This window comes from Triticum dicoccoides, chromosome 1A, assembly GCF_002162155.2.
Source record: "Triticum dicoccoides isolate Atlit2015 ecotype Zavitan chromosome 1A, WEW_v2.0, whole genome shotgun sequence".
NCBI classification, from domain to species: domain Eukaryota; kingdom Viridiplantae; phylum Streptophyta; class Magnoliopsida; order Poales; family Poaceae; genus Triticum; species Triticum dicoccoides.
The window spans coordinates 510,888,747-510,960,835 of NC_041380.1; the positions used below are offsets into that span (position 1 = coordinate 510,888,747).

General features: G+C 43.5%; 3 protein-coding genes across 4 annotated transcripts; 2 read left to right on the plus strand and 1 right to left on the minus strand.

Annotated features, from left to right (window-relative positions):
* The first annotated feature begins 37,418 nt into the window (after positions 1-37,418).
* On the plus strand, positions 37,419-40,962 carry LOC119284027 (serotonin N-acetyltransferase 1, chloroplastic-like). The gene is made up of 8 exons (XM_037563334.1): positions 37,419-37,643; positions 37,727-37,812; positions 38,477-38,540; positions 39,424-39,610; positions 39,705-39,804; positions 39,944-40,044; positions 40,144-40,237; positions 40,484-40,962. Exons 1-8 carry the CDS (start codon positions 37,606-37,608, stop codon positions 40,561-40,563), a joined length of 750 nt encoding a protein of 249 aa, XP_037419231.1. The 5' UTR covers positions 37,419-37,605; the 3' UTR covers positions 40,564-40,962.
* A 6,387-nt stretch (positions 40,963-47,349) lies between these two features.
* Positions 47,350-55,676, plus strand: LOC119284038 (probable LRR receptor-like serine/threonine-protein kinase At1g06840). Of its 2 annotated transcripts, XM_037563341.1 has the most exons (21): positions 47,350-47,682; positions 48,437-48,620; positions 48,822-48,963; positions 49,460-49,531; positions 49,831-49,902; positions 50,160-50,303; positions 50,395-50,466; positions 50,576-50,647; positions 50,744-50,818; positions 51,018-51,086; positions 51,304-51,372; positions 51,439-51,510; positions 51,990-52,076; positions 52,151-52,219; positions 52,519-53,015; positions 53,374-53,532; positions 53,647-53,930; positions 54,077-54,128; positions 54,454-54,704; positions 54,787-54,921; positions 55,154-55,676. In XM_037563341.1, exons 2-21 carry the CDS (start codon positions 48,524-48,526, stop codon positions 55,499-55,501), a joined length of 2,838 nt encoding a protein of 945 aa, XP_037419238.1. In that variant the 5' UTR covers positions 47,350-47,682; positions 48,437-48,523; the 3' UTR covers positions 55,502-55,676. The 2 variants fall into 2 exon arrangements, with proteins under 2 accessions (XP_037419238.1, XP_037419243.1); XM_037563346.1 differs by lacking the exons at positions 47,350-47,682; positions 48,437-48,620 and having other exon boundaries at positions 48,873-48,963; positions 49,460-49,502.
* A 147-nt stretch (positions 55,677-55,823) lies between these two features.
* On the minus strand, positions 55,824-59,073 carry LOC119284054 (B3 domain-containing protein Os05g0481400-like). The gene is made up of 7 exons (XM_037563351.1): positions 58,905-59,073; positions 58,640-58,699; positions 58,444-58,542; positions 57,531-57,565; positions 57,273-57,444; positions 56,972-57,178; positions 55,824-56,328 (listed from the first exon to the last, which is right to left on the minus strand). The coding sequence occupies exons 1-7, from the start codon at positions 58,998-59,000 to the stop codon at positions 56,101-56,103; spliced, it is 897 nt and encodes a 298-aa protein (XP_037419248.1). The 5' UTR covers positions 59,001-59,073; the 3' UTR covers positions 55,824-56,100.
* Between the last annotated feature and the right edge of the window lie 13,016 nt (positions 59,074-72,089).

Consider the following 72,089-nt stretch of genomic DNA (forward strand, 5'->3'; position numbering starts at 1 on the left):
TAGCCTCTCTAGTACCGCGCAACTTTCGCCGGTACCATAAACCCATCATATACCTTCCTCAAAACAGCCACCATACCTACCTATTATGGCATTTCCATAGCCATTCCGAGATATATTGCCATGCAACTTTCCACCATTCCGTTCATCATGACACATTCATCATTGTCATATTGCTTAGCATGATCATGTAGTTGACATAGTATTTGTGGCAAAGCCACTGTTCATAATTCTTTCATACTTGTCACTCTTGATTCATTGCATATCCCGGTACACCGCCGGAGGCATTCATATAGAGTCATACTTTGTTCTAGTATCGAGTTGTATCATTGAGTTGTAAATAAATAGAAGTGTGATGATCATCATTCAATAGAGCATTGTCCCCAAAAAATGCCAAATAAAAAAAATGAAGGCCAAATAAAAAAAGGCCAAAAAAGGGGGGACAATGCTACTATCCTTTTACCACACTTGTGCTTCAAAGTAGCACCATGATCTTCATGATAGAGAGTCTCCTATGTTGTCACTTTCATATACTAGTGGAAATCTTTCATTATAGAACTTGGCTTGTATATTCCAATGATGGGCTTCCTCAAAATGCCCTAGGTCTTCGCGAGCAAGCGAGTTGGATGCACACCCACTAGTTTCTTTTGTTGAGCTTTCATATACTTATAGCTCTAGTGCATCCTTTGCATGGCAATCCCTACTCACTCACATTGATATCTATTGATGGGCATCTCCATAGCCCGTTGATACGCCTAGTCGATGTGAGACTATCTTCTTCCTTTTTTTCCTCTCCACAACCACCATTCTATTCCACCTATAGTGCTATGTCCATGGCTCACGCTCATGTATTGCATGAAGATTGAAAAAGTTTGAGAACATCAAAAGTATGAAACAATTGCTTCGCTTGTCATCGGGGTTGTGCATGATTTAAATATTTTGTGTGGTGAAGATAGAGCATAGCCAGACTATATGATTTTGTAGGGATAGCTTTCTTTGGCCATGTTATTTTGAGAAGACATAATTGCTTAGTTAGTATGCTTGAAATATTATTATTTCTATGTCAATATGAACTTTTGTCTTGAATCTTATGGATCTGAATATTCATATCACAATTAAGAAGAATTACATTGAAATTATGCCAACTAGCATTCCACATCAAAAATTATCTTTTTTATCATTTACCTACTCGAGGACGAGCAGGAATTAAGCTTGGGGATGCTTGATACGTCTCCAACGTATCTATAATTTTTGATTGCTCCATGCTATATTATCTACTGTTTTGGGCAATATTGGGCTTTATTATCCACTTTTGTATTACTTTTGGGACTAACCTATTAACCGGAGGCCCAGCCCAGATTTGTTGTTCTATTCCTATTTCAGTGTTTTGAAGAAAAGGAATATCAGACGGAGTCGAAACGGAACGAAATCAACTAGAGAAGTTATTTTTGGAACAAAAGCCACCCGATGGACTTGGACCCCACGTCAAGGAAGGAAGGAGGAGCCCACGAGGGTAGGGGCGCGCCCCCTGCCTTGCAGGGCCCTTGTGGCTCCCCTGACGTGCTTCTTCTGCCTATATAACTCCATATACCCTAAAACTTCCAGAACGCACAATAGATCGGGAGTTCCGCTGCCAGAAGCCTCCGTAGCCACCAAAAACCAATCTAGACCTGTTTCGGCACCCTGCTGGAGGGCGCAATCCCTCTCCGGTGGCCATCTTCATCATCCCGGTGCTCTCCATGACGAGGAGGGAGTAGTTCTCCCTCGGGGCTGAGGGTATGTACTAGTAGCTATGTGTTTGATCTCTCTCTCCCGTGTTCTTGATTTGGCACGATCTTGATGTATCGCGAGCTTTGCTATTATAGTTGGATCCTATGTTTCTCCTCCACCTCTTCTCTCTTGTAATGAATTGATTTTCCCCTTTGAAGTTATATTATTGTATTGAGTCTTTAAAGATTTGAGAACACTTGATGTATGTCTTGCCGTGGATATCTGTGGTGACAATGGGATACCACGTGCCACTTGATGTATGTTTTGGTGACCAACTTGCGGGTTCCGCCCATGAACCTATGCATAGGGGTTGGCACACGTTTTCGTCGTGATTCTCCGGTAGAAACTTTGGGGCACTCTTTGAGGTCCTTTGTGTTGGTTGAATAGATGAATCTGAGATTGTGTGATGCATATCGTATAATCATGCCCACGGATACTTGAGGTGACATTGGAGTATCTAGGTGACATTAGGGTTTTGGTTGATTTGTGTCTTAAGGTGTTATTCTAGTACGAACTCTAGGGCTGTTTGTGACACCTATAGGAATAGCCCAACGGATTGATTGGAAAGAATAACTTTGAGGTGGTTTCGTACCCTACCATAATCTCTTCGTTCGTTCTCCGCTATTAGTGACTTCGGAGTGACTCTTTGTTGCATGTTGAGGGATAGTTTTATGATCCAATTATGTTAGTATTGTTGAGAGGACTTGCACTAATGAAAGTATGAGCCCTAGGCCTTATTTCCACACATTGCAATACCGTTTACGCTCACTTATCATTTGTTACCTTGCTGTTTTTATAATTTCAGATTACAAATACCTTTATCTACTATCCATATACCACTTGTATCACCATCTCTTCGCCGAACTAGTGCACCTATACAATTTACCATTGTATTGGGTGTGTTGGGGACACAAGAGACTCTTTGTTATTTGGTTGCAGGGTTGCTTGAGAGAGACCATCTTCATCCTACGCCTCCTACGGATTGATAAACCTTAGGTCATCCACTTGAGGGAAATTTGCTACTGTCCTACAAACCTCTGCACTTGGAGGCCCAACAACATCTACAAGAAGAAGGTTGTGTAGTAGATATCAGCAGCCCGAGGGGCGCTCCCAGCTGAATAAACCGTAAAATGTCACCTGGTTTCGTGGTCGAATGAGTGTTGGAGTAGCTGATGATGCGTGTTGGAGGGTCGCTCCTCACGAGCCACCAGAACCCTGAGCCTTGGGTGGCTCTGGGGGCTCGGGTGGTTCCTTGAGGACGATCGCCATCTCCGCTCAGACTGCATGATGCCTGGCCTCCTGAGCAGCCAGGATGCTTCAGAGATGATGCTGATAGGCGACAACCGCGTTCGGCAAGCTAAATGGCATGCGAACATAGCTGTGAGGTGGACCCTCACACCGGCCAGCGCACGAAGGCTAGAAGCGCTCCTGAGATGCGGCCCTGTTGAGCCCTGGAATGTCGACGCAGACGCGTAGCCCGCTGTCTTCGCCAGGATGGGGAGCTGCGCCGGGTGTGGGCGGCGGTCGCCGTGCATGGTCCTTGCTTCTTGAAGCTCCTGGGTAGCCTTGATGATGAACTCCTGAGCACCAGGCGCTTCTCGCCCAACGCTCTCTTGAGGGAAACATGCAGCAAAGCACGCCTCCCGTGGTGCCTGAGCGCCTCCCTCGTGATGTTGTCTAGGTCTGAGGCCCTCCAGAAGAGAGCCCCCGAGCTTCGCCCGAGGAGGGCGCCGGGCGCACCTTCCTATGCGAGGGAGGGAGGCGCCCCAGGTGTGGGCGTCGATCCTGAAGTGGCGCCGCTGGAGATGCCGCTCTCCTGAGGCCCTGTGCGGAGTAGTTGCCTCTTCCTCTTGGGGATGGCCTCAGGAGGGTACTGGACGCCCTCGCTATCGGGGTCTCCGATCGCTGCGGCTTGGAAGGCGCGCTTCAGGGAACACACCGCATCTCTTTCTTCGCAGGGGACTGTGATGATTTCGCCGCTTCTTGGCATCTTGAGGACGTTGTAGCCATGGTGGGTCACTTCCATGAACTTGGCTAATGTTGGGTATCCAAGGATTGCGTTGTACGGCAGATGGATGTGAGCGACGTCGAAGTCGATGAGCTCGATGCGGTAGTTGTCGCGTTGGCCAAAGGTGTCAGGGAGGCGGACTTGCCCTATCGGGTGGTGGTGTTGGGTAACGTAGTAATTTCAAAAAAAATCCTACGCACACACATGATCATGGTGATGCATAGCAACGAGAGAGGAGAGTGTTGTCCACGTACCGTCATAGACCGAAAGCGGAAGCATTAGCACAACGTGGTTGATGTAGTCACACGTCTTCACGATCCGACCGAATCAAGTACCGAACGTACGGCACCTCCGAGTTCAGCACAGTTCAGCTCGATGACGTCCCACGAACTCCGATCCAGCAGAGCTTCGAGGGAGAGTTCCGTCAGCAGGACGGCATGATGACGGTGATGATGATGCTACCGACGCAGGGCTTCGCCTAAGCACCGCTATGATGTGATCGAGGTGGATTATGGTGGAGGGGGCACCACACACGGCTAGGAGAGATCAACAGATCAACTTGTGTGTCTAGAGGTGCCCCCTGCCCCTGTATATAAAGGAGGAAGGGGGAGGCCGGCCGGCCCTTGTTGTCGCGCCTAGGAGGAGGAATCCTCCTCCTAGTAGGAGTAGGATTCCTCCCTTTCCTACTCCTACTAGGAGGGGGGAAGGCAGGGAGAGAAAGAGAAGGAAAGGGGGGGCACCGCCCCCTTCTCCTAGTCCAATTCGGACAGGGGAACGGGGCGCCCTGCCTGCCCTAGGCCGGGACCTCTCTCTTTCCCTTATGGCCCAACAAGGCCCATTAGTCCCCGGGGGGTTCCGGTAACCCCTCCGGTACTCCGGTAAAATCCCGATTTCATCCGGAACTATTCCGATGTCCAAATGTAGGCTTCCAATATATCAATCTTTATGTCTCGACCATTTCGAGACTCCTTGTCATGTCCGTGATCACATCCGGGACTCCAAACTACCTTCGGTACATCAAAACATATAAACTCATAAAATCGATCGTCATAGAACTTTAAGCGTGCGGACCCTACGGGTTCGAGAACTATGTAGACATGACCGAGACACGTCTCCGGTCAATAACCAATAGCGGAACCTGGATACTCATATTGGTTCCTACATATTCTATGAAGATCTTTATCGGTCAAACCGCACAACACTATACATTGTTCTTTTCGCCATTGGCATGTTACTTGCCCGAGATTCGATCGTCGGTATCCAATACCTAGTTCAATCTCGTTACCGGCAAGTCTCTTTACTCGTTCCGTAATACATCACCTGGTAACTAACTCATTAGTTATCATGCTTGCAAGGCTTATAGTGATGTGTATTACTGCTACCTCTTGAGCACTGCGTTGGTTTTCCCCGAAGAGGAAGGGATGATGCAGCAAAGTAGCATAAGTATTTCCCTCAGTTTTTGAGAACCAAGGTATCAATCCAGTAGGAGGCTACGCGCTAGTCCCTCGTACCTGCACAAAACAAATAAATCCTCTCAACCAACACAAATAGGGGTTGTCAATCCCTATAAGGCCACTTACGAGAGTGAGATCTGATAGATATGATAAAGATAATATTTTTGGTATTTTTATGATAAAGATGCAAAGTAAAATAAAGGCAAAGTAAATAGCAAAGGAAATAACTACGTAGTAGGAGATCAATATGATAAAGATAGACCCGGGGGCATAGGTTTAACTAGTGGCTTCTCTCGAGAGCATAAGTATTCTATGGTGGGTGAACAAATTATTGTTGAGCAATTGACAGAATTGAGCATAGTTATGAGAATATCTAGGTATGATCATGTATATAGGCATCACGTCCGAGACAAGTAGACCGACTCCTGCCTGCATCTACTACTATTACTCCACTCATCGACCGCTATCCAGCATGCATCTAGAGTATTAAGTTAAAAACAGAGTAACACCTTAAGCAAGATGACATGATGTAGAGGGATAGACTCATGCAATATGAAGAAAACCCCATCTTGTTATCCTCGATGGCAACAATACAATACGTGCCTTGCTGCCCCTACTATCACTGGGAAAGGACACCGCGAGATTGAACCCAAAGCTAAGCACTTCTCCCATTGCAAGAAAGATCAATCTAGTAGACCAAACCAAACTGATAATTCGAAGAGACTTGCGAAGATAACCAATCATACATAAAAGAATTCAGAGAAGATTCAAATATTATTCATAGATAGACTTGATCATAAACCCACAATTCATCAATCTCAACAAACACACCGCAAAAAGAAGATTACATCGAATAGATCTCCACAAGAGAGGGGGAGAACATTGTATTGAGATCCAAAAAGAGAGAAGAAGTCATCTAGCTACTAACTATAGACCCGTAGGTCTGAAGTAAACTACTCACACTTCATCGGAGAGGCTATGGTGTTGATGTAGAAGACCTCCGTGATCGATGCCCCCTCCGGCGGAGCTCCGGAACAGGCCCCAAGATGGGATCTCGTGGATACAGAAAGTTCCGGCGGTGGAATTAGGGTTTTGGCTCCGTATCTGATCATTTGGGGGTACATGGATATATATAGGAGGAAGGAGTACGTCGGTGGAGCAACAGGGGGCCCACGAGGGTGGAGGGCGCGCCTAGGGTAGGCAGGCGCGCCCCCCTACCTCGTGGCCTCCTCTCTTGTGCCTTGACGTAGGGTCCAAGTCTCCTGGGTCTTATTCGTTGAGAAAATCACGTTCCCGAATGTTTCATTCTGTTTGGACTCCGTTTGATATTCCTTTTCTTCGAAACCCTAAAACAGGCAAAAAACAGCAATTCTGGGCTGGGCCTCCGGTTAATAGGTTAGTCCCAAAAATAATATAAAAGTGGATAATAAAGCCCAATAATGTCCAAAACAGTAGATAATATAGCATGGAACAATCAAAAATTATAGATACGTTGGAGACGTATCAAGCATCCCCAAGCTTAATTCCTGCTCGTCCTCGAGTAGGTAAATGATAAAAATATAATTTTTGATGCGGAGTGCTACTTGGCATAATTTTAATGTAATTCTTCTTAATTGTGGTATGAATATTTAGATCCGAAAGATTCAAGACAAAAGTTCATATTGACATAAAAATAATAATACTTCAAGCATACTAACTACGCAATTATGTCTTCTCAAAATAACATGGCTAAAGAAAGTTATCCCTGCAAAATCATATAGTCTGTCTATGCTCCATATTCACCACACAAAATATTTAAATCATGCACAACCCCGATGACAAGCCAAGCAATTGTTTCATACTTTTGACATTCTCAAAAAAAAATCAATTTTCACGCAATACATGAGCGTGAGCCATGGACATAGCACTATAGGTGGAATAGAATGGTGGTTGTGGAGAAGACAAAATGGGAGAAGATAGTCTCACATCAACTAGGCGTATCAACGGGCTATGGAGATGCCCATCAATAGATATCAATGTGAGTGAGTAGGGATTGCCATGCAACGGATGCACTAGAGCTATAAGTATATGAAAGCTCAAAAAGAAACTAAGTGGGCGTGCATCCAACTTGCTTGCTCATGAAGACCTAGGGCAATTTGAGGAAGCCCATCATTGGAATATACAAGACAAGTTCTATAATGAAAAATTCCCACTAGTATATGAAATTGATAACATGAGAGACTCTCTACTATGAAGATCATGGTGCTAATTTGAAGCACAAGTGTGGTAAAAGGATAGTAGCATTGTCCCTTCTCTCTTTTTCTCTCATTTTTTTATTTGGGCCTTTTCCCTTTTTTATGGCCTCTTTTTTCGTCTGGAGTCTCATCCTGACTTGTGGGGGAATCATAGTCTCCATCATCCTTTCCTCACTGGGACAATGCTCTAATAATGATGATCATCACACTTTTATTTTTCTTACAACTCAAGAATTACAACTCGATACTTAGAACAAAATATGACTCTATATGAATGCCTCTGGCGGTGTAGCGGGATATGCAATGACTCATGAGTGACATGTATGAAAGAATTTTGAACGGTGGCTCTGCCACAAATACGATGTCGACTACATGATCATGCTAAGCAATATGACAATGATGGAGTGTGTCATAATAAATGGAACGGTGGAAAGTTGCATGGCAATATATCTCAGAATGGCTATGGAAATGCCATAATAGGTAGGTATGGTGGCTGTTTTGAGGAAGGTATATGGTGGGTGTATGATACCGGCGAAAGGTGCGCGGTATTAGAGAGGCTAGCAAAGTTGGAAGGGTGAGAGTGCGTATAATCCATGAACTCAACATTAGTCATAAAGAACTCATATACTTATTGCAAAAATCTACAAGTTATCAAAGCAAAGTATTACGTGCATGCTCCTAGGGGGATAGATTGGTAGGAAAAGACCATCGCTCGTCCCCGACCGCCACTCATAAGGAAGAAAATCAATAAATAAATCATGCTCCGACTTCACCACATAACGGTTCACCATACGTGCATGCTACGGGAATCACAAGCTTCAACACAAGTATTTCTCAAATTCACAACTACTCAACTAACACAACTTTAATATCACCATCTTCATATCTCAAAACAATTATCAAGTATCAAACTTCTCATAGTATTCAACACACTCATAAGAAAGTTTTATTATTAATCTTGTATACCAAGCATATTAGGATTTTAAGCAAATTACCATACTATTTAAGACTCTCAAAATAATCTAAGTGAATCATGAGAGATCAATAGTTTCTATAAAACGAATCCACCACCGTGTTCTAAAACATATAAGTGAAGCACTAGAGCAAAATTATATAACTCAAAAGATATAAGCGAAGTACATAGAGTATTCTAACAAATTCCAAATCATGTATGGCTCTCTCAAAAGGTGTGTACAGCAAGGATGATTGTGGTAAACTAACAAGCAAAGACTCAAATCATAAAAGATGCTCCAAGCAAAACACATATCATGTGGCGAATAAAAATATAGCTCCAAGTAAAGTTACCGATAGAAGTAGACGAAAGAGGGGATGCCTTCCGGGGCATCCCCAAACTTTGGCTTTTAGGTGTCCTTAGATTATCTTGGGGGTGTCATGGGCATCCCCAAGCTTAGGCTCTTGCCACTCCTTGTTCCATAATCCATCAAATCTTTACGCAAAACTTGAAAACTTCACAACACAAAACTTAAAGTAGAAAATCTCGTGAGCTCCCTTAGCGGAAGAAAATAAAAGACCACTTCAAGGTACCATAATGAACTCATTCTTTATTTATATTGGTGTTATACCTACTGTATTCCAACTTCTCTATGGTTTATAAACTACTCCCTCTGTTCCGAATTACTCGTCATAGGTATGGATGTATCTAGATGTATTTTAATTCTAGATACATCCATTTCTGCGACGAGTAATTTGGAACGGAGGGAGTATTTTACTAGCCATAGATTCATCAAAATAAGCAAACAACACACGAAAAACAGAATCTGTCAAAAACAGAACAGTCTGTAGTAATATGTAGCTAGCGCAAGATCTGGAACCCCAAAAATTCTAAAATAAATTGCTGGACGTGAGGAATTTATCTATTAATCATCTGAAAAAATAAATTAACTAAATATCACTTTTCAAATAAAAATGGCAGCAGTTCTCGTGAGCGCTAAAGTTTCTGTTTTTTACAGCAAGTTCAACAAGACTTTCCCCAAGTCTTCCCAACGGTTCTACTTGGCACAAACACTAATTAAACACAAAAAACACAATCAAAACAAAGGATAGATAATTTATTTATTACTAAACATGATCAAAAAGCAAGGAATAAAAATAAAATTGGGTTGCCTCCCAACAAGCGCTATCGTTTAACGCCCCTAGCTAGGCATAACAAGTAAGAATAGATCTAGGTATTGCCATCTTTGGTAGGCAATCCATAAGTGGCTCTCATAATAGATTCATAAGGTAATTTAATTTTATTTCTAGGAAAGTGTTACATGCCTTTCCTTAATGGAAATTTGAATCTAATATTTCCTTCCTTCATATCAATAATTGCACCAATCGTTCTAAGGAAAGGTCTACTAAGAATAATAGGACATGAAGGATTGCAATCTATGTCAAGAACAATAAAATCTATGGGCACATAATTCCTATTTGCAACAATAAGAACATCATTAATTCTTCCCATAGGTTTCTTAATAGTGGAATCCGTAAGGTGCAAGTTTACAGAGCAATCATCAAAATAACGGAAACCTAACAAATCACACAGTCTTTGGAATCGTGGAAACACTAGCACCCAAATCACATAAAGCATAGCATTCATGATCTTTAATTTTAATTTTAATAGTTGGTTCCCACTCATCATAAAGTTTTCTAGGGATAGAAACTTCCAATTCAAGTTTTTCTTCATAAGATTGCATCAAGGCATCAACGATATGTATAGTAAACGCTTTATTTTGACTATAAGCATGAGGATAATTTAGCACCGATTGAAACAAGGAAATACAATCAATAAAAGAGCAATTTTCATAGTTAAATTCCTTGAAATCCATAATAGTGGGTTTAGCAACATCTAGGGTTTTAATTTCTTCAATCCCACTTTTATCAATTTTAGCATCAAGATCAACAAATTCCGAATTCTTAGAACGCCTTCTAGGTAAAGGTGGATCATATTCAGTCCCATCATTATCAATATTCATATTGAAAAACATAGGGGAAACATCAATAACTTTTAGATCTTCATCTTTATTTTCATAGCAACTAGAAGAACACGCTCTTATAAAGGCATCTTTCTTAGCACGCATCCTAGCGGTTCTTTCTTTGCACTCATCAATGGAAATTCTCATGGCTTTGAGAGACTCATTGATATCATGCTTAGGTGGAATAGATCTAAGTTTCAAAGAATCAACATCAAGAGAAATTCTATCAACGTTCCTAGACAAATCATCAATCTTAAGCAATTTTTCTTCAGTCATAGCATTAAAATTCTTTTGCAAAGTAATAAATTCTTTAATATTAGATTCAAAATCAGAGGGCATCTTATTATAATTTCCATAAGAATTGCTGTAGGAATTACCATAATTATTAGAGGAATTACTAGGATAAGGCATAGGGTTGAAATTTCCTCTATACGCGTTGTTACCAAAATTGTTCCTACCAACAAAATTCACATCCATAGATTCATTATTATTCTCAATCAAAGTAGACAAGGACACATCGTTAGGATCATAAGAAACACTCTTATTAGCAAATAATTTCATAAGTTCATCCATCTTTCCACTCAAAACATTAATTTCTTCTATCGCATGCACCTTTTTATTAGTAGATCTTTTAGTATGCCATTGAGAATAATTAACCATAATATTATCTAGGAGTTTAGTAGCTTCTCCTAAAGTGATTTCCATAAAAGTGCCTCCCGCGGTCGAATCTAAAACATTTCTAGAAGCAAAATTCAATCTGGCATAAATTTTTTGTATAAGCATCCACAAATTTAGACCATGAGTAGGGCAATTACGTATCATTAGTTTCATTCTTTCCCAAGCTTGTGCAACATTTTCATGATCAAGTTGCTTAAAATTCATAATATTGTTTCTAAGAGAGATGGTCTTAGAGGGAGGAAAATACTTAGAGATAAAAGTATCTTTGCACTTGTTCCATGAATCAATACTATTTTTAGGCAAAGACGAAAACCAAGATTTAGCACGATCTCTAAGCGAAAAAGGAAATAGCTTCAATTTAACAATATCATTATCCACATCTTTATTCTTTTGCATATCACACAAATCAACGAAGCTATTTAGATGGGTAGCGGCATCTTCACTAGGAAGGCCGGAAAACGGATCTTTCATGACAAGATTCAGCAAAGCAGTATTAATTTCACAAGATTCAGCATCTGTAAGAGGAGCAATCAGAGTGCTAATAAAATCATTGTTGTTGGTATTGGTGAAGTCAAATAATTTAGTATTATCTTGAGCCATCGTGACAAGCAAGCAAACTAACACATCAGCAAACAAAAAGCAAGCAAACTAACACATCAGCAAACAAAAAGAGGCAACTAGAGAAAGAGAGGGAGGATAGAGAGAGAGGGCAAATAAAACGGCAAGGGTGAAGTGCGGGAGAGGAAAACGAGAGGCAAATGGCAAATAATGTAATGCGGGAGATAAGGGTATGTGATGGGTACTTCGTATGTTGACTTTTGCGTAGACCTCCCCGGCATCGGCGCCAGAAATCCTTCTTGCTACCTCTTGAGCACTGCGTTGGTTTTCCCCGAAGAGGAAGAGATGATGCAGCAAAGTAGCGTAATTATTTCCCTCAGTATTTGTGAACCAAGGTATCAATCCAGTAGGAGGCTACGCACTAGTCCCTCGTACCTGCGCAAAACAAATAAATCCTCGCAACCAACGCAAATAGGGGTTGTCAATCCCTATAAGGCCACTTACGAGAGTGAGATCTGATAGATATGATAACGATAATATTTTTGGTATTTTTATGATAAATATGAAAAGTAAAATAAAGGCAAAGTAAATAGCAAAGGAATAACTAAGTAGTAGGAGATCAATATGATAAAGATAGACCCGGGGACCATAAGTTTCACTAGTGGCTTCTCTCAAGAGCATAAGTATTCTAACAAATTACTGTTGAGCAATTGACAGGATTGAGAATAGTTATGAGAATATCTAGGTATGATCATGTATATAGGCATCACGTCCGAGACAAGTAGACCAACTCCTGCCTGCATCTACTACTATTACTCCACTCATCGACCGCTATCCAGCATGCATCTAGAGTGTTAAGTTAAAAACAAAGTAACGCCTTAAGCAAGATGACATGATGTAGAGGGATAGACTCATGCAATATGAAGAAAACACCATCTTGTTATCCTCGATGGAAACAATACAATACATGCCTTGCTGCCCCTACTGTCACTGGGAAAGGACACCGCAAGATTGAACCCAAAGCTAAGCACTTCTCCCATTGCAAGAAAGATCAATCTAGTAGGCCAAACCAAACTGATAATTCAAAGAGACTTGCAAAGATAACCAATCACACATAAAATAATTCAGAGAAGATTCAAATATTATTCATAGATAGACTTGATCATAAACCCACAATTCATCGGTCTCAACAAACACACCGCAAAAAGAAGATTACATCGAATAGATCTCCACAAGAGAGGGGGAGAACATTGTATTGAGATCTAAAAAGAGAGAAGAAGCCATATAGCTACTAACTATGGACCCGTAGGTCTGAAGTAAACTACTCACACTTCATCGGAGAGGCTATGGTGTTGATGTAGAAACCCTCCATGATCGATGCCCCCTCCGGCAGAGTTCCGGAACAGGCCCCAAGATGGGATCTCGTGAATACAGAAAGTTACGGCGGTGGAATTAGGGTTTTGGCTTCGTATCTAATCGTTTGGGGGTACGTGGATATATATAGGAGGAAGGAGTACGTCGGTGGAGCAACAGGGGGCCCACGAGGGTGGAGGGCATGCCTGGGGTAGGCAGGCGCGCCCCCCTACCTCGTGGCCTCCTCTCTCGTGCCTTGTCGTAGGGTCCAAGTCTCCTGGGTCTTATTCATTGAGAAAATCACGTTCCCGAAGGTTTCATTCCGTTTGGACTCCGTTTGATATTCCTTTTCTTCGAAACCCTAAAACAGGCAAAAAAACAGCAATTCTGGGCTGGGCCTCCGGTTAATAGGTTAGTCCCAAAAATAATATAAAAGTGGATAGTAAAGCCCAATAATGTCCAAAACAGTAGATAATATAGCATGGAGCAATCAAAACTTATACATACGTTGGAGACGTATCAATTACCGAGAGGGCCCAGAGATACCTCTCCGACAATCGGAGTGACAAATCCTAATCTTGATCTATGCCAACTCAACAAGTACCATCGGAGACACCTGTAGAGGACCTTTATAATCACCCAGTTACGTTGTGACATTTGGTAGCACACAAAGTGTTCCTCCAGTATTCGGGAGTTGCATAATCTCATAGTCATAAGAACATGTATAAGTCATGAAGAAAGCAATAGCAGTAAACAAACGATCAAGTGCTAAGCTAACGGAATGGGTCAAGTCAATCACATCATTCTCCTAATGATGTGATCCCATTGATCAAATAACAACTCATGTCTATGGTTAGGAAACTTAACCATCTTTGATCAATGAGCTAGTCAAGTAGAGGCATACTAGTGACACTATGTTTGTCTATGTATTCACACATGTATTATGTTTTCGGTTAATACAATTCTAGCATGAATAATAAACATTTATCATGAAATAAGGAAACAAATAATAACTTTATTATTTCCTCGAGGGCATATTTCCTTCAGTCTCCCACTTGCACTAGAGTCAATAATCTAGATCACATCGCCATGTGATTTAACATCAATAGTTTACATCACCATGTGATTAACACCCATAGTTCACATCGTCATGTGATCAACACCCAAAGGGTTTACTAGAGTCAATAATCTAGTTCACATCGCTATGTGATTAACACCCAAAGAGTACTAAGGTGTGATCATGTTTTGCTTGTGAGAGAAGTTTAGTCAACGGGTCTGCCATATTCAGATCCGTATGTATTTTGCAAATTTCTATGTCAACAATGCTCTGCACGGAGCTACTCTAGCTAATTGCTCCCACTTTCAATATGTATCTAGATCGAGACATAAAGTCATCCAGATCGGTGTCAAAGCTTGAATCGATGTAACTCTTTACGACGAACCTTTTGTCACCTCCATAATTGAGAAACATATCCTTATTCCACTAAGAATAATTTTGACCGTTGTCCAGTGATCTACTCCTAGATCACTATTGTACTCCCTTGCCAAAAACAGTGTAGGGTATACAATAGATCTGGTACACAGCATGGCATACTTTATAGAACCTATGGCTGAGGCATAGGGAATGCCTTTAATTCTCTTTCTATCTTCTCCCGTGGTCGGGCTTTGAGTCTTACTCGATTTCACACCTTGTAACACAGGCAAGAACTCTTTCTTTCACTGTTCCATTTTGAACTACTTCAAAATCTTGTCAAGGTATGTACTCATTGAAAAACTTATCAAGCGTCTTGATCTATCTCTATAGATCTTGATGCTCAATATGTAAGCAGCTTCACCGAGGTCTTTCTTTGAAAAACTCCTTTCAAACACTCCTTTATGATTTACAGAATAATTCTACATTATTTCCAATCAACAATATGTCATTTACATATACTTATCAGAAATGTTGTAGTGCTCCCACTCACTTTCTCGTAAATACAGGCTTCACCGCAAGTCTTTATAAAACTATATGCTTTGATCAACTTATCAAAGCGTATATTCCAACTCCGAGATGCTTGCACCAGTCCATAGATGGATCGCTGGAGCTTGCATATTTTGTTAGCACCTTTAGGATTGACAAAACCTTCTGGTTGCATCATATATAACTCTTTCTTTAATAAATCCTTTAAGGAATGCACCTTTGTTTATCCATTTGCTAGATTTCATAAAATGCGGCAATTTGCTAACATGATTCGGATAGACTTTTAAGCATCGATACGAGTGAGAAAATCTCATCATAGTCAACACCTTGAACTTGTTGAAAACATTTTGTTACAATTCGAGCTTTGTAGATAGTAACACTACTATCAGGGTCCGTCTTCCTCTTGAAGATCCATTTGTTCTCGATGGCTTGTCGATCATCGGGCAAGTCAACCAAAGTCCACACTTTGTTCTCATACATGGATCCCATCTCAGACTTCATGGCCTCAAGCCATTTTGCAGAATCTAGGCTCATCATCGCTTCTTCATAGTTCGTAGGTTTGTCATGGTCAAGTAACATGACCTCCAGAACTGGATTACCGTACCACTGTGGTGCGGACCTTGCTCTGGTTGACCTACGAGGTTCGGTAGTAACTTGATCTGAAGTTTCATGATCATCATCATTAGCTTCCTCACTAATTGGTGTAGATGTCACAGGAACCGGTTTCTGTGATGAACTACTTTCCTCCCGCTCACTTCTTTCGAGAGAAACTCCTTCTCTAGAAAGGATCCATTCTCAGCAATGAATGTCTTGCCTTCGGATCTGTGATAGAAGATGTACCCAACTGTCTCCTTTGGGTATCCTATGAAGACACATTTCTCCGATTTAGATTTGAGCTTATTAGGATGAAACCTTTTTCATATAAGCATCGCAACCCCAAACTTTAAGAAATGATAGCTTAGGTTTCATGCTAAACCATAGTTCATATGGTGTCGTCTCAACGGATTTAGATGGTGCCCCTTTTTAACGTGAATGCAGTTGTCCCTAATGTATAACCCCAAAACGATAGTGATAGATCGGTAAGAGACATCATAGATCGCACCATGTCTAATAAAGTATGATTACGATGTTCGGACACACCATTACGCAGTGGTGTTCCAGGTGGCGTGAGTTGCGAAACTATTCGGCATTGTTTCAAATGAAAACCAAACTCGTAACTCAAATATTCTCCTCCACGATCAAATCGTAGAAACTTTATTTTCTTGTTACGATGATTTTCCACTTCACTCTGAAATTCTTTGAACTTTTCAAATGTTTCAGACTTATGTTTCATTAAGTAGATATACCCATATCTGCTCAAAAACGATACCCGCCGCGAGCCTCAACACTCATCGGACCTCATACATCAGTATGTATTATATCCAATAAGTCAGTTGCTTGCTCCATTGTTCCGGAGAATGGAGTCTTAGTCATCTTTGCCCATGAGGCATGGTTCGCAAGCATCTACTGATTCATTAATCAAGTGATTCCAAAAGCCCATCAGCATGGATTTTCTTCGTGCACTTTTACACCAATATGACCTAAATGGCAGTGCCATAAATAAGTTGCACTATCATTATTAACTTTGCATCTTTTGGCTTCAATATTATGAATATGTATATCACTACGATCGAGATCCAACAAACCGTTTTATTGGGTGTATAACCATAGAAGGTTTTATTCATGTAAACAGAATAACAATTATTCTCTAACTTAAATGAATAGTCGTATTGCAATAAACATGATCAAATCATATTCTTGCTCAACGCAAACACCAAATAACATTTATTTAGGTTCAACACTAATCCCGAAAGTATAGGGAGTGTGCGATGATGATCATATCATTCTTGGAACAACTTCCAACACACATCGTCACTCCACCCTTAACTAGTCTCTGTTCATTCTGCAATTCCTGTTTCAAGTTACTACTCTTAGCAACTGAACTAGTATCAAATATCGAGGGGTTGCTATAAACACTAGTAAAGTAGACATCAATAACATGTATATCCAATATACCTTTGTTCACCTCGCCATCCTTCTTATCCGTCAAATACTTGGGGCAGTTCCGCTTCTAGTGACCAGTGCCTTTGCAGTAGAAGCACTCAGTCTTAGGCTTAGGTCCAGACTTGGGCTTCTTCGCTTGAGCAGCAACTTGCTTGCCGTTATTCTTGAAGTTCCCCTTCTTCCCTTTGCCCTTTTCTTGAAACTAGTGGTCTTTGTCAACCATCAACACTTGATGCTTTTCTTGATTTCTACCTTCATCGATTTCAGCATCACGAAGAGCTTGGGAATTACTTTTATCATCCCTTGCATATTATAGTTCATCACTAAGTTCTAGTAACTCGGTGATAGTGAATAGAGAACTTTGTCAATTACTCTCTTATCTGGAATATTAACTCCCAGTTGATTCAAGCAATTGTAGTACTTAGACAATCTGAGCACATGCTCACTGGTTGAGCTATTCTCCTCCATCTTGTAGGCAAAGTACTGTCAGAGGTCTCATACCTCTCGACACGGGCATGAGTATGAAATACCAATTTCAACTCTTGGAACATCTTATATGCTCTATGGCATTCAAAGCGTCTTTGGAGCCCCGATTCTAAGCCGTTAAGCATGGTGCACTAAACTATCAAGCACTCATCATATTGAGCTAGCCAAACATTCATAACGTCTGCATCTGCTCCTGCAATAGGTCTGTCACCTAGTGGTGCATCAAGGACATAATTCTTCTGTGCAGCAATGAGGATAATCCTCAGATCACGGATCCAATCCGCATCATTGCTACTAACATTTTTCAACATAGTTTTTCTCTAGGAACACAATAAACGGGGAGCAACATCGCGAGCTATTGATCTACAACATAGATATGCTAATACTACCAGGACTAAGTTCATGATAAATTAAAGTTCAATTAATCATATTACTTAAGAACTCCCACTTAGATAGACATCCCTCTAACCATCTAAGTGATCACGTGATCCAAATCAACTAAACCATGTCCGATCATCACGTGAGATGGAGTAGTTTCAATGGTGAACATCATTATGTTGATCATATCTACTATATGATTCACGCTCGACCTTTCGGTCTCGGTGTTCCGAGGCCATATCTGCATATGCTAGGCTCGTCAAGTTTAACCCGAGTATTCTGCGTGTGCAAAACTGGATTGCACCCGTTGTAGATGGACGTAGAGCTTATCACACCCGGTCATCACGTGGTGTCTCGGCACGACAAACTTTGGCAACGGTGCATACTCAGGGAGAACACTTTTATCTTGAAATTTAGTGAGAGGTCATCTTATAATGCTACCATCAAACAAAGCAGAATAAGATGCATAAAGGATAAACATCACTGCAATCAATATAAGTGATATGATATGGCCATCATCATCTTGTGCTTGTGATCTCCATCTCCGAAGCACCGTCATGATCACCATCGTCACCGGCGCGACACCTTGATCTCCATCATAGCATCGTTGTCATCTCACCAACTATTGTTTCTACGACTATCGCTACCGCTTAGTGATAAAGTAAAGCATTACAGGGCGATTGCATTGCATACAATAAAGTGACAACCATATGGCTCCTGTCAGTTGCCGATAACTCCGTTACAAAACATGATCATCTCATACAATAAATATAGCATCATGTCTTGACCATATCACATCACAACATGCCCCGCAAAAACAAGTTAGACGTCCTCTACTTTGTTGTTGCAAGTTTTACGTGGCTACTACAGGCTGAGCAAGAACCGTTCTTACCTACGCATCAAAACCACAATGATAGTTCGTCAAGTTGGTGTTGTTTTAACCTTCTCAAGGACCGGGCGTAGCCACACTCAGTTCAACTAAAGTTGGAGAAACTGACACCTGCCAGCCACCTGTGTGCAAAGCACGTCGGTAGAACCAGTCTCGCGTAAGCGTACGGGTAATGTCGGTCCGGGCCGCTTCATCCAACAATACCGCCGAACCAAAGTATGACATGGTGGTAAGCAGTATGACTTGTGTCGCCCACAACTCACTTGTGTTCTACTCGTGCATATAACATCTACGCATAAAACCAGGCTCGGATGCCACTGTTGGGGAACGTAGTAATGTCAAAAAAAATCCTACACACACAGGATCATGGTCATGCATAGCAACGAGAGGGGAGAGTGTTGTCCACGTACCCTTGTAGATCGAAAGCGGAAGCGTTAGCACAACGCGGTTGATGTAGTCGTGCGTCTTCACGATCCGACCGATCCAAGTACCGAACGTACGGCACCTCCGAGTTCAGCACACGTTCAGCTCGATGACGTCCCACGAACTCCGATCCAGCAGAGCTTCGAGGGAGAGTCCCATCAGCACGACGGTGTGATGATGGTGATGATGATGCTACCGACGCAGGGCTTCGCCTAAGCACTGCTACGATATGATCGAGGTGGATTATGGTGGAGGGGGGCACCGCACACGGCTGGGAGAGATCAACAGATCAACTTGTGTGTCTAGAGGTGCCCCCTGCCCCTGTATATAAAGGAGCAAGGGGGAGGCCGGCTGGCCCTTGTTGGCGCGCCTAGGAGGAGGAATCCTCCTCCTAGTAGGAGTAGGATTCCTCCCTTTCCTACTCCTACTAGGAGGGGGGAAGGCAGGGAGAGAAAGAGAAGGAAAGGGGGGCGCCGCCCCCCTTCTACTAGTCCAATTCGGACAGGGGGGAGGGGCGCGCTGCCTGCCCTAGGCCGGGCCCTCTCTCTTTCCCTTATGGCCCAACAAGGCCCATGAGTCCCCGGGGGGTTCCGGTAAGCCCTCCGGTACTCCGGTAAAATCCCGATTTCATCCAGAACTATTTCGATGTCCAAATGTAGGCTTCCAATATATCAATCTTTATGTCTCGACCATTTAGAGACTCCTCGTCATGTCCGTGATCACATACGGGACTCCGAACTGAAGTAAATATGCCCTAGAGGCAATAATAAAGTTATTATTTATTTCCTTATATCATGATAAATGTTTATTAGTCATGCTAGAATTGTATTAACCGGAAACATGATACATGTGTGAATACATAGACAAACAGAGTGTCACTAGTATGCCTCTACTTGACTAGCTCATTGATCAAAGATGGTTATGTTTCCTAGCCATATACAAAGAGTTGTCATTTGATTAACGGGATCACATCATTAGGAGAATGATGTGATTGACTTGACCCATTCCGTTAGCTTAGCACTTGATCGTTTAGTTTGTTGCTATTGCTTTCTTCATGACTTATACATGTTCCTATGACTATGAGATTATGCAACTCCCGTTTACCGAAGGAACACTTTGTGTGCTACCAAACATCACAACGTAACTGGGTAATTATAAAGGTGCTCTACAGGTGTCTCCGAAGGTACTTGTTGGGTTGGCGTATTTCGATATTAGGATTTGTCACTCCGATTGTCGAAGAGGTATCTCTGGGCCCACTCGGTAATGCACATCACTTAAGCCTTGCAAGCATTGCAACTAATGAGTTAGTTGCGGGATGATGTATTACGGAACAAGTAAAGAGACTTGCCGGTAACGAGATTGAACTATGTATTGGGATACCGACGATCGAATCTCGGGCAAGTAACATACCGATGACAAAGGGAACAACGTATGTTGTTATGCGGTCTGACCGATAAAGATCTTCGTAGAATATGTGGGAGCCAATATGAGCATCCAGGTTCCTCTATTGGTTATTGACCGGAGACGTGTCTCGGTCATGTCTACATAGTTCTCGAACCCGTAGGGCCCGCACGCTTAAAGTTTCGATGACGGTTATATTATGAGTTTATGAGATTTGATGTACCGAAGGTTTTTCGGAGTCCCAGATGTGATCACGGACATGACGAGGAGTCTCCAAATGGTCGAGACATGAAGATCGATATATTGGAAGCCTATATTTGGATATCGGAAGTGTTCCGAGTGAAATCGGGATTTTACCGGAGTACCGAGGGGTTACCGGAACCCCCCGGGGGATTAATGGGCCATAGTGGGCCTTAGTGGAGAAGAGGAGAGGCGGCCAGGGCAGGGCCACGCGCCCCTCCCCCCTAGTCCGAATAGGGCAAGGAGAAGGGGCGGCGCCCCCCTTTCCTTCCTCTCTCCCTCCTCTTTCCCCCTCCACTCCTAATCCAACAAGGAAAAGGGAGGGAGTCCTACTCCCGGTGGGAGTAGGACTCCTCCTTGCGCGCCCCTCCTGGCCGGCCACACATCCCCCCTTGCTCCTTTATATACGGGGGCAGGGGCACCCTAGAGACACAACAATTGATCGTTTGATCTTTTAGCCGTGTGCGGTACCCCCCTTCCACCATAGTCCACCTCGATAATACTGGAGCGGTGCTTAGGCGAAGCCCTGCTTTGGTAGAACATCATCATCGTCACCACGCCGTCGTGCTGACAAAACTCTCCCTCAACACTCGGCTGGATCGGAGTTCGAGGGACGTCATCGGGCTGAACGTGTGCTGAACTCGGAGGTGCCGTGCGTTTGGTACTTGATCGGTCGGATCGTGAAGACGTACGACTACATCAACCGCGCTGTGCTAACGCTTCCGCTTTCGGTCTACAAGGGTACGTGGACAACACTCTCCCCTCTCCATGCTATGCATCACCATGATCTTGCGTGTGCGTAGGAATTTTTTTGAAATTACTACGTTCCCCAACAGTGGCATCCAAGCCAGGTTTTATGCGTTGATGTTATATGCACGAGTAGAACACAAGTAAGTTGTGGGCGATATAAGTCATACTGCTTACCAGCATGTCATACTTTGGTTCGGCGGTATTGTTGGATGAAGTGGCCCGGACCGACATTACGCGTACGCTTACGCGAGACTGGTTCTACCGACGTGCTTTGCACACAGGTGGCTGGCGGGTGTCAGTTTCTCCAACTTTAGTTGAACCGAGTGTGGCTACGCCCAGTCCTTGTGAAGGTTAAAACAGCACCAACTTGACAAACTATCATTGTGGTTTTGATGTGTAGGTAAGAACGGTTCTTGCTAAGCCCAGTAGCAACCACGTAAAACATGCAACAACAAAGTAGAGGACGTCTAACTTGTTTTTGCAGGGCATGTTGTGATGTGATATGGTCAAGACATGATGCTAAATTTTATTGTATGAGATGATCATGTTTTGTAACCGTGTTATCGGCAACTGGCAGGAGCCATATGGTTGTCGCTTTATTGTATGCAATGCAATCGCCCTGTAATGCTTTACTTTATCACTAAGCGGTAGCGATAGTCGTAGAAGCATAAGATTGGCGAGACGACAACGATGCTATGATGGAAATCAAGGTGTCGCACCAGTGACGATGGTGATCACGACGGTGCTTCGGAGATGGAGATCACAAGCACAAGATGATGATGGCCATATCATATCACTTATATTGATTGCATGTGATGTTTATCTTTTATGCATCTTATCTTGCTTTGATTGACGGTAGCATTATAAGATGGTCTCTCACTAAATTTCAAGATAAAAGTGTTCTCCCTGAGTATGCACCGTTGCCAAAGTTCGTCGTGCTGAGACACCACGTGATGATCGGGTGTGATAAGATCTACGTCCATCTACAATGGGTGCAGGCCAGTTTTGCACACGCAGAATACTCGGGTTAAACTTGATGAGCCTAACATATGTAGATATGGCCTCGGAACACTGAGACCGAAAGGTCGAGCGTGAATCATATAGTAGATATGATCAACATAGTGATGTTCACAATTGAAAGCTACTCCATTTCACGTGATGATCGGTTATGGTTTAGTTGATTTGGATCACGTGATCACTTAGAAGATTAGAGGGATGTGTATCTAAGTGGGAGTTCTTAAGTAATATGATTAATTGAACTTAAATTTATCATGAACTTAGTCCTGATAGTATTAGCATATCTATGTTGTAGATCAATAGCTCACGTTTAGCTCCCCTGTTTTATTTTTGATATGTTCCTAGAGAAAACTAAGTTGAAAGATGTTAGTAGCAATGATGCGGATTGGATCCGTGATCTGAGGATTATCCTCATTGCTTTACAGAAGTATTATGTCCTTAATGCACCGCTAGGTGATAGAACTATTGCAGGAGCAGATGCAGACGTTATGAATGTTTTGACAAAAGCTCGGTATGATGACTACTTGATAGTTTAGTGCACCATGCTTTACGGCTTAGAACCGGGACTTCAAAGACGTTTTGAACGTCATGGACCATATGAGATGTTCCAGGAGTTGAAGTTAATATTTCAAGCAAATACCCGAGTTGAGAGATATGAAGTATCCAACAAGTTCTATAGCTAAAATATGGAGGAGAATAGCTCAAGCAGTGAGCATGTGCTCAGATTGTCTGGGTACTACAATCGCTTGAATCAAGTGGGAGTTAATCTTCCAGATAAAATAGTGATTGACAGAGTTCTCTAGTCACTATCACCAAGTTGCTAGAACTTCATGATGAACTATAATATGCAAGGGATAACGGAAACGATTCCCAAGCTCTTCGTGATGCTGAAATCGACGAAGGTAGAAATCAAGAAAAGCATCAAATGTTGATGGTTAACAAGACCACTAGTTTCAAGAAAAAGGGCAAAGGGAAGAAGGGGACTTCAAGAAGAACGGCAAGCAAGTTGCTGCTCAAGTGAAGATGCCCAAATCTGGACCTAAGCCTGAGACTAAGTGCTTTTACTGCAAAGGGACTAGTCACTAGAAGCGGAACTGCCCTAAGTATTTGGCGGATAAGAAGGATGGCAAAGTGAACAAAAGTATATTGGATATACATGTTATTGATGTGTACTTTACTAGTGTTTATAGCAACCCCTCGGTATTTGATACTAGTTCAGTTGCTAAGAGTAGTAACTTGAAACGGGAGTTGCAGAATGAACAGAGACTAGTTAAGGGTGAAGCAACGATGTGTGTTGGAAGTAGTTCCAAGAATGATATGATCATCATCGCACACTCCCTATACTTTCGGGATTAGTGTTGAACCTAAATAAGTGTTATTTGGTGTTTGCATTGAGCATGAATATGATTTGATCATGTTTATTGCAATACGGTTATTCATTTAAGTTAGAGAATAATTGTTATTCTGTTTACATGAATAAAACATTCTATGGTTATACACCCAATGAAAATGGTTTGTTGGATCTCGATCGTAGTGATACACATATTCATAATATTGAAGCCAAAAGATGCAAAGTTAATAATGATAGTGCAACTTATTTGTGGCACTGCCGTTTGGGTCATATTGGTATAAAGCGCATGAAAAAACTCCATGCTGATGGGCTTTTGGAATCACTTGATTATGAATCAGTTGATGCTTGTGAACCATGCCTCATAGGCAAGATGACTAAGACTCCGTTCTCCGGAACAATGGAGCAAGCAACAAACTTGTTGGAAATAATACATACTGATGTATGCAGTCCAATGAGTGTTGAGGCTCGCGGCGGGTATCGTTATTTTCTCACCTTCCAGATGATTTAAGCAGATATGGGTATATCTACTTAATGAAACATAAGTCTGAAACATTTGAAAAGTTCAAAGAATTTCAGAGTGAAGTTGAAAATCATCGTAATAAGAAAATAAAGTTTCTACGATCTGATCGTGGAGGAGAATATTTGAGTTACGAGTTTGGTCTACATTTGAAACAATGCGGAATAGTTTCGCAACTCACGCCACCCGGAACACCACAGCGTAATGGTGTGTCCGAACGTCGTAATCATACTTTACTAGATATGGTGCGATCTATGATGTCTCTTACTGATTTACCGCTATCTTTTTGGGGTTATGCTTTAGAGATGGCTGCATTCACGTTAATAGGGCACCATCGAAATCCGTTGAGACGACGCCTTATGAACTGTGGTTTGGCAAGAAACCAAAGTTGTCGTTTCTTAAAGTTTGGGGCTGCGATGCTTATGTGAAAAAAGTTCAACCTGATAAGCTCGAACCCAAATTGAAGAAATGTGTCTTCATAGGATACCCAAAGGAGACTGCTGGGTACACCTTCTATCACAGATCCGAAGGCAAGACATTCGTTGCTAAGAATGGATCCTTTCTAGAGAAGGAGTTTCTCTCGAAAGAAGTGAGTGGGAGGAAAGTAGAACTTGATGAGGTAACTGTACCTGCTCCCTTATTGGAAAGTAGTTCATCATAGAAACCGGTTCCTGTGACGCCTACACCAATTAGTGAAGAAGTTAATGATGATGATCATGAAACTTCAGATCAAGTTATTACTGAACCTCGTAGATCAACCAGAGTAAGATCCACACCAGAGTGGTACGATAATCCTGTTTTGGAAGTCATGTTACTAGACCATGATGAACCTACGAACTATGAAGAAGCGATGGTGAGCCCAGATTCCGCAAAATGGCTTGAAGCCATGAAATCTGAGTGTATGAGAACAAAGTATGGACTTTGATTGACTTGCCCAAATATCGGCGAGCCATTGAGATTAAATGGATCTTCAAGAGGAAGACGGACGCTGATAGTAGTGTTACTATCTACAAAGCTAGAATTGTCGCAAAAGGTTTTCCCCAAGTTCAAGGTGTTGACTATGATGAGAGTTTCTCACTCGTATCTATGCTTAAGTCTGTCTGAATCATGTTAGCAATTTCCACATTTTATGAAATCTGGCAAATGGATAAACAAAACTACATTCCTTAATGGATTTATTAAATAAGAGTTGTATATGATGCAACAAGAAAGTTTTGTCAATCCTAAAGGTGCTAACAAAATAGGCAAACTCCAGCGATCCATCTATGGACTGGTGCAAGCATCTCGGAGTTGGAATATATGCTTTGATAAGTTGATCAAAGCATATAGTTTTATAGAGACTTGCGGTGAAGCCTGTATTTACAAGAAAGTGAGTGGGAGCACTACAACATTTCGGATAAGTATATGTGAATGACATATTGTTGATCAGAGATAATGTATAATTATTCTACAAAGCATAAAGGAGTGTTTGAAAGGAGTTTTTCAAAGAAAGACCTCGGTGAAGCTGCTTATATATTGAGCATCAAGATCTATAGAGATAGATCAAGACGCTTGATATTTTTTTCAATGAGTACATACCTTGACAAGATTTTGAAGTAGTTCAAAATGGAACAGTCAAAGAAAGAGTTCTTGCCTGTGTTACAAGATGTGAAATTGAGTAAGACTCAAAACCCGACCACAGCAGAAGATAGAAAGAGAATAAAAGTCATTCCCTATGCCTCAGCCATAGGTTCTATAAAGTATGCCATGTTGTATTCCAGATCTATTGTATACCCTACACCGAGGAGTACAATAGTGATCTAGGAGTAGATCACTGAACAACGGTCAAAATTATCCTTAGTGGAATAAGGATATGTTTCTCGATTATGGAGGTGACAAAAGATTCGTCGTAAAGGGTTACGTCGATGCAAGTTTTGACACTGATCCAGAGTCTCAATCTGGATACATATTGATAGTGGGAGCAATTAGCTAAAGTAGCTCCGTGCAGAGCATTGTAGACATAGAAATTTGCAAAATACATACGGGTCTGAATGTGGCAGACCCGTAGACTAAACTTCTCTCATAAGCAAAACATGATCACACCTTAGTACTCTTTGGGTGTTAATCACATAGCGATGTGAACTAGATTATTGACTCTAGTAAACCCTTTGGGTGTTGGCCACATGACGATGTGAACTACGGGTGTTAATCACATGGTGATGTGAACTATTGGTGTTAAATCACATGTCGATGTGAACTAGATTATTGACTCTAGTGCAAGTGGGAGACTGGAGGAAATATGCCCTAGAGGCAATAATAAAGTTATTATTTATTTCCTTATATCATAATAAATGTTTATTATTCATGCTAGAATTGTATTAACCGGAAACATGATACATGTGTGAATACATAGACAAACAGAGTGTCACTAGTATGCCTCTACTTGACTAGCTCATTGATCAAAGATGGTTATGTTTCCTAGCCATAGACAAAGAGTTGTCATTTGATTAATGGAATTACATCATTAGGAGAATGATGTGATTGACTTGACCCATTCCGTTAGCTTAGCACTAGATCGTTTAGTTTGTTGCTATTGCTTTATTCATGACTTATACATGTTCCTATGACTATGAGATTATGCAACTCCCGTTTACCGGAGGAACACTTTGTGTGCTACCAAACGTCACAACGTAACTGGGTGATTATAAAGGTGCTCTACAGGTGTCTCCGAAGGTACTTGTTGGGTTGGCGTATTTCAAGATTAGGATTTGTCACTCCGATTGTCGGAGAGGTATCTCTGGGCCCACTCGGTAATGCACATCACTTAAGCCTTGCAAGCATTGCAACTAATGAGTTAGTTGTGGGATGATGTATTACGGAACGAGTAAAGAGACTTGCCGGTAACAAGATTGAACTATGTATTGGGATACCGACGATCGAATCTCGGGCAAGTAACATACTGATGACAAAGGGAACAACGTATGTTGTTATGCGGTCTGATCGATAAAGATCTTCGTAAAATATGTGGGAGCCAATATGAGCATCCAGGTTCCGCTATTGGTTATTGACCAGAGACGTGTCTCGGTCATGTCTACATAGTTCTTGAACCCGTAGGGTCCGCACGCTTAAAGTTTCGATGATGGTTATATTATGAGTTTATGAGTTTTGATGTACCGAAGGTTTCTTGGAGTCCCGGATGTGATCACAGACACGGCGATGAGTCTCGAAATGGTCGAGACATGAAGATTAATATGTTGGAAGCCTATATTTGGATATCGGAAGTGTTCCGGGTGAAATCGGGATTTTACCGGAGTACCGAGGGGTTACTAGAACCCCCCGGGGGATTAATGGGCCATAGTGGGCCTTAGTGGAGAAGAGGAGAGGCGGCCAGGGTAGGGCCGCGCGCCCCTCCCCCCTAGTCCGAATAGGAGAAGGAGAAGGGGGCGGCGCCCCCCTTTCCTTCCTCTCTCCCTCCTCTTTCCCCCTCCACTCCTAATCCAACAAGGAAAAGGGAGGGAGTCCTACTCCCGGTGGGAGTAGGACTCCTCCTGGCGCGTCCCTCCTGGCCGGCCACACCTCCCCCCTTGCTCCTTTATATACGGGGGCAGGGGGCACCCTAGAGACACAACACTTGATCGTTTGATATTTTAGCCGTGTGCGGTGCCCCCCTTCCACCATAGTCCACCTCGATAATATTGTAGCGGTGCTTAGGCGAAGCCCTGCGTCGGTAGAACATCATCATCGTCACCATGTCGTCATGCTGACGAAACTCTCCCTCAACACTCGGCTGGATCGGAGTTCGAGGGACATCATCGGGCTGAACTTGTGCTGAACTCGGAGGTGTCGTGCGTTCGGTACTTGATCGGTGGGATCGTGAAGACGTACGACTACATCAACCGCGTTGTGCTAACGCTTCTGCTTTCGGTCTATGATGGTACGTGTACAACACTCTCCCCTCTCGTTGCTATGCATCACCATGATCTTGCGTGTGCGTAGGAATTTTTTGAAATTACTACGTTCCCCAACACGAACTACCTTCGGTACATCAAAACATATAAACTCATAAAACCGATCGTCACAGAACTTTAAGCGTGCGGATCCTACGGGTTCGAGAACTATGTAGACATGACCGAGACACGTCTCCGGTCAATAACCAATAGCGGAACCTGGATGCTCATATTGGTTCCTACATATTCTACGAAGATCTTTATCGGTAAAACCGCACAACACTATACGTTGTTCTCTTTGTCATCGGTATGTTACTTGCCCGAGATTCGATCGTCGGTATCCAATACCTAGTTCAATCTCGTTACCGGCAAGTCTCTTTACTCGTTCCGTAATACATCACCCCGTAACTAACTCATTAGTTATCATGCTTGCAAGGCTTATAGTGATGTGTATTACCGAGAGGGCCCAGAGATACCTCTCCGACAATCGGAGTGACAAATCCTAATCTTGATCTATGCCAACTCAACAAGTACCATCAGAGACACCTGTAGAGCACCTTTATAATCACCCAGTTATGTTGTGACGTTTGGTAGCACACAAAGTGTTCCTCCGGTATTCGGGAGTTGCATAATCTCATAGTCATAAGAACATGTATAAGTCATGAAGAAAGCAATAGCAGTAAACAAACGATCAAGTGCTAAGCTAACGGAATGGGTCAAGTCAATCATATCATTCTCCTAATGATGTGATCTCATTGATCAAATAACAACTCATGTCTATGGTTAGGAAACTTAACCATCTTTGATCAATGAGCTAGTCAAGTAGAGGCATACTAGTGACACTATGTTTGTCTATGTATTCACACATGTATTATGTTTCCGGTTAATACAATTCTAGCATGAATAATAAACATTTATCATGAAATAAGGAAATAAATAATAACTTTATTATTGCCTCTAGGGCATATTTCCTTCAGGTGGAGCCGTCGGTCACTCCTGAGAAGGGCCTGGTAAGCTGTAGCTAATCGTAGGGCACTTGAAGGTTGTCGAACGTCTCGACGGACAGGACACTGAACCCCGCGCCGCCGTCGATGAGGGTCTTGGTGACTTGGACATTGCTGATGATGGGTGAACAGAGCATCGGGAGGACGCCGACGGTTGCCGCGCATTTGAGCTGGTCCATCAAGCTGAAGGTGATGGCGTACTTGGCCCACCTAAGCGGGCGCGTGGCCTCGAGCCTAGGGAGGACCGCGTTCACCGCACGAGCAAACTGCTTGAAGATGCGCTTGGAAGCCGGGGCCTGAGCACCGCCCAAGATGCAGGCGATAGCGCGCGGCTCCTGAAAGCCCCCAGTCCCCTCGTCCTGATGATGGTCGTCGTTCCTTCTTGGTGGTGGCGGCTACGGAGGGAGGCCAGGATTGCCCTGAGAACGGTTCTCGCAAGGCTGGTCGCGCCAAGCGCCCTCACGAGGCTCCTCTTGCCAGTGGTCTTGACGAGTCCAGTCGCGCCACTCCTGGCGGGGGCGGTAGTCGTCCCAACGTCCTCCACTTCATCCTCCTCCTGGGCCGTAGCCCGGTCGTTGCGCTCGGGGCGTCGACCGAAGCGTCCATCTCGGATGGCCCTGAGCTCTCGACAATCATTGGTGGTGTGGATGTGTACGTTGTGGAAGGCGCAGAACGAACGGCTGCTTTTGGACGACTCGAGGTGGTCCCGGCCATGCTTCGTGTCCGGCTCCGCCGTGAGCATGGCTACTCCCTTGCACTTCACGTCCTTAACCTTGGCTTTCTTCTCTTCTGGGTCGGCAGCAAGGAGCTCGAGGAGGGAAAGGCACCCTTCCTCAACTCTTGTGCACTTGATCGCCATGTTAAACAGCTCCAGAGCCGTGCATAGCTCCTCGTGCATGGCGAGCTCCTCCTTCATCTTGACGTTGCGGACGCCATCGTAAAATGCTAAGCTGATGGCCTCGTCCGTCACCTTGGGGATCTTGAGGGAACACTGTTGAAGCGCTGGATGTACTTCTGCAGGGTCTCTCCCTGCTGTTGCTTGATGCGACGCAGGTCACCCGCGGACGGAGGGCGATCGCGAGTGCCCTAGAAGTTGGCGACTAAGCGGTCGCGCATCTCATCCCAGGAGGAGATTGATCCGACGGGCAAGTTCAGGAGCCACGAGCGAGCGCCATCCTTGAGAGCCATGGGAAACTAGTTCGCCATGACTCTTTTGTCGCCGTTGGCCGCCTCGATGCTCAGCTCGTAGAGCTGCAGGAACTCCGCGGGGTCGGGGTGCCGTCGTAGCATGGAGGCAAATCCGGCTTGAACTTGCCTGGCCAAACGATGGTGCACAGTTCGTGAGTGAAGGCTCGGCAGCCTGCTGTGGTCACCGGAGCCCGTCGTGGTGGAGGAGCCTGGTCTTGGTACCCACGCACTGTCACTACAGGCGGCGTGCGGTCTTGACGTGGTGGTGCGGGGAGTGCAGGAGCGTTTTCCTGCGGTCGGGAAACTTCTTGGCAGCTTCTTTCTTCGTGCGCGGGCGCGCGGCGTGGCGGATCGCGCCGCGGGACCGCGCGTCTCGGGGTGAGGACGCCTTCTTGGTGCAGAGCAGACCGGGGTGCTCATGTGCCGTGCGTCTCGACGCGAGGGCGCCGTCTTCATGCATGTGTGGCGGAGGCGCCCCGTGAGCTACCTCTCCCGCGGCCGGAGGCGGGCGAGGCAGCGAGAGGGACGTGAAGGAAATATGCCCTATACGCAATAATAAAGTTATTATTTATTTCCTTATTTCATGATAAATGTTTATTATTCATGCTAGAATTGTATTAACCGGAAACAAGATACATGTGTGAATACATAGACAGACAAAGTGTCACTAGTATGCCTCTACTTGACTAGCTCGTTAATCGAAGATGGTTATGTTTCCTAACCATGAACAAAAGAGTTGTTATTTGATTAACAGGATCACATCATTAGAAAAATGATGTGATTGACTTGACCCATTCCATTAGCTTAGCACCCGATCGTTTAGTATGTTGCTATTGCTTTCTTCATGACTTATACATGTTCCTATGACTATGAGATTATGCAACTCCCGTTTGCCGGAGGAACACTTTGTGTGCTACCAAACGTCACAACGTAACTGGGTGATTATAAAGGAGCTCTACAGGTGTCTCCAAAGGTAAATGTTGGGTTGGCGTATTTCGAGATTAGGATTTGTCACTCCGATTGTCGGAGAGGTATCTCTGGGCCCTCTCGGTAATGCACATCACATAAGACTTGCAAGCATTGCAACTAATGAGTTAGTTGCGAGATGATGTATTACGAAACGAGTAAAGAGACTTGCCGGTAACGAGATTGAACTAGGTATTGAGATACCGACGATCGAATCTCGGGCAAGTAACATACCGATGACAAAGGGAACAACGTATGTTGTTATGCGGTCTGACCGATAAAGATGTTCGTAGAATATGTGGGAGCCAATATGAGCATCCAGGTTCCGCTATTGGTTATTGACCGGAGACATGTCTCGGTCATGTCTACATTGTTCTCGAACCCGTAGGGTCCGCACGCTTAAGGTTTCGATGACAGTTATATTATGAGTTTATGAGTTTTGATGTACCGAAGTTAGTTCGGAGTCCCGGATGTGATCACGGACATAACGAGGAGTCTCGAAATGGTCGAGACATAAAGATTGATATATTGGACGGCTATATTCGGACACCGAAAGTGTTCCGGGTGATTTCGGAGAAAACCGGAGTACTGGAGGGTTACCGGAACCCCCCCCCCCCGGGAGAAGTAATGGGCCATATGGGCCTTAGTGGAGAGAGATGGGCAGCCAGGGTGGGCCGCGCGCCTCCTCCCCCCTGGTCCGAATTGGACTAGGAGAGGGGGGGCGGCGCCCCCCTTCCCTTCTCCCTCCCCACTTCCTTCCCCCTCCTAGTAGGAGTCCTACTCCTACTAGGAGGAGGACTCCTCCTTGGCGCGCCTATAGGACCGGCCGGCCTCCTCCCCTTGGTCCTTTATATACGGGGGCAGGGGGCACCCCTAGACACAAGTTGATCCGCGTGATCGTTTTTTTAGCCGTGTGCGGTGCCCCCTTCCACCATACTCCTCGATAATATTGTAGCGGTGCTTAGGCGAAGCCCTGCGACAGTAGAACATCAAGATCGTCACCACGTCGTCGTGCTGACAGAACTCTTCCCCGACACTTTGCTGGACCGGAGTCCGGGGATCGTCATCGAGTTGAACGTGTGCTAGAACTCGGAGGTGCCGTAGTTTCGGTGCTTGATCGGTCGGGCCGTGAAGACGTACGACTACATCAACCGCGTTGTGCTAACGCTTCCGCTTCCGGTCTACGAGGGTACATAGACAACACTCTCCCCTCTCGTTGCTATGCATCACCATGATCTTGCGTGTGCGTAGGAAAATTTTGAAATTATTATGTTCCCCAACAGGACGGTGCAGGAGAGCCTTCATCGGCGCTGACGAGCTCGGCGATGCAGTCTAGCCAGTCCTCGTAGAGGTCGTCGACCGGGCGGTAGCGCAGGAGCTCGTGTGCCATGAGCAGCGCGGCCTGTGCGTCCATGGGCGCGTGACGAGCGTGGGACGATGAGCCTGCCGAAGTCAGTGACAGGGTGGCGGTGCGGCCGTCCCGCCGCATAGAGGGGTGAAGTGATGATGCTTGCTGCTTGTTTGCTGCCGGACCGGTCGCGGCGTTGGCAACAGGTAATGGAGAACGGCAGGGAGGTCCGTCAACGGACGCCGTCTGGGCGACGTGAGCGGCCAGGGCGGCTTGGCGCTCGGTGCGAGCTCGGCGAGCGTCTGACATGGACGTGGTGGAGTCACGGAACGTGGATCGACGGAAGGAAAGCTTCAGCGCACCCCTACCTGGCGCGTCAACTGTCGGATTTCGGGTTCCGGCAAAACCCTTGAGGTTCGAACACTGGGGTGCGCACGAAGATCTTTCCCCCAGCTCACGCTCTCACAACGATCTCAGAACCTAACTCGTCGAACCCGAAGAGCAAAGGACACAAGGTTTATACTGGTTCGGGCCACCGATGTGATGTAATACCCTACTCCAGTGTGGTGTGGTGGATTGCCTCTTGGGCTGAGGATGAACAAGTATAAGGGAAGAAAAGCCTCCTGAGAAGAGGTGTTCTTGGGCTCGATGAGCTTGTGTGGTTGAGGATGGAATGGATCCGATCCTAGATGAGTCGCCTCCTACTGTGGTGGCCAGTACTATTTATAAAGGTCCTGATCCTTTTCCCAAATGTAGGCGGGAAGTGATCCAAGAACGGCCAAATTTGAAGGGAGACAACTAGTACGAGTTATCCTGACAAAAGGTGGTCTTCGCCTACCAAAGGCTCTGGTGGTGATGCCGTCCTGGACTCCACGGTGACCTCTGTCCTGCCATCCTGCTGGTCTTGGTCTTATTGCACCGATATGGAAACCTTTGCCTGATGCCTCGGGACTCCTCGCCTGCGCCTGCCTCTTTAGCATCAAAGAGGAAACGAGGACATTGCGCACGCTGGCGCCCGCCTGGTGCCCGCCTGACCTTCGTCGTCATGGCTTACGTCACAGGAACCTCGCGAGGTGCCCCTCGCTTTGATCTCTCTGCCCCTCGCAACCCAGCCTAGTGAGGCCGCCCTCGAGGAGGTCTTGCGTTGTACGCCTCGCGAGGCTTGGCCCTTCGCAAGGGTCTTGAGTGTTTGTTGATGAAGATGGGGCGTACACGCGCGCTGGTGGAGTCACGCCGTGGGCCGCAGGCAGGCAAGTCTGGAGACCCCCGTTTCCAGAACGCCGACAACATGCGCTCGCAAGTCAGCCTATGTTGGGAAGGTTCCAGAAGCTTCCTTCTTTGTTTTGGAAGCTTTGGGACCGTAATGGCCGTTTTTTGTTTTCTTTTCTCGGTTGTTTTTGTGTGATTTTATAGTTTCTTTTTTCCTTTTTCTTGTTTCTTTTTCCCTTCCTTCCATTTTCTTAATTTTTTTTGAAAATTTTAAAAAAGGAAAAAAATCTTCAAAAACATGTTCCGAAATTTGAAAATTGTTCATGTTTTCCACAAGAAAATTGAAGTTTCAATAAATGTTCAGTTTTTTTGAAACTTCGAATTCAAAAAGTTGTTCACAATTTCAAGAGAATGTTCATCAATTTCAAAGTTGTTCAGCATTTAAAATTTTGTTCAATTCTTAATTTGTAAACATTTCAGTATTGCTGAACTCACGAACTTTTTAGAATATTTTAAACATATTTAATTTCATGAATATATATTTTAATTTCATGAACATGTTTTTTAATTTGCATTTTTATTAGATATTTGTAAAGTGGCAAATATTTTTGAGTTTGCAGTATTAGTATGAACATTTTTTTGGCAGTGGAAAAAACAAAAAAACACGAATCATTTTGGCAGTGGACAAAACAAAAAAAAACATGAATCATACTTGTTTAGGTCGTACCTACACAAATCTAGCACTAAGCGGTCCGACATATTTGGTCGGCTCACAACACACTAGTGCGTTCCGGACGAGACTTGCCTGCTCCCTCGACGTGTGCCCATCCGTGCTCCCGCATACGTGGCTTGATTTGATTGAAAGAAAATAAGGTTCGACCCCACCCCCTTAAAATCAGGGGGGAAGATGATTAGATTAGAAAGAAAAGAGAAAAAAAAACAACCATAAGATGAAGTGGGAGCACGGATGGGAGCATGAGGAGGGAGGAGGCAAGCCGGATCCAGTGCGTTCCAATGTGAGTGCGGGGCGATGTAGAGACCTTCTAATCAGTACTTGTGGCGCTAATTAGCGCTGCAGTGCACATACGCTCACGTGTGTGGGCCGGCCCTTGGTCATTGGTGGGGTAGATGACCCGACGACATTATAAACTATTGCATGCAGGGAGGCTCTTGCATTAGGTCAAGATCTTCAGCTCCATCGCATTGTCATCGCCTCTGGCACCTGGCAAGTGGTTTTGGACATTAACAGCAGATCCAGAGGAAGTTACCGTGCTATCATTAGCGATATCAAATCATACTCTAGTTTGTTTCAACGTAATTTTACTTTTGAAAGTCATAAGGTGAACGTAGAAGCGCATCAAGTTTTCACTCTCGCTAGGACTGGGATGCCATGTGTGGTTTGGCCAATCTATGATCCAATGTGTATCCCACAATTTATGGTTTTTGATGAATAAAGCTTAGTTATAGTCCAAAAAAACTGTTCGCTCGGTCTTCCTAAAGAAAACTGTTCACTTGCCTTTTTCTCTATTGGTGTTGTGCTGTCCTTTTTTTGCGGGTATTGTCGCTGTCCTGATTTTTTGCAGGTATTGTTGTTGTCCCCTTTTTTCCGGTATTGTTGCTATCTTGTTCAAGAAAGAAAACTGACTACCAGTATTTTAAATTCAAGAAAATCAAAGACTTAGAAAAAGTTAACAGTTTTGAAAAAGACGCAAATTTGAAGATTCATCACGATTTTGAAAAAACCTTCACGGATTTGAAGATTTGTTTATGAATCTAAATTGTTTATGATCTTCAAAAAGCTAATGGATTTGAATTTTTTAATAAAAATGTAAATGAAAAAGGGAAAGGAAAGAGAAAAACCAAAAACCAAAGAAAAACCAGCAGAAACCACAAAGAAAAAAATGCTCTAAAGCTTCTAGAAGCTCCAGAAAACCAAAATCATGAAGTTATGAAATCATTAATTTAAGGGTGCCCCTTGCAAAGATCACTCATACCATCTTCGTTGATGACTTGTCGCTACCCGAGATTTTTGCCCTTTTTTTCTTTTGTAGATTCGTTTTTTCAAAATGTTTTATATTTTGAACCATGTATCCAAAACACGAACCATTTTTCACCATTGGATTTCTTGAGTCGAGCTCTTCAAATCTAGATCTCATATAATAATTTTCAGTGTTTCTTTTTCATGAAAATGCCAAAACTGAAACGAAAGAAAACCGATAAACACTCCAAAAAAACCGAAAGCACGATTGTGTTTTTTTTGCTCTTTAGGGAGCACAAATTGTGCTTTCCCCAACCTGCAATTTTTTTTCGCAGATTCGATTGTTGAAAAGAAAACGATTCAGATCAGACGGTCGATCAAGCGCGAGCATCCGCCGCCTCTCCCGTGCGATGTGCGTGTTGCGTGGGACCTGTCCAGCATTATCTGTATGGAGTAGTTCCCTTCATCTTTATCTCACCCACACCAACCGCTCAACCTTTTCCTTTCTTTCATGGCGTTTTGTCTCTCTCAAGCCTTCTCTCAATCTCTCACCCAAATCTCCTACTAGATGATGTTGTTTTTTGTAGCTAGTGCGTGGTTCAGGGAACTGCGACTGCATGCAAGACCTCGTCCATGCCGCCCCTGACCATCACCGGCCGTGCGAATAGCGACGGTGTTGTCAGCAACAGCGGCAGTGTTTTTGAAACATCATCTTTGTTGCAATTTTTTCTGCAATATCCTATGTGTTGCAAAAGTTCCTTCTTCAATAACATGGCAAAAGAATTCTTCAACAAAATCTCTGGTGCGAAAAAATTCTGCAACAAGGCTTGTGTTGCAATAATGGAGGACGTTGCTAGTTGCAAAAAATAAAATCTACAACAAGATCACGGTTGCAATAAAAATTCGCAACAAGGCTTGTGTTGCAATAATGGAGGGTGTAAACAATGTGCAACAAGGCATGCGTTGCAATAATGGAGGGCACTGCTGGTTGCAAAATATTTCTGCAACAAGGCTTGTGTTGCAATAATGGAGAGTGCCGCTGGCCACTCGATGCACCAGATCCGATGGCTGGCGACCCGACCGATCTTTTAAAACGATCCGCCCGCGTAGCTGCCCCCTTGTTGAAAACGTTCTATTTCTTGAACCATGCATCCAAATGCCGAACCGTCTTCGTAATTGAATTTCCCGTGTTAACATGTTTCGACAAACTTTTTCCAGAGTTGCTTCCGGGCCGAGTGGGCTCACGCCATCAAGCCGGTGGGCTTTGCCCGCCCGCCTGCCTCTGCAGCAAAACACGGCTCGGAAAGCGGCGCTGTTCGCTGCCGTTCTCCCACTCTCGCCTGGCCTGACCTGACCTGACCTTATCCACCGCCCCGACGCGACGACTGGCCGCGAGCGACGCAGCCGCATACCGCGCGCGTGAGCCCCCTTCCCCTCTCCCCACCACCCCGCCCCTGTTCCCCGGAAGCGCGCGAGCTGCCGCCGGAATCAGCAGGCCGCGAAGATGGTGGCCGCCTTCGCCGTCACTCCCTCCTCGTCCATGTAAGTACAGTAGCCCCAAATCAAATCAAGTCAAGCTCCCCTCTCTACCCGTTTCTTGCTGATTTTCTTCCCTTTCTTCGCAGATGCGGCGTCTGCGTCCCGACGGCGTGCCGTCCGGAGGCGCGGGGCATAGTGCCGGCGCCGAGGTTCTTCCATAACCGGAACCAAGGTACACACACTTTTGTTTCCCTTCCCCACATAGTTACATTGCAGCGGGCACTCGCAGGCAGAATCGTGGGGCTCGATTCGGACTCAAGTGTGAAGATGAGTCCAATGTTAGGCTAGCAAGGACCTGAGTCAAGCCGGCGACACGCTGAACCAGATTAGGAATGGTCGTTCGTTTCTTGGCTGGCCCATGACTCACATGGAACTTGGTGTGGTGGTTAATGTAGAAATTGCACCGCGAATAGTTTCCAGCAATGCTGAATGCTTATTTATTTCTAATTTTTCTTGTTAATGTTTGGAAGACGCCATCAGTCTATCTCGCACGTTGCTGTACCCACCCCCAAATTCCAGCTATGCTATTTGCACATCTTGTGGGTAAATTGACTCTGTGAGTTCCTCTGCTGATTGGCTCTAAAAAATCAGCATCGTGCTAGATAGGAGGCCACTGATTGCACCATGTTTTAAAATGTTTGGTGTCCAATGAACTTGCACGCCTTTGTTATTTTGTCATCTGTTAGTTGCTACTTGCTAGTAGGCTGAATATATTGTTCGTGATGTGTTCTGTCACCTCTGTCGACCTGTTCATGAAGCATAAATGTTCATTTGCTGAACTAATAACTAATAAGTGCTTGCCAAACACTAATGATCTAATCATGTTTTGATTGCAGCGAACACACGGTCTGCAGCAGCTTGGTCCTTGAAGGCCGGTCTATGGGACTCTCTCAAATCTGGGTAAAGTACATTATGTACCCCTTTAAATATTTGTGTTATGTTTATGTTTAAAAAATATCTACTACTATATCATCTATGTACTATTGAAAAAAACACTATTTCCAGAGCTTCCCACCTTGATGCAAAGGGTTAAACCATTAAACAAGTGCGGGTTTCCCACATTATCATGGCTGGGAGCCTGGGGCAAAAGAAGGCGAGGATAAAGTAACAGTGACATCTAAGAATTCACATGTTAATCATGAGAACAAGCATTGCTATAGTGGGACTCAATCATGGTGGCAGGAAAATGATCCTGCTAAAATTCGGATCATCTTTTCTCCAGAGCAAGCAGCAGGAGCTCCACCTCTCCATTAAGTAGAAAAACCAGCCGAAAACTGATACAGTGGACTCAACCAGCCTAGCACACTAGGCCCAGAGCTCACACACATCACAGAAAACGCAATACCTGAACACCCACAAACCAATGGACATGTGAGCACGGGCAGAAGAGCACACCACACTGCAACTCTGCTGAAAATGTGCTCGCTGCACCACAGAAACCCTATGCCCCTGTTGAGTATGCTAGATCCAGTGTGATTGCCCCAACGAAGAGAGCACGGCATTCCAGCCAGGCTTGACAGAAGCATGATAGAACCCCAAATAAAGTGTCGAGGAAAGAAACTCTGACTGCTGCCAAGAAGCCACTCTCCGAACAAGTAGTTTGATATGTTCTTTTATTGTCCGCTTAACAAGGGAGTCTCAAAATATTATACTGAACACCGAGCCTGAAAACTCATGATCTTTCTTGCATGTTACAACCTTTAGAGTATTATCCAACAGTTGCATGTCATGTTTCTGAAATTTGTACCTTATGGGGAAAAAACCCAATGCTTTTGTTTCACAGGTTTTTAAAAACTAGCAATAGTACAGAGACAGTAGAGCCACTATCCACAGCACTTGAAGAAGAAGAAATTGTACCTGAGGAATTAGTGCTCCTAGAAAGGACACTCCCTGACGGTAGCACAGAACAGATCTTATTTTCTTCAGCTGGTGATATTGATGTATATGATCTCCAGGCCTTATGTGACAAGGTGATCTTTCCTCAAAGCACTTTCATGTTTCGTCCTGCAGTGTTAGTGATTTATCCTACAAGAAATATTTAGTTTTGTAATGTTCATCTCATAGGTAGGATGGCCACGCAGACCTCTAACAAAAATAGCAGCATCCTTAAGAAACAGCTACTTGGTCGCTACACTACATTCAATAACTAGGTCTTCGGAAACAGGTACTTGCGTTGTTTAATTGTTACTGGATCTCGTGTGATCCGTGCAAATAAGTTAAAACCAGTTTCCTAATCTTCAGATTATTTGCAGAAATTCATTTTTCTAGCTGACGAACATCTTAGTATAGAAGTTGTTTGACAGAGGGAGAAGAGAGGAAGCAACTGATTGGTATGGCGCGGGCAACTTCAGACCATGCGTTCAATGCTACAATCTGGGACGTCCTTGTTGATCCTTCCTATCAGGTGAATTGGCGAAGACTTTTCTGCTTTGTGTCTGAGTCCTCCTTTACTAGTTGTTGTATCAAGATTCGTGCGTAGTGGCTTAGAACTTAATCATTCCAGGGTCAAGGTCTTGGTAAAACACTCATGGAGAAAGTGATCCGTACTCTGCTCCAGAGGGACATCAGCAACATCACACTATTTGCGGACAGTAAAGGTACTTCTCTAGCGGACCCCAACTTGTTTGGGGCTGAAGGGCTTTGTTATTGTTGTTGTTAATTGATTTCCTCGTAATACACGCGCGCCGCGGCACATCGATGCGTTCTGCTTTGTGGTAGCGGGGAAAAATGGATGTTCCGTTCGTTGCCGGATGCAGATAATGCAGCACAGTAGTATATACTGTTTCATCAGGCTGCTAACGGATCATTGTTGGTGGTCCTTGATTCCTTCTGATTAATTGCAGTGGTGGACTTCTACAAGAACATGGGGTTCGAAGCCGACCCCCAGGGCATCAAGGGCATGTTCTGGTACCCCAGAGTTTAGTAGCTCCGGTGGCGGCCCGGGCGCCCGCCTGGTCTCCGCCCGACGACCGGCGCAGTCTGCTCCAGTGCAGAAGAATATTGGCAGGAGCTGAGCTGTGTATAACAGCGACTCGAGTGGCCGATGGCCATTTGCAACGTCTGGTGCCACCGGCTCTCAGGTCCTGTTGGTCTGTACGTAACTGCTAGGAAGTAAAGTATCCCTGTTCTCGTACTGCGAAGGAGACGGCCACACCCAACATTATTATACCGTGGAAGTCAAGAGATTGGTCTTCCTCCAATCAACATGTCCAGGTCCACATCGCGTCGCCGTTCACTCGGTCGGTCCAGTAATCGGTCGGTTTTCTGGACTGTTTCTGTCATTAACGTGTGAGATTTTTCGAGCAGCGTATGTATGAATGTATATGGGGTCGTCTCGTGTTGGCCATCATCATCCACTGAAGCTGGAGAGGTGGGTCGTGCCGTGGAAGCTTTTCATCTCGCTGGCCGACAAGCCAAGCCACTCAATGCAGCTGGTGTCACCGGCGGCCAACCTGTGCCGTCAACGACAAGCCGTTGCCGCTGCTCCTGCTCGCACGCGGTCAGCGCGCGTGCGTTCTTGACCCGATCTTGTGGCTATCCGTTTCGGCCGCCCTGCAGCGATCTTCTGCTGCGCTACACGTGCTCTGCGCAAACCGATTCCAGAACGCGAATAGTGGTGCAGAGCAGATATGATCCGTGGTTGATTGCACTCCACGTTCCGACCAATCAACCTTCAACCCACTGGAATAAATGAGAGAGCTCACATACATTTTCCTATGCGCTGCCGTCAGTCAAGTACGTTGTCTTGCTCGGGAATCCTGCCATGGCGTGCGGGCTACACACAGACACAGTGTGCGCCCTCCACGACGGTGATATCATATCACGCAGCTGGAATGGAAGATCGACCGGGTGCGTGAATCGTGATAGGGTTAGCCTGACAAACCCCGACCATCCAGAAGAGGTCATTAGCATCACACGCCCTTTTTTCTGCGAGAAATTATTATCACGCGCTCTTACCAGTGACTAGCAGCGACTGATCAATCAGACGGGTTTTCTGTCCGACTCCCAGCGCCAAACCCGCGAGCTGATGAGATGATCGAGGATATGATGTTTCTTGGCGGTTTGCAGGTCTATCTGGGGCCGGAAAGTCTGGCCACAATTAGAATCTCGCACAAGGTGAGTGATGGACCCATCGATAGTGTCGCTCAGGGAGGTGTGTGCGCGTCATGGCAGCGTCAGTGTGTCGCCGCGTTACCAGTGGGAACGCTGCCACCGTTGTCTAAAACCCATGCATAAGCATGCTTCCACTTGAACCTTGATCTTGCTTTCTCGGTGCGCGGTTACATGTACTAATATATAGCCATCTCTCTATATTCGCCACTCACCATCACCCTCACAGGCTAAGTATAGATTTGTTTACGCATCGATGTGGCCACTCTACTCTCATTCTCCGCTGATCCCCGACCCCGAGGCCAGGAAATGTAGACTAATTTCGTCTGGATATTGTTTTATAGTTAGATGGGCTTTGTTATGGTTACCCAGATATTACCCTCTCAAAACTCATGTCATATGATATTGGACGCAATGATGCAGTGATTCCCAGCTTGATTAAGAAAAGCTGCTATCAAGTAGCAGAAGGTCCACATATTCAAAAGCTGCTTAGCTTAATGAGGCTATCGGAATCACTTTGTACCAACTTGAGTAGCTTTCAAGTCTCGTGGACTTAACAAAGGGACAAAAGGAAGAAGAGAAGAAGATCAGCCCGTGTTGAGGTTGATCCTTTTTTTCCAAACTTAGTCATGTATCACGCGTCACTGATATAAAGGTGAAAAAAACCTTCTCTAGCTGGATCTCTCTGGACTGTCAAATTGTATTGGATTAGATCAAGCTGGGGGTAAATATCCCAAAAGCACACGGCCAGCATGCATGCACTAGCCAGTAGCCACACATTTTGACCAGAGCAACGGTAACTATATGTACATATCTACTAGCACAATCTTAATCAAGTTGAGCCGCTTCACTCTCACCACTGTCACTTTGACTTTGATGCCCCTCAGCTAGCATGCTTGCATGCCTCTATGTCGATCCACCACTAGTTGTTGCTCCACGAAATCTAAGGCCGCCGTCATTCTTTTTGCTCAAAAGGTCGATATATGCTAATTAATCTTTGTACAAATCTGGGCGCCCCATAGGCGCACGGAATGTATCACTGCTGCAAAATGGGGCTAAGAGAACACATCTACTGCACACCTTTGGACCGAACTATGTGCGATGCAAACATCACAAACGGTAGAGAAATAAACTCATGTGCCAGAAAAAGAAACGTGTGGGCCCATCCATCAGACAAGATTTTGAAACGCAAGTTGTGTGTGATAATGGGCACACATTAAGGTACAATGCATGTGTGATATGTCATCATAACAACAACAACAACAAAGCCTTTAGTCCAAAAAAAGTTGGGGTAGGCATCTTTTGGGTTTCATCTCCATAAAAATGGCTGAGTTTTTACGTTGGCTCGCCAAGCCTATCACAACCCTTCTCCTTTATCCGGACTTGGGACCGGCTATATTGAGATAACATAGGCGGAGTTATGTCATCATAACACACACAATTGATATTTCTTAATCATGTGCGTTGATGGGCAAACACTTTACCAAAATGAGTTGTGTGCGATGCCTTGGAGGGATGGGGATCCCCTGACGTGGCCTATTCTGTCATTGAATCACTGACACATGGGTCCCACCAATCATGGGGGCCTCACATGTCAGTGACCGAAAGGCTGGGATTGCTACGTCAAAGGATCCATGACTGCCTTAGAGCATTGCACATGTTACGCTATATGGTCACTGTTGAATTATTGATGGACTTTGGCCCATATAAGACAATATTCTTGGTTAAACTCTGAGGCCCATGTAGGTGTATGGTAAGTAGGTGGAAAATTTAGTACCATACTGCTAGTGGAAGAAGAGTTGGACCTCTTTATAAGGGTTGCTCTACCACATGCCATTGGGAGCTTGAAAAAAGGAGTGGTACGCGCGCTCCTCCTCTGTCGCCTGCTTCGCCTCGCCACGCCACGCCAGGACGCGCGCGTCATTGATTGCGGGAATGAGCTGAGCCGAGATCACACATAACAGAAGTGCAAATGTCCAAGACATTGGATGGTGGGTTGTTCGCGGACTTGGTCATGGGCCTCGGCCCAGGCCCATTTACCCGACGACCTATATATTGGAGGAGTTGGCCAGTGCAGCCGGCACACTCACTCCAGCCATCATCTACCGCTCCTTTCAGTGTGCTACTTCTGGCGATCCCGTCCCAACAACCGCGTGCACGGTTGGTCGGGAGAGCAGGTGCCTTTGGAACCCTGTCCTTCGAGATCCCGCCCAAGAGAAGGGCGATAAGGTTTTTGAGGAGCGTCTCGGCGCGACTGCTCCCTGTCCGTCCCCGTATCTGTCCTCATTTGCTTTGACTACTTCCCCTGCATCGACCCTATGGTCGATGATGAAGCCGCCAAGAAGAAGGCCACGGACGTCGCCAAGGCTGTTGTTTCCACCGCTGTGTTGGCCTGGCCAACCCAAGGGTATGACTTATGCATCCCCTATTTTCTTATTCACGTGCTAACCAGATATGATGTGTTCATAGATGTTTTAGTTCTATGTCATGTACGTGCTCACATGTTTAGGTATTGGTATGAGTTGCAACACACAATGATTGTCATGTTTATTATCTACTCATGGATTAGATTATAAAAAATGTGCTAGTATTTTAGTAGTTACCGTATGTGATGATTTAAAAGTTGCGTTAATCATGTGCAATAACTCATGAAAGTGCATACATTGTGTTGTGAGAATTGTGTGCTCTACTAGGCATACAATTTAATCAACAAAATTGTGTTATACTGAAGATCATCTCTCATGATTACGTCATATGGATTGTGTGCGATGTGACTTGTCCCATCTATACGAACAACATCCTCTGTCTGCAGACGTACATACTTAATTAAAGCAACCGTAGGATAGTCGTCATATGATTGCATCAATTTATATATTTCATTAATAGAAACGCCATCGTCTTGGCGAGGACACTTGTTGGTGACCGTCGGCTTCTTTTCACCGCTGTCCTCCCCCTCCTCCTCGTTGCCCCTACCTCCTTCTCATCATCGTCATCTTCTTCATGGTTCTTCGGGTGCTCCTCCTCTGAGTCGGGTTCCGATGGCGGCTTTGGCCTTTCCATGAACTGGATAAATTCGAGGTTGGGGATCAAGGGCGGAGTCATGGACTGTGAGCCCAATGATTCCCCACTTGAAGCGGACAGACTGGGGGTTTCGTCCTCGCAGGAGGAGTCTGGGTTCTTTCATGGCCCTTCAGAGAAGGACATGCCGGTACTGCTAGAGATTGCAGAAAGAATGGGAGAACGCGGGGATGAAGAAGAGAGCAATGCCGCTTGAAGTAGGCATTGATGGGTTATATTAGCGCATTAGAGGGTGGTTAGAATTTTGATATAATCAATAGCAATTAGTACCACCGCTCCGAGATCACGCGTTTGCAATTCTCAAGATGATAACTACACACACAATTTTGAACTATTCACACGCTTTGCTCAAACAAAACATGTGTGACAACTATCAGTTAATATAGGACCATTGTGAAGCAAGATGAACTCTGCTGCTGCTCATATCAGTCAAGTAGGCTCGTTTCTCATCGGGAACTGTGCATGATGATGCTATATCTGATCTATATGGCATGACATGCATACCGAGGTGCATGTTTACAGCTTAGAGCATCTTCAACAGGTGCGCCAAACTAGCGCCGCGTCGCAAAATCTCCCGTTTTAGCGCGCGCAAACGGAATAGTTGCTCCAGCGGGCGCGCGAAAACAGCGCGCGCGGCATACGTAATCCAGCGCGCGGGCCGAAACGCAATCGCGCGCCGCTTATTTGCTGCGCCCGCTCCCACGCGCTGGACTCTCGCGTGCTCGCTCGCACCTCCCACCCCCCTCCAGCCGCGCCGCCGCCGCTGACCGAGCCACCCGGTGACCGTTCCGGCGCTTTCCCGGCCTATCCCCGCCCCGCGCGCTTTCTCCGCCCCCCCTCTAGTCCCGCCGCCCCGCACATGTGCTGGTCCTCCGACGAACAGTGCCCACGCGCTCGCTGCCGCTCGTGTGATCATGCTTGTGTGATCATGCACAACATGATCATCGAGAATGAGCGTGGCCAAGATGTAGACTACTCTTAGTATGAGCTCTTGGGACATCCTGTGCGAGTGCGACGGAGGGCTGAAAGGGTGGCCCATTTTGTTGTCTCCTATCATGTCATTCGACGTCTCGCAGCGCATAATGATCTTCAGAAGGATCTCATTAAGGAGTGGTGGGCATGGAATGGACGACAAAGAGCATCATGATTTGTGCGTTCGTTATTGTATTGTTGAACTATTTGTTGTGTTTAATTGCACTGTTTGTTGTATTGAATGATAAACTGTTTATTTGAGTTGTAATAAACGAAATTGAACTATTTATTTTTGTTTGTTTTGATCTTTTTGCTTATGTTTTCGAATGCATATGTTGTTTGTGCGAGTCACGCGCGCTGCATTTTTGCGCGCTGCTGGAGCGACGCACGCGCGCTGCATTTTAGCACGGCTGCTGGAGCCAGCGCTGCGCGCCGCGTCAAACTAGGCGATACACGCGCAGCATATCTGTTTTTTGCGCGTGGCGCGACCGGCGCCTGTTGGAGATGCTCTTATGATGGTGCATTGAAATATGCAAAAGCCTAGGTTATCCGCCCACCCCAAGTGACTGGGGGGCTCGTGCTGCACAATGTGCCATTAGGGCAGGGTTTTGTGAAGTGTTTCGTGTAAGGGGTGCATTCATGGATCTCCCTATACATAATGTAGGGGACGATACTGAACACAAGACCTCGGGAGAAATACTGCTAGGTCATATCCAATGGCGCATGTCTTCTCGCCACGACAGCTATTTGTGTGCTTTCCCAAAGAAACCTAACAATCCCAATCCGAGTGCAGAGTTTTATAGCAAGCAACTGATATCGTTTTTGGCACTATGTTACTAGCCAGAGATATCAGGAAGTGACCAGACGACCACTCGACTACTTTGTCACATACCATGGTCACATGTACCCGTCAACGACAAATACTTTTGGTGTTTTTATGCATTCATTTAGGGAAGGCCAGAAATATACTAGGTTATAGAATAGATTATCTTATTCTCTGCAAATTCATGTTTGAACCCCCTAAAATTACGAGATGATTAAAATTAAACTAGATAACATGTGACTACTGAGCGATCATATTTTGGTTCGACGTTTCCGTCGATTGCGAGGTATTTATGGTGACTTCGTGAAATTTCAAGATACTATGTTGGTTCAGTCTCTCGAAGGTGCTCATAGAGGTAAAGTATGTATGCGTGCACTCATAGGGTCAGCGTATGCTCGTGTATACGAGCGACTTCAATTGTACTGTATTAAAAAAGGCAAACCAATTTTTTTTATTTCTTTTTTTGAACTCAGTAGTTATCATATTATTCCCTTCGCAAGATATTTATTTTGAGACAGACTTATTTTGGGACGAAGGGAATACCGTTGTAGCGTCCCCTTGACACGGGGCCATCTAGCTGGTGAGATAGCGGGGTTCCACAAGGGCTCGCGTGCAAATTCCAATTGCAAAAGAATTTCCAGCACAGTCTACGCCCAAAGCAGCCGGGGTCCCTAAAAAAACGAAAAGAAAAAAAAGAGCAGCCGGGGGATCCCCCACCCCACTCATATAACGAGCGCGCCACGACGGCGGTGGACTCCAGTTCCACGGCGCCTACGATAGCCTCGCCTCGTCGCCTCCCTCCTCTCTCTCTCTCTCTCTCTCTCTCTCTCTCTCTCTGCTGCTGCTGCCACCAGTACCAGCACGACACAGGTCTCGCGGCCGCAGGGACAGGCGGTGGTCGGAGAGGAACGCCGTGCCCGTGTGGGAGCGAACTAAGCAGGGAGGACAGAAGCATCGGAGCTCCGGGGGGACGGACGCGAGGCCGCGCCCCCTTCCCCGCCGGCTTTCCTGCCGCCCTCTTCTTGCAGGGAGGGAGGAGCTTCGCGGCGCAATTTCGAGGTGCGTTCTTCCCCAGATTCTTCCATCTGGTTTACAGTCTACCAGCGGACATTCCTGCGAATCTTGTTCTGCTGGCCAGGTTTGATTCTGCTCCGCCTCATGCGCCGCAGAAAATTACTGGTTTTCCGAGTTTAGTTGATAAAAAAATTCCAGGTTTGGTTCGATTGCTCCAGTCCAGGCATTTTCATCGGTTCCTCATCCCCTCCGGATCCCGTCCCGAAGCGTCTCAAAACATTTTACCCATCCATTTACCGTTCGAAGTCCCAGTCTACCTGCAACATCGTTGTCGCGGCACTTGCCGGTGGCTTTGTCCGCACTTTAGCCCATCGGCATCGGGTGCAAGTACCTGTTGCATCCCCCGATTTTCAGTTGGCATGTCGTGGCTGCAAAACAGTGTGGCGTAATTATCGGTGCCGTCCACTTCATTCATGGCCGTGGTCCCTGGGCTGGGAGACGAGCAAAATATGTTTGCCACCAGTTTTTTTAAAATGGTTTGGTTTGATCGCTCCGAGTCCGCATAGATCTGCTTGCTTGTGCAAAGGAGGGGTTGGTGCACAGCTGCATGTGACTGTTATCACATCTGGCCAATTGGCCTGGCCATCATCAGCGCGCCTCCCATTAAAAAATCGTGCAAGGATGAATAATATACTATTATTTTCTGATCTTAGCGTCGGCATCACGGGTGTTTTGGCTTTTGGGCTGTCATGAGGCATAATCACTAGATGCTAATCACTGCTGCATTTTTCTTGTTTAGGACCCAGAGCTCTTGAAAAAGAACAATATTCCTGTTGGGAATGTCAGAAGTTTCTGCTTAATTAAACGGTCAGACAGTGAGAGAGAGATGGTTATTTTTGGAGGCATCTTCTGCGTGGTTATTCTGGCTGTGATGCTCCCCTGCTTGGATGTTGCGCTGGGGCAAAGTACTGACCCTTCAGAAGGTAATCTCCTGCTTGCGTGTGGAGTATCTTGTACTATGTTACTGCTACCATTCTGAAAAGAAAAACAAGGAAAACCGATTGATCTTTTATGATGTTATGTCTGATGTTCAGCTGAGACAGTATTCTCTCACTATGTTATATTATGTTTTTTTTTTCAACCTTTCACACAAACTGAGTGTTTTATTTTTCATAATGATGTAGTCGATGCACTCGGGGCTATCAAGCGAAGCTTACTTGATCCTATGAATAACCTTGAGAACTGGAACAGGGGAGATCCATGCACTTCTAATTGGACAGGAGTTTTCTGCCACATAATCAATGATGCGCTTCATGTGACAGAATTGTATGATCACTACTTCTATCTAATCTGTTCATAATATCTTCACTTCTGTTTGTTCATTCTATGAGCTCTGGTCATCATGGTTTTTTAAGATGAGCTCTCTATTTATCAACAGGCAAGATTGTTTACAAGCAGTAGCCTTTCCAATTAAATGCTAATGTCTATGTGTTATGTGGATCACTAATAAAATATATGTTTTCTTCATGCACCCATAAGAAACTAATTAATGCCTTAAACTTAAAAGTATCTCATGGTCATAATAAGCAGTTTAGACGCGTCAAAAAATAATAAGCAGTTTACTCGAAGGCAAAACAGGAACTACCTTTACTTGTAAGGGGCAACTGTGCATCTCCCTTGTCCCTTGATGTTGATAATTTATCCCACCATATTTTCCTGTAGTTTTGATTGTTATAGGTCACTTATTATTTTTCGGGTTGATTATTTTAGCGTAATGTGCAACCTGTCATGTTCCTGATAGCATATATTTTATTCAATGCAGACAGTTATTTAAGAGGAACCTGTCTGGAACTTTGGCACCAGAGGTCAGTCTTTTATCTCAGCTGAAAACACTGTAAGTATTACTCTGATGTGTAAAGTTACTGATTTACTTAAGTTCTTCTGCAGTAGTTAAATATTAAGACTTGCTACACTTCAGTATTATCAACGTATACAAATTCATGGTGTCGTAGTAGCAATTTGATACAAAGGCTTAAATTATCCTACACTATGGAATTACTGAAGAGAGTAACCAGTCAGTAAAACCATAATCCTATTCCGATGTTGAATGCTTGTCTCATGCTTATAGTAGCTGTCATGTTTACTCTGAAGCTATTCTATCCTAATACTAAATAATTCTTATTTTTCATGAAGGGATTTTATGTGGAACAATTTAACAGGCAGCATCCCAAAAGAGATAGGAAACATCACTACACTCAAACTTATGTAAGTGCTTTCTATTGACTTCCCCCTTCGATATGCAAAGAAATCAATGGAACCTTCTAAGATACATAATTTGTCTGTTCCTTTGCTGCTAAACCTATGCAAGATCTTTTTGGCGCAGAAGTACTTACACAATAGATACTGTGTACATAAAAAAAACACTTAGTATCATTTATTATTTACATGAGGAATAATCACAGCAACATCCCAATATGTATATAACAAATTATGCCAATTGTTAAGTTTTATGCCTTTTGCAGACTATTGAATGGCAATCAGCTCTCTGGTTTCCTACCAGATGAGATCGGCAACCTTCAGAGCTTGAACAGGTTACAAATTGACCAAAACCAAATACTGGGACCGATACCGAAGTCATTTGCCAACTTAAGAAATGTGAAACATCTGTAAGAAATGTTCATTTCCATTTTCCCTATGCTTTGCTAATTGATGTTCAATGTGAACTTAGCTCTAACCTCTGTTTTCCATTCATTTCAGCCACATGAACAATAATTCATTAAGTGGGAAAATTCCATCTGAATTGTGGAGAATCCCGTTACTTCTTCACCTGTATGTGGAAGTCTATTTCTTTCCCAAAATTTTCTCCTTGTGAAAGTTTAGTAGGAATTATGTATCTGATATTTGTTTTTCGATGTAACGAACACTTGCAAATTTGCAGCCTTGTTGACAACAACAATTTGTCTGGACCTCTTCCTACAGAATTAGCAAAGTCACCTGTTTTGAAAATACTGTATGTGCCCCATTAGCACATTCTGAGTAGAACTTTTCTCATGAAAATAAAAATAAAAAACACCTGTTTCTTATATTCATATGTTTCTGTTTCTAGTCAGGCTGACAACAATAACTTCAGTGGAAGTTCCATCCCTTCTACATACAGCAACATAAAAACACTGTTAAAGCTGTGAGTATGATCTTTTCTTTCTCTATCCTTACACGTTTGTCTTTTTCCTCCTTATTTTATACAATTTTAAATATCTCCATATAATGATTTTGTTCCAGTTTTATTAAGCAACATCTCAACATGCCAATGTCTAATATCCGTCATTCTTACACTTACACTGAGTTCGTGGAACTGAGGAGAACTTTTCTTGTGTTATCAGGAGTCTTAGGAACTGCAACTTGCAGGGCGCTATTCCTGATCTGAGTGCCATATCTGAACTTGGCTATTTGTGAGTGCACTAGCCCTGCTAAAAGTACATGCATAGTTATTTTCCAATTATTATCTTTTGATGTTATGGCTTGCACTTTGAACGTGGCATACCTTATACTTCTTGTTACTGATGATTTATGTTTGAGATAGCAGTTTGACAATCCATTTTAAGTTCATGCATTTCAGGAAATAACTCCACCGGTGTCTAAACTACTATTACTCACATGCATTTTCAGGGATCTTAGCTGGAACAAACTGACAGGACCAATACCAACTAATAAGCTTGCGCCAAATATCACTACTCTGTATGTACCTCTGATAATGTTTGTCTATTGTCTTTAGTCACTCGACTAATTTCTGTTTTCTGGCAGTGATTTGTCACACAACTTGCTTAATGGAACTGTCCCGTTAAACTTCTCAGAGCTTCCTAATCTTCAGCTTTTGTAAGTACACCATTTAGGCCATGTTTGGCATTGCGCTGGATTATCATACTGTTTGCCCAACCCACTTGTGCCAACTGTAGTCTTTGTTTTAACCACTCTTCACATATTCTATTGGATATTTTTTCACAAAATATTATAAAATAAGCACAGAAAAACACAGTTCAGCAACCGCAAACTGAGCCTTAGTTTCCTAAATCCTGCTTCAGACATCTTTCTGTCTTACTGCAAACGTAAATAATGTGAACTCTAGATCATATCTTATTAAGTGAAGACTTGGGGTTTCTGCAGGTGTATATTGATCAAGTCATTGTTGGTTTACAAGTACTACTTACTTTTATTTAGATTGATACAAAATCACCCTGTATGAGTTGTTTTTTTTATCATGATTGCAAATACAGGCATACGTAAATAGTTTCTGTGTAATCATATACTCTTTATGCTTTATTTTTCTAGATGTGCATGACAAGTTCATTTTACAGGTCAGTTGAAAACAACCATCTAGATGGTGATGTTCCCTCGACAATCTGGAATGACATCGTTCTTACTGGAAATCGAAGCCTTGTTCTGTATGATCCCTTTTGCAGATATTTTTCCTGATAGTATCAACTATGTATATTTAATGCATTTTTCGATCATGCAGGGATTTCCAAAATAATTACCTCAAGACTATTCCAGCTGCATTTAGTCCTCCCCAAAATGTTACTGTAATGTACGTTCTCATACATATCTCATGCTTTATCATGCATCAGCAATTTGCATTACCACATAAACATATCCATATTATCTGTTCAAATGCATCCTCTGAACATGCAAGTATATTTTAGTTGATCTCTGTTTTGGTGATCAGCACCACCTTTGTTATCTACTTAGAGTTGCTACAAGTCTCCCTTTCTGAATTTGAGAATAAAATAAGAACTAGAAATTGATTTCGCAATGCATACTTGTATCTGTTGTAAACTGAAATATAATGTAATGGATATTAATCACTACTGTTGTCATTTTGTGCAGGTTGTATGGAAACCCTGTCTGTGGGAATTCTAGTGGAGCTCCGATAGACAGCCTCTGTCAACCCCAGTCTGTAAACCAGCAAACCTCTAAACAGCAACAAGACTCTAGCCCAATTTGTTCACCTTGCCCATCAGATAAAAATTACGAGTACAACCCATCATCCCCTATACCGTGTTTTTGTGCCGTGCCACTTGGAGTTGGACTTCGACTGAAGAGTCCAGGAATCACAGACTTCAATCCTTATGAAGGTGCCTTCGGGGACAGCACAACGTCTTTATTGAAACTGTATGTTTACCAGCTACATGTTGAGCACTACACATGGGAGGTGGGTCCAAGGCTCAACATGCACCTCAAGTTATTCCCAAGCAATACAAGTTTATTCAATATGTCTGAGGTTGTGCGACTCCGACATGTACTTGCTGGATGGGAAATTACTCTTCCAGATATCTTTGGTCCATATGAGCTTCTCAATTTCACACTTGGTTCTTATGCAGATGGTATGTACTCTCCGAAGCTCAATTGTGCAAAAGCATAGTTTTATGATGAAAATTCTAATTTTAGGCCATGTGGGAGTACTAAATGGTGGCAATTTTCTTTGTAGCCTTTCTGTTAGTTTGGTCAGCACAATTAATGGCTCCATGCAACACAACTATCTAGTATTTGTCGTTGGCAAGTTATTTTGATTAAATACTTCCATAGATTTCTGTAGAAGATAGGAAGGCATAGTGTAACTAATAATTGATTTTTTATTTTATTTTTGATTCATGATTCATTTGTTTCTATGGTGCCACTGTCCTCTGACCAGTTACTCCCATCTGTTACTAGTAACATGTCTGTTGTGCATAATTTTTACAGAATATCCAAATGAAGCTTCATCGGGTTTAAGCAAAACCGCAATGGGCGGTATCCTGGCAAGCGCAATAGCTGCTGCTTTTGCACTTTCTGCAGTAGCCACTGTTTTTATAATGAGAAGGCGTTCAAGACACAGAAGTAGAACCATTTCAAAACGGTCACGTAAGTCACTAATACTTTTGTATGCAATAAACTGATTATGCAAATAAACGTTGCTAGCAGACATCTTATTCAAGAGGTAGCACCTGAAGATTTGCATCACATTACCATTTGCAGTGTCGAGATTTTCTGTCAAAATTGACGGTGTGAGGTGCTTCAAATTTGAAGAAATGGCTAGGGCCACCAATAATTTTGACCTGTTAGCTCAAGTTGGTCAAGGAGGTTATGGAAAAGTCTATAGAGGAACTCTAGATGATGGGGAAATTGTAGCAATCAAACGGGCACATGAGGATTCTCTGCAAGGTTCGAAGGAGTTCTGCACGGAAATAGAGCTGTTATCCAGATTGCATCATCGGAATCTGGTTTCCTTAGTTGGCTATTGTGATGAAGCAGATGAACAGGTGCATCTCTTTTGTTTACATTATTAATAAAGATATGATATTTTGTCAACATTACACTGATAAGAAGATGTGCCTAATGCTACACTGAAGGGCAATCCTATTAATTTCTGTCATTCATGCTGTCATGCGAAATTGTGTTTTTGCAGATGCTAGTTTATGAATACATGCCAAATGGTACTTTACGCGATCATCTTTCTTGTAAGTACACAGTGACCTTGTATTATTCAAATTTTATTTCAAAATTTTCATTTTATTTCCAGTACTACATTGATTCTGTAGGCCCAGTTGGGTTGGGTGGTCCGGGATCCCGGCTGATCCTGCTCATCCAAACTAGCCAGGGCTCTTAATTCAAGATCATCTGTATACTCATCAGTTTAGTGAATCTTATTTGTAGATGTGTTTTCATCAATTATATATGATTTGGAACTCTTGATAGTTGCAATCATTGGACCATTCGACCTGTTCAAACTGTTTTCCTCAATTAAGCACCTCATCTTATGTTGCAATTTTCCGCCGATCGCAGCCAAGGCCAAACTATCTCCCGGTTTTGGGTTGAGGCTTCACATAGCATTGGGTGCCTCCAAGGGAATTCTGTATCTACACACTGATGCAAACCCTCCTATATTTCACCGTGATGTGAAGGCCAGTAACATTCTTTTGGACTCGAAATTTGTTCCAAAGGTGGCTGACTTTGGTCTTTCGAGGCTTGCCCCAGTGCCGGATATTGAAGGGACATTAGCAGGTCATGTTTCCACTGTTGTTAAGGGCACACCAGTAAGTATTAGTTATACCAGAGATACTACAGTTGCCGCGCTTTCTAGCAGAATAACGAGATAATTCGTTTTCTTTTTGGCAGGGATATCTTGATCCAGAATACTTCCTGACTCATAAATTGACGGATAAAAGTGACGTGTACAGCCTTGGTGTTGTGTTTCTTGAAATGTTGACTGGGATGAAGCCAATTGAGCATGGGAAGAACATAGTGAGAGAGGTAAATAATCTTCACTTTAAACTGTAATTTTAGCTAGCTTTGGAAATCCACATAAAGTATAAACATGATTCAGCATGTTTAACTAATGAGGGGATATCAGCGGGCACCAGGCAGTGGCTCAACATGTTCTTTTGAACTTGCTTTAGAGAAAGTGACAACATCATTCAGCACACATGAATTTAAGTGGAACGCAAACAGTTCAGTAAAGTAACTAATTTTGTGCATGTTATAGGTAAACAAAGCGTACCAATCAGGCAATATTTCTGAAATCGTCGACAGCCGGATGGGCCTGTGTCCTCCAGACTGCATCAATAGGTTCCTCTTGCTAGCAACCAAGTGCTGCCAGGATGAGACCGACGCAAGGCCTTCCATGTCAGAGATCGTCCGAGAACTTGAGGTCATCTTGAGGATGATGCCTGAGGCGGATCTTGTTCTGCTGGAGACTACGGATACAGACTCAGCTGATATGAGTAAATCCTTGTCAACTTCTTCAGCAACCGGGACTTCCTTTGTCACACAGACCTCTGGCAGTGTTAATGCAAGCAGCGGCGTGCTCTCTGAGGTGATGTCTCCTCGCTGATCTTGGTGTTTTCATAGGATTTTAACTTGTAAATGCGATGACGTTTTGTACAATTGACGTGTTACGCTTGGATCGTTTGTGTTGTACATTAATTAATTAGTCAGCTTTGATGTAAACTAGAGAATGTGAATGAGAATAGCTGAGGAATATTGACATAGCTTGAGCTTTCCAGAAATTTAGCAGCTTCATGTACGCAGGGTGACATGAGCTGTGGTTCTCACTTATGCTGGACATTCCAGAATTTCAGAAGCTTCATGTACACAGAATGAGTGATGATTAGCATCATGTACACATAAACATGGTGAGAAACATATTGCAGTGCTTGAGACACACCATATTAGCATAATATATAGGGGTTACGAAAGCTAGATTACTGGTACCAGAACATCTCTTTACATGTAATCTAGGCCGACAATATGCTGATAATGGCTAAAAGTATCGGTTTGCCGCAGTGGAAGGGTGATTACTGAGCACCCATGTTTTAAAACAGGCCAACAAAAGATGCAAAACAGATGACCTGGCAGGAGAGCGCATCGGTAATACGGCAACATACTTGCCCTAAGTACCTATATTTCAGGACTGACGAACCAATAAGAGAACTACCGTCGCCCACGGAGCTTTCTTCTTTTAGCTCCTTTTAGAGGTTCAGGGCTGGAAGGGAGCTTTCTTCTTTTAGCTCCTTTTAGAGGTTCAGGGCTGGAAGGGGGTTCAGAAACAGGTGAATCCGTCTGGTCAGGAACTTCCTGGGCTGAATCACTGTCCACATCAGTATTCTTATCATTAGGCTCGGCCTCTTTTCCATCTTCGATAGCTTTAAAAATGTAAATCTGCAACAAATAAATAATAGCATGTGAAGGGCTATAGATGTAGAACCCAAAAAATGCAACTAAATGTACATCAGAACAAATTGCTAGACCTGATGTTTATTACTGTTTGAGTATGCATGCAACACGATTCCTCAGCTCGATGATAGTCATACAAATCTCCTCCCCAATTTTGTTCATACAAGGCACCGCAAATTTTGGGTCTAACTTTGACCATCGATTTAACCAATAAAGTATGAGTTATATCCGCTAAAAAAGTATACCATTTGGAACTTTTTCAAAGGTGATGAGTCAATGGTATATTTTTTGTGGTATATAACTCGTTGGTCAAATCGATGGTTAAACATAAGACACAAAATATGAGGCGGACTTGCATAAAGAAAAGGAGGGAAGAACATATCAGTATCATACCAGTTTTCCCCTGTTTGTGTTATATACATTAATATGCACTCTCTCGAAGGTAATTTATGATTTCAGAAATTTATGATTTTGTTCACTTGTATAGTTCTACGTGAGCTCCTTAATCCGGTCCCAGCAGGAAAAAGACCTTAATTGAGAGTTGGGACAAGATTGCAAGTTTTGCAGCAATGATAACAAAGTTTATCTGCTCCAGATTAATGAGGAACTAGAGAAAAATAGTTAGTACCTTAAATCTGTCAGGTTCAGCCAATTCAAAGACCAATGAATCCCCATCTTCCAAGTCATGGTGCATTGAGAAGCCTCTCCATCCACCACTCAGACCTGTTCGATTTCCGATGTATACGGCATCAAATTCAACACCCTCTTCATCCTCCAACACCATCTTATGTTCTCTGGGAGGCAGATGATCTTTGCAGAAACTAGAAGGGAGACCCTTGTATAAAGGAAAATTCGCAACCGTGACTATTAGTTGATCTTGCATATGTATCGAAATTGATTAAACAAAAATCCAGGGAACAACATCTTACAAGCCAAAAGCAGCTGGATACATGTGATCGAACCATGGTCTTGACAAACGACGGGTTGTCAGGGTCTAGACTATCTTGAAGTTTCTCAGCTCTTTTAAAAGCACGCTGTTGTTGTTGATAAGAAGAAATTCTCCCAGTGTATCCCCTACCATTGTCCACACTTTTACTTATCCTGGTCAATAAAGGAGAGTAACCAATTACATTAAGAAGGGGACAACCATGTCCAAGATTAATCAACAAAGTTAGTGAGACTACTACCTTCTGCGGCGCACAAAATCATCAAGTTCCGGAAACTGCAAAAACAAACAAATGGCAGTCTAGTGTCAACATTAGCATGGCAACGCAAAAACAAATTAAGTCACTTCATGAACAAAATGAAGACAAAACTACATCTGGGGACAAACCAAGGCACTAAGGAACAATTTTGTAGAGTACCCATTTGAGGAACTCCACAAAACGGGGTTAGCAAAGACTTTGCTTTTTCGAATTTGCAGTTGTTACCTACACATTTAGAAACAGAATAACACTATCTAACTTCATATAGCACACATATTTCATATCCGTGTTAGCAGGCACGGTCACGGCAGAGGAGTGTGGCCCCAAATGATCGCCGATAGAACATATACAAACCCCATCCCAAGTTCCCAACCGCATCAGATTGCAAGAATGAGAGAAACAACATTCAGGAAGGATATATCCCCCTTCAAACAGAGTATCCTAAAGAAACTATTAAAATAAAGACAATAATTACCTCACAGAGTCAAATAAAGACAAAACTGCATCTGGGGGCAAATCAAGACACTAAGGAACCCATTTTTGTAAAATACCCATTTGAGGTTGCCATGAACTTCACAAACAGGATTAGCAAAGGATTTTTTTTTCTTTCGAATTTGCACTTTTTACCTACAGGTTTAGAAGCAGGACAACAATATCTAACTTCATATAGCACAGGTATTTCGTATCTGTAGCAGGCCCCAAATGATAACGGATACTAGAACATATACAAACCCCAGCCCAACCGATGCATTAGATTGCAAGAATGACAGAAACAACATCCAAAAAGGGTATGTTCTCCTTCGAACAGAGTATAGTAAAAAAACTGTTTTTAAAATCAGAAACACAGCAAATCTAACGAAGCCATAAGACCGGCTTAAAAAGAGCGAGGACTCACATCATCCTTGTAGGAAACAGTGGTCCTGGCCCTGGAGGAGCGCCTGACTTCAGTGGTGGCCTCGAACTTCTTCCTGGACTTTGGGCTCGCCCGAGGGGTCTGCAAAATCAACGAAATCGATCGAAACAACCCACGGCAACCGCGCCTCACTAAAACACCGCCCGGATTGAAAGCGCAGCTGCTGCGATGCGCGCACCTTGTCCTGCTGCCTCGTGGCCTGGATCAGGCTCTTGGCCATCTTCGATATGCCCAAATCCTGCAGAAAAAGGGGGGAAGAGGCAAAGAAATTAGTTTTCTGAAAACAAATCCGAAGCCACGGCGAAGAATCCAGAGACAAATCGGCAGTGAGTATCGTCGCGAAATGACTCATCTTTCGCGCATCTGCTGCTGCTCGTAAGAAAAGGGGGGAGAGAAGGAAGGGGATTGGTCCGTGCTGGTTATTTGAGCGCGAGAGTACAAACCTCGAGGTGCTTGAGGTTGTCGAGGATCCGCTTCCGGCGCTCCTCCTCGTAGGCGGCGCCCGCGCCGCTGGCGCTGCCCGCCTCCGCCGTCGCCATGGGCCGGCTTCTCTGTCCTCTGTCTTGTCCACGCGGAGGGCGAGACGCGGGTCAAGGGGAGGGTCAAAGTATTTTCGGGTCCTTTGGGAGAGGAGTGGGAGGGAGGGGGGCGGGCCGGCCTGCCTTTGTTTGAAGGAAGACGCACACGGCTTTGGGGATTTTGAATTTCAACGGAACGGAGGGGAGAAGAGAAGGGGATCCGACCGACGCGTCGCACGGCAACGGCGACGGCTGGTGTCGCCGTGGCTGCCAGGTGGGCCCAGGCGCTCGTTCACGTGATGGCACTCCTGCCACGGAGTATCAAATATGGGACAGTAGACCGGGAGCTCCTATAGGGCGCCTTAAGCGCCGGTTGAGGATCCGGGAGCCCACTGCAGCCCGCTAGTGGGCCGGCCCATAAATACGCTGGCCATTGAAAAAATGTGTTTCTGCCGCAAAAAAGAATACTGTGAATCTTCGCTCTTGGGAGAATTCGAACCCGCACAAACAAGCAGCAGCGCATGGTAGGCTTACCACTAGACCAACTATGCGCAACTGAAATAATTGCAACGCGTAACATTTAAGAGGTAAAGCTCATCCACGCTATATAGAAAACCGTGATTCCTTCTGGAAAAAAATTGAACAAAATTTGAATATCCACATATTTAAAAAAACATCGCGAAAAAGAAAAAAAAAGTTCATTAAAATGGAAAAGTTCATCGATTTGAAAATAGTTCATAGATTTTGAAAAAAAGTTCACGAATTTCAAAAAAAATTCACTGATTTTGAAAAAAAGTTCATCGAATTTGAAAAAAGTTCATCGAATTTGAAAAAAAGTTCACTGATTTTATAATTCATATGATTTGAAAAAAGTTCATCGAATTGAAAAAATTCACCGAATTTCAAAGAACGTTCATATAATCCGTTGAACTATTCTCATAGAATTAGAGAAAGGAAAAAAGAATAGGAAAAAGAATAAGAAAAATGAAATGAAGGAATAATAAAGGAGCAGAAAGGTTGTTTGTAACCACGTCTGATCTACCGGTCGAGTTGGCTAACGTAGCTTGCTTGCAAAGCGAGGTCGTACGATCGAAACCCGCCGGTCGCACTCTTTTTGCATCACTTATAGACGGAAAGTGGGAGGCGTTTGCATCACTTATAGACGGAAAGTGGGAGGCAGTATGGGCCGGCCCATCTCAGTGTGGGGGGTGTGCGCCCGTTTGCGTACACCGAAGGAACGGGCGCAGAGGGCGCCGTTTAGGGTTTGCCCAGTAGACCTGGCCATGGGCAGCCTGGCCCGGTCGGCCCGACCTTGTCCACGGCCCGGGCTCAGGCCTAGATTTCAAGCCCGATGGCCGGGCCAGGCCGGGCTCGGGCCCATCGTATTGGCGCATTAACAAAGAGGCCCGGCGGGCTTTTAGCGTGATGGGCCGGCTCGGGCCTGGGTTTTTTGCATCGGGCTTTAGTAGGCCTGGCTCGAAGCCCGACCCGACCCTATAGATAGCCAGGTATATATGGGAGCAACTTCATGAGCAGAGCATGGTTGATAATTTTGCCGGCATGGCCAGGTATATATGGGAGCAACTTCATGAGCAGAGCATGGTTGATAATTTTGCCGGCTGTTGGCTATATTATGAACTCGACAACATCCCATGCGTTGCATGGGAGATGGTGGTGTAATAAACAATTTGAAAAAAAGATGCACGATAAAGAGAAAAAGAATAAGAAAATAAAAAAATGTTTTGCAACAGAAGAGGCAGGCTGAGTGTCTCTTGCACTCACATTGGTTCACATAAAAGGAAGCAAATAATGAAGAATAGCACTCGCTCTGCAGACGAGTGGTATTTACCATGGTAATACCTACTCCTCATAAGTATCATCCATATGAAATACTAAAAACTTCTCATTCATAGACAAAGTCAATGAGGTGGTGAGAAAGCGAGGCTTGTAGCAAAAGGGTTCACGTAGAGACCCGACATCGATTATGATGTAAGATACCCTTTTGGTATGAGTGGAATTATGTTTCGATAATAAAATTCATTGGCAGTACAAATAATATTATTCATGTAGTTAATGGATGCGGTGACTACATACTCTTATGGGTCACTCGTTTCAAAAATCTATATTGAAGTCCCTGTAGGGCTTACAATTCCGGATCCAAAAGTAAATCGTAACATTTTTGTGTAAAACTTCAAAAGTCACTCTATGGTTCGAAATAGTCGGAAATCATATGATACTACCGACTAACTGAGTTCTTTCTTCAGAAGGATTGCTCAAATAATGATGATTGTTTATGTGCTTTAATAAGGAAATCACAAATTTGATTTCCTTACATCATCTTAGTGTATATCGATGATTTCATCATCAATGTCTCTACAAGACCTAAAAATACATAAAATCATCTCAAGATGGAAAATTTGGATTCAACCAAATTTAGCTTAAGCTTACAACTTGAGCATTCTCTTGAGAATAGATAAATCAGTCTACATATATCCAAAACATATACGAGAAGTTCAGTATGGATATATCATAACAATAAAAGACGTATATGGTCATACTGCCTTGGTAGTGTACAAATCCATTCATACCTAGGGTGATAATCAGGACCTATAGTTCTACATCTCACTAACTCCAAGGCACTTATATAACTGCAAACTACGTCAAATCTGACACTATATTTGTTATCTTTGTTCAGAGTGCAACCCCCAACAAAAAGGTATATGGTCGATATAAAAATATTAGGTTATGTCTCAAGCTCACAATAAATCTTGGACAATTCCATAAAAAAATCAAAATATGACCATGATATGATGTAATGGTATTGGCTCTTTATTTGATCTCAGTAATGCCATATCAATGAGTGAATTCACTGTAATAGGCTTATCATGAAAGTCATCTAAATAGACATTAACGGTCATTTCCACTTATCATTCTGACATATTGCTTTATCTAAAAGCATTGCAAAATATGTATGGCTCGATAGAATGATTAACCACACTCAAAATCATGTGGTTGAGATTCAGTAGAATCGCATAACCTGATTTTATCAAGATTCTACCACTTGTGTTACCCAATACCTACAGGTTATATCAAAAGCACTATCGTAAAGCACATTGCTCAAAAATCACTTATCCTCGTGAATTGTAGAAAGTGAGGAAATAATTTGCAAACAAAATATTGGAAAATCCAACAGATTATTCACAATGTCATTATCATGTCAATGGAATTGATATGAGACATCCTCTGCATTTGCACACAGGGGGTAATCTCCCAAACTATAACTTGTTAACAATCCCCAGATTGCATATATTGTACTCTTTTTTCCTTATATGAGTTTTTCCCTAATGGTTTCTCACAAAAGGTTTTTAATGAGACAATATAACACAAGTGTTCATATATGCCATATCATTTTATCCTTATATTTTTTCCATTGGGTTTTGAAGGAATTTTTAATGACATATCGGGTTGCACTCTTTTCCTTATGAGTTTTGCTCAAAGTTTCTCATAAATTTTTTTAATGAGGCAATATATTTTCAACATCATATGCGCTACTTTCAAGTTTTTCCTCGTCGGGGTTTTTAAAAGCAAAGCATACAATGCATATTGTTTTCTTAACTCACCAATGAGTTTTTCCTTCTCAAAGGTTTTTCTCATAAAGTTATCAAGAGATAATAATCATTATATGTTGTATCATTTTCTCCTTATTTTCCCACTGGGTTTAAAGGAGTTTTAACAACATACCTGAAGGAAATATGCCCTAGAGGCAATATTTAAGTTATTATTTATTTCCTTATTTCATGATAAATGTTTATTATTCATGCTAGAATTGTATTAACCGGAAACATAATACATGTGTGAATACATAGACAAACATAGTGTCACTAGTATGCCTCTACTTAACTAGCTCGTTAATCAAAGATGGTTATGTTTCCTAACCATGAACAATGAGTTGTTATTTGATTAACGAGGTCACATCATTAGCAGAATGATCTGATTAACATGACCCATTCCATTAGCTTAGCACCCGATCGTTTAGTATGTTGCTATTGCTTTCTTCATGACTTATACATGTTCCTATGACTATGAGATTATGCAACTCCCGTTTACCGGAGGAACACTTTGGGTACTACCAAACGTCACAACGTAACTGGGTGATTATAAAGGAGTACTACAGGTGTCTCCAATGGTCGATGTTGGGATGGCGTATTTCGAGATTAGGATTTGTCACTCCGATTGTCGGAGAGGTATCTCTGGGCCCTCTCGGTAATACACATCACATAAGCCTTGCAAGCATTACAACTAATATGTTAGTTGTGAGATGATGTATTACGGAACGAGTAAAGAGACTTGCCGGTAACGAGATTGAACTAGGTATTGGATACCGACGATCGAATCTCGGGCAAGTAACATACCGATGACAAAGGGAACAACGTATGTTGTTATGCGGTCTGACCGATAAAGATCTTCGTAGAATATGTAGGATCCAATATGGGCATCCAGGTCCCGCTATTGGTTATTGACCAGAGACGTGTCTCGGTCATGTCTGCATTGTTCTCGAACCCGTAGGGTCCGCACGCTTAAGGTTACGATGACAGTTATATTATGAGTTTATGCATTTTGATGTACCGAAGGTTGTTCGGAGTCCCGGATGTGATCACGGACATGACGAGGAGTCTCGAAATGGTCGAGACGTAAAGATTAATATATTGGAAGCCTATATTTGGATATCGGAAGTGTTCCGGGTGAAATCGGGATTTTACCGGAATACCGGGAGGGTTACCGGAACCCCCCGGGAGCTATTTGGGCCATAGTGGGCCTTAGTGGAAAAGAGAAGGGGCTGCCCTAGATGGGCTGCGCGCCCCCCCTTCCCCTAGTCCTATTAGGACTAGGAGAGGTGGCCGACCCCCTCCTCCTCTTTTCCCCTCCGAGGAATCCTAGTTGGACTAGGATTGGAGGGGGAATCCTACTCCCAGAGGGAGTAGGACTCTCCTGTGCCTCCCCCCTTGGCCGGCCAGCCTCCCCTCCTCTCCTCCTTTATATACGGAGGCAGGGGCACCTCTAAACACACAAGTTGACACAAGTTGATCCACATGATCTATTCCTTAGCCGTGTGCGGTGCCCCCTGCCACCATATTCCTCGATAATACTGTAGCGGAGTTTAGGCGAAGCCCTGCTGCTGTAGTTCATCAAGATCGTCATCACGCCGTCGTGCTGACGAAACTCTTCCCCGACACTTTGCTGGATCGGAGTCCGGGGATCGTCATCGAGCTGAACGTGTGCTCGAACTCGGAGGTGCCGTAGTTTCGGTGCTTGATCGGTTGGATCGAGAAGACGTACGACTACTTCCTCTACGTCGTGTCATCGCTTCCGCAGTCGGTCTGCGTTGGGTACGTAGACAATACTCTCCCCTCGTTGCTATGCATCACATGATCTTGCGTGTGCGTAGGAAATTTTTTGAAATTACTACGAAACCCAACAGTGGCATCAGAGCCAGGTTTTATGCGTTGATGTTATATGCACGAGTAGAACACAAGTGAGTTGTGGACGATACAAGTCATACTGCCTACCAGCATGTCATACTTTGGTTCGGCGGTATTGTTGGACGAGACGACCCGGACCAACCTTACGCGTACGCTTACGCGAGACCGGTTCCCTCGACGTGCTTTGCACAGAGATGGCTTGCGGGCGACTGTCTCTCCAACTTTAGTTGAACCAAGTATGGCTATGCCCGGTCCTTGCGAAGGTTAAAACGGAGTCTATTTGACAAACTATCGTTGTGGTTTTGATGCGTAGGTGAGATTGGTTCTTACTTAAGCCCGTAGCAGCCACGTAAAACATGCAACAACAAAGTAGAGGACGTCTAACTTGTTTTTGCAGGGCATGTTGTGATGTGATATGGTCAAGGCATGATGCTGAATTTTATTGTATGAGATGATCATGTTTTGTAACCAAGTTATCGGCAACTGGCAGGAGCCAGATGGTTGTCGCTTTATTGTATGCAATGCAATCGCGATGTAATGCTTTACTTTATTACTAAACGGTAGTGATAGTCGTGGAAGCATAAGATTGGCGAGACGACAACGATGCTACGATGGAGATCAAGGTGTCGCGCCGGTGACGATGGTGATCATGACGGTGCTTCGGAGATGGAGATCACAAGCACAAGATAATGATGGCCATATCATATCACTTATATTGATTGCATGTGATGTTTATCTTTTTATGCATCTTATCTTGCTTTGATTGACGGTAGCATTATAAGATGATCTCTCACTAAATTATCAAGAAGTGTTCTCCCTGAGTATGCACCGTTGCAAAAGTTCTTCGTGCTGAGACACCACGTGATGATCGGGTGTGATAGGCTCTACGTTCAAATACAATGGGTGCAAAACAGTTGCGCATGCAGAATACTCAGGTTAAACTTGACGAGCCTAGCATATGCAGATATGGCCTCGGAACACGGAGACCGAAAGGTCGAGCGTGAATCATATAGTAGATATGATCAACATAATGATGTTCACCGATGAAACTACTCCATCTCACGTGATGATCGGACATGGTTTAGTTGATTTGGATCACGTGATCACTTAGAGGATTAGAGGGATGTCTATCTAAGTGGGAGTTCTTTAATAATATGATTAATTGAACTTAAAATTTATCATGAACTTAGTCCCTGATAGTATCTTGCTTGTTTATGTTGATTGTAGATAGATGGCTCGTGCTGTTGTTCCGTTAAATTTTAATGCGTTCCTTGAGAAAGCAAAGTTGAAAGATGATGGTAGCAATTACACGGACTGGGTCCGTAACTTGAGGATTATCCTCATTGCTGCACAGAAGAATTACGTCCGGGTGAAATCGGGATTTTACCGGAACCCCCCGGGAGCCATATGGGCCATCATGGGCCTTAGTGGAAAGGAGAAAGGGGCAGCCCAAGGGGGCTGCGCGCCTCCCCCCTTCCCCTAGTCCTAGTAGGACTAGGAGAGGTGGCCGGCCACCCCTCTCCCTCTTTCCCCCTTGGGAATCCTAGTTGGAATAGGATTGGGGGGGAGTCCTACTCCCGGTAGGAGTAGGACTCCTCCTGCGCCACCTCCTCCTGGCCGGCGCCTCCTCCCCCCTTGGCTCCTTTATATACGGAGGCAGGGGCACCTCTAAACACACAAGTTGACACAAGTTGATCCACGTGATCGATTCCTTAGCCGTGTGCGGTGCCCCCTGCCACCATATTCCTCGATAATACTGTAGCGGAGTTTAGGCGAAGCCCTGCTGCTGTAGTTCATCAAGATCGTCACCACGCCATCGTGCTGACGAAACTCTTCCCCGACACTTTGCTGGATCGGAGTCCGGGGATCGTCATCGAGCTGAACGTGTGCTCGAACTCGGAGGTGCCGTAGTTTCGGTGCTTGATCGGTTGGATCGTGAAGACGTACGACTACTTCCTCTACGTCGTGTCATCGCTTCCGCAGTCGGTCTGCGTTGGGTACGTAGACAACACTCTCCTCTCGTTGCTATGCATCACATGATCCTGTGTGTACGTAGGAAATTTTTTGAAATTACTACGAAACCCAACAGTGGTATCAGAGCCTAGGTTATTTATGTTGATGTTATATGCACGAGTAGAACACAAGTGAGTTGTGGACGATACAAGTCATACTGCCTACCAGCATGTCATACTTTGGTTCGGCGGTATTGTTGGACGAGACGACCCGGACCAACCTTACGCGTACGCTTACGCGAGACCGGTTCCCTCGACGTGCTTTGCACAGAGATGGCTTGCGGGCGACTGTCTCTCCAACTTTAGTTGAACCAAGTATGGCTACGCCCGGTCCTTGCGAAGGTTAAAACGGAGTCTATTTGACAAACTATCGTTGTGGTTTTGATGCGTAGGTGAGATTGGTTCTTACTTAAGCCCGTAGCAGCCACGTAAAACATGCAACAACAAAGTAGAGGACGTCTAACTTGTTTTTGCAGGGCATGTTGTGATGTGATATGGTCAAGGCATGATGCTGAATTTTATTGGATGAGATGATCATGTTTTGTAACCGAGTTATCGGCAACTGGCAGGAGCCATATGGTTGTCGCTTTATTGTATGCAATGCAATCGCGATGTAATGCTTTACTTTATTACTAAACGGTAGTGATAGTCGTGGAAGCATAAGATTGGCGAGACGACAACGATGCTACGATGGAGATCAAGGTGTCGCGCCGGTGTCGATGGTGATCATGACGGTGCTTCGGAGATGGAGATCACAAGCACAAGATGATGATGGCCATATCATATCACTTATATTGATTGCATGTGATGTTTATCTTTTTATGCATCTTATCTTGCTTTGATTGACGGTAGCATTATAAGATGATCTCTCACTAAATTATCAAGAAGTGTTCTCCCTGAGTATGCACCGTTGCCAAAGTTCGTCGTGCCCAGACACCACGTGATGATCGGGTGTGATAAGCTCTACGTCCATCTACAACGGGTGCAAGCCAGTTTTTGCACACGCAGAATACTCAGGTTAAACTTGACGAGCCTAGCATATGCAGATATGGCCTCGAAACACGGAGACCGAAAGGTCGAGCGTGAATCATATAGTAGATATGATCAACATAGTGATGTTCACCATTGAAAACTACTCCATCTCACGTGATGATCGGTCGTGGTTTAGTTGATTTGGATCACGTAATCACTTAGATGACTAGAGAGATGTCTGTCTAAGTGGGAGTTCTTAAGTAATATCATTAATTGAACTTAAATTTATCATGAACTTAGTCCTGGTAGTATTTTGCAAATTATGTTGTAAGATCAATAGCTTGCGTTGTTGCTTTCATATGTTTATTTTGATATGTTCCTAGAGAAAATTGTGTTGAAAGATGTTAGTAGCAATGATGCGGATTGGATCCGTGATCTGAGGTTTATCCTCATTGCTGCACAGAAGAATTATGTCCTTAATGCACCGCTAGGTGACAAACCTATTGCAGGAGCAGATGCAGACGTTATGAACGTTTGGCTAGCTCAAAAGGATGACTACTTGATAGTTTAGTGCACCATGCTTAAATGGCTTAGAATCGGGACTTCAAAGACGTTTTGAACGTCATGGACCATATGAGATGTTCCAGGAGTTGAAGTTAATATTTCCAGCAAATACCCGAGTTGAGAGATATGAAGTCTCCAACAAGTTCTAAAGCTAAAAGATGGAGGAGAATCGCTCAACTAGTGAGCATGTGCTCAGATTGTCTGAGTACTTCAATCGCTTGAATCAAGTGGGAGTTAATCTTCCAGATAAGATAGTGATTGACAGAATTCTCTAGTCACCATCACTAAGTTACTAGAACTTCGTGATGAACTATAGTATGCAAGGGATGACGAAAACGATTCCCGAGCTCTTCGTGATGTTGAAATCGACGAAGGTAGAAATCAAGAAAGAGCATCAAGTGTTGATGGTTGACAAGATCACTAGTTTCAAGAAAAGGGCAAAGGGAAAGAAAGGGGAACTTCAAGTGGAAAGACAAGCAAGTTGTCACTCCTGCGAAGAAGCCTAAAGCTGGACCATAGCCTGAAACTAAGTGCTTACACTGCAAAGGAAATAGTCATTGGAAGCGGAAATGCCCTGGATATTTGGTAGATAAGAAGGATGGCAAAGTGAACAAGGGTATATTTGATATACAGGTTATTAATGTGTGCCTTGCTAGTGTTTATAGTAGCCCCTGAGTATTTGATACTTGTTCGGTTGCTAAGATTAGTAACTCGAAACAGGAGTTACATAATAAACAGAGACTAGTTGAAGGGTGAAGTGATGATAAGTGTTGGAAGTAGTTCCAAGATTGATATGATCATCATCGCACACTCCCTAAACTTTCGGGATAAGTGTTAAACCTAAATAAATGTTATTTAGCGTTTGCGTTGAGCATGAATATGATTTGATCATGTTTATTGCAATACGGTTATTCATTTAAAGTCAGAGAATAATTGTTGTTCTGTTTACATGAATAAAACCTTTAATGGTCATACACCCAATGAAAATAGTTTGTTGGATCTCGATCGTAGTGATACACATATTCATAATATTGATGCCAAAAGATGCAAAGTTAATAATGATAGTGCAACTTATTTGTGGCACTGCCGTTTGAGTCATATCGGTGTAAAGCGCATGAAGAAACTTCATAAAGATGGATTTTCGGAATCATTTGGTTATGAATCATTTGATGCTTGCGAACCGTGCCTTTTGGGCAAGATGACTAAAACTCCGTTCTTCGGAACAATGGAACGAGCTACTGACTTGTTGGAAATAATACATACTGATGTATGCAGACCAATGAGTATGATGCTCGTGGCAAGTATCATTATTTTCTGACCTTCACAAGATGATTTGAGCAGATATTGGTATATCTACTTGATGAAACATAAGTCTGAGATAGTTGAAAGGTTCAAAGAATTTCAGAGTGAAGTGGAAAAATCATCGTAACAAGAAAATAAAAGTTTCTGCGATCTGATCGCAGAGACGATATTTGAGTTACGAGTTTGGCCTTCATATAAAACAATGTGGAATAGTTTCACAGCTCACGCCATCTGAAACACCACAACGTTATGGTGTGTCCGAACATCGTAACCGCACTTTATTGGATATGGTGCGATCTATGATGTCTCTTACTGATTTACCACTATTGTTTTGGGGTTATGCATTAGAGACAGTTGCATTCACGTTAAAAGGGCACCATCTAAATCCGTTGAGACGACACCGTATGAACTATGGTTTAGCAGTAAACCTAAGCTGTCATTTCTTAAAAGTTTGGAGTTGCGATGCTTATATGAAAAAAGGTTTTCAACCTGATAAGCTCAAACCCAAATCGGAGAAGTGCGTCTTCATAGAATACCCAAAGGAAACTGTTGGGTACTCCTTCTATCACAGATCCGAAGGCAAAACATTCGTTGCTAACAATGGATCCTTTCTAGAGAAGGAGTTTCTCTCGAAAGAAGTGAGTGGGAGGCAAGTAGAGCTTGATAAGGTAATTTATACCTTCTCCCGAATTGGAAAGTAGTTCATCACAGAAATCAGTTCCAGTGATTCCTACACCAATTAGTGAGGAAGCTAATGATGATGATTATGAAACTTCAGATCAAGTTACTACAGAACCTCGTAGGTCTTCCAAAGTACAGTCCGAACCAGAGTGGTACGGTAATCCTGTTCTGGAATTCATGTTACTAGACCATGATGAACCTACGAACTATGAGGAAGCGATGATGAGCCCAGATTCCGTGAAATGGCTCGAGGCCATAAAATCTGAGATTAGATCCATGTATGAGAACAAAGACTTGCTCGATGATCAGCAAGCCATGTTAAATAAATGGATCTTCAAGAGGAAGACGGACACTGATAGTAGTGTTACTATCCATTAAGCTCGACTTGTTGCAAAAGGTTTTCAACGAGTTCAAGGGGTTGAATATGATGAGATTTTCTCACTCGTATCGATGCTTAAGTCTGTCCGAATCATGTTAGCAATTGCCACATTTTATGAAATTTGGCAAATGGATGTCAAAACTGCATTCCTTAATGGATTTATTAAAGAAGAGTTGTATATGATGCAACCAGAAAGTTTTTGTCAATCCTAAAGATGCTAACAAAGTGTGCAAGCTCCAGCAATCCATCAATGGACTGGTGCAAGCATCTCGGAGTTGGAATATACGTTTTGATGAGTTGATCAAAGCATATGGTTTAATACAGACTTTTGGAAAGGCCTGTATTTACAAGAAAGTGAGTGGGAACACTACAGCCTTTCTGATTAGTATATGTGAGTGACATATTATCGATCAGAAATGATGTAGAATTTTTCTGCAAAGCATAAAGGAGTGTTTTAAAGGAGTTCTTTAAAAAGAAAAGACCTCAGTAAAAGCTACTTACATATTGAGCATCAAGATCTATTGAGATAGATCAAGACGCTTGATAAGATTTTCAATGAGTACATACCTTAGCAAGATTTTGAAATAGTTCAAAATGGAACAGTCAAAGAAAGAGTTCTTGCCTGTGTTACAAAGGTGTGAAATTGAGTAAGACTCAAATCCCGACCACGGCAGAAAATAGAAAATAGAATGAAAGTCATTCCCTATGCCTCAGTCATAGGTTCTATAAAGTATGCTATGTTATGTATCAGACCTATTGTATACCTTGCTCTGAATTTGGCAAGGGAGTACAATAGTGATCTAGGAGTAGATCACTGGACATTGGTCAAGAATATCCTTAGTGAAGACTAAGGAGATGTTTCTCGATTATGGAGGTAATAAAAGAGCCTGTCGTAAAAGGTTACAACGATACAAGCTTTTACACCAATCCAGATGACTCTAAGTCTCAACCTGGATACATATTGAAAGTGGGAGCAATTAGCTAGAGTAGCTCCGTACAGAGCATTGTGGACATAAAATATTTGCAAAATACATACGGCTCTGAATGTGACAGACCCGTTGACTAAGCTTCTCTCACGAGCAAAACATGATCACACCTTAGTACTCTTTGGGTGTTAATCACATAACGATGTGAACTAGATTATTGACTCTAGTAAACCCTTTGGATGTTGGTCACATGATGATGTGAACTATGGGTGTTAATCATATACAAATATGAATATTGGTGTTAAATCACATGGCGATGTGAACTAGATTATTGACTCTAGTGCAAGTGGGAGACTGAAGGAAATATGCCCTAGAGGAAATATTTAAGTTATTATTTATTTCCTTATTTCATGATAAATGTTTATTATTCATGCTAGAATTGTATTAACCAGAAACATAATACATGTGTGAATACATAGACAAACATAGTGTCACTAGTATGCCTCTACTTAACTAGCTCGTTAATCAAAGATGGTTATGTTTCCTAACCATGAACAATGAGTTGTTATTTGATTAACGAGGTCACATCATTAGCAGAATGATCTGATTAACATGACCCATTCCATTAGCTTAGCACCCGATCGTTTAGTATGTTGCTATTGCTTTCTTCATGACTTATACATGTTCCTATGACTATGAGATTATGCAACTCCCGTTTACCGGAGGAACACTTTGGGTACTACCAAACGTCACAACGTAACTGGGTGATTATAAAGGAGTACTACAGGTGTCTC

Coding starts and splice junctions, on each gene's coding strand:
- LOC119284027 (XM_037563334.1), top strand. CDS start 37,606: ATGGTGGCCGCCTTCGCCGTCACTCCCTCCTCGTCCAT. Junction 39,611..39,704: donor TCCAGGCCTTATGTGACAAG/GTGATCTTTCCT, acceptor TTCATCTCATAG/GTAGGATGGCCACGCAGACC. Junction 40,238..40,483: donor ACTATTTGCGGACAGTAAAG/GTACTTCTCTAG, acceptor GATTAATTGCAG/TGGTGGACTTCTACAAGAAC.
- LOC119284038 (XM_037563341.1), top strand. CDS start 48,524: ATGGTTATTTTTGGAGGCATCTTCTGCGTGGTTATTCTGGCTGTGATG. Junction 49,903..50,159: donor ATCACTACACTCAAACTTAT/GTAAGTGCTTTC, acceptor TGCCTTTTGCAG/ACTATTGAATGGCAATCAGC. Junction 52,220..52,518: donor CCCCAAAATGTTACTGTAAT/GTACGTTCTCAT, acceptor CATTTTGTGCAG/GTTGTATGGAAACCCTGTCT.
- LOC119284054 (XM_037563351.1), bottom strand. CDS start 59,000: ATGGCGACGGCGGAGGCGGGCAGCGCCAGCGGCGCGGGCGCCGCCTAC. Junction 58,700..58,904: donor ACAACCTCAAGCACCTCGAG/GTTTGTACTCTC, acceptor CTTTTTCTGCAG/GATTTGGGCATATCGAAGAT. Junction 57,445..57,530: donor GATTTTGTGCGCCGCAGAAG/GTAGTAGTCTCA, acceptor TTTATTGACCAG/GATAAGTAAAAGTGTGGACA.